The sequence below is a fragment of the Eptesicus fuscus genome, chromosome 20, assembly GCF_027574615.1.
Source record: "Eptesicus fuscus isolate TK198812 chromosome 20, DD_ASM_mEF_20220401, whole genome shotgun sequence".
NCBI lineage: Eukaryota > Metazoa > Chordata > Mammalia > Chiroptera > Vespertilionidae > Eptesicus > Eptesicus fuscus.
In genome coordinates this window covers 48224097-48284817 of record NC_072492.1, presented here as the reverse complement: position 1 = coordinate 48284817, position 60721 = coordinate 48224097, and the positions used below count along the sequence as shown (strand labels likewise).

Sequence of the window (60721 nt, the reverse complement as noted above, 5' to 3'; positions counted from 1 at the left end):
GAGCAGTGATGGTTGCACAACACTGTAAATGGAATTGATGCCACTGGATTGTGTGCTTGAAAATGGTTGGTTGAAACAGTAAATTCCACATACACACATACACAGAGTACACGGGCTCCGCGTGCTGAATTCTAGAAGGAACAATCATGACCACAGGACCATGGCCAGGGAGTTCTAGGGCAGCGGTCGGCACACTCATTAGTCCACAGAGCCAAATATCAACAGTACAGCGATTGAAATTTCTTTTGAGAGCCAAATTTTTTAAACTTAAACTTCTTCTAACGCCACTTCTTCAAAATAGACTCGCCCAGGCCGTGGTGTTTTGTGGAAGAGCCACACTCAAGGGGCCAAAGAGCCGCATGTGGCTCGCGAGCCACCGTTTGCTGACCACGGGTCTAGGGGAATGGCTGAGGCTGAGGCTGAGCCTGGAGGGCCTGGGGCAGGAGCACAGGGACTTTCTCTCATGAGACCAATACCGTGCGGGCTGCCGTTGTGGCTCCTACCACCACGTTATCCTCTTCAGCTCCAAGCACTGGGCGACCCAGGCCTGCTCTCGGAGGCTGGAGGAACGGAGCAGGATGTGACAGGGCAAACGACACAGACGTTTTTGAGACATCCATGTTGTGGCATGTTCCAGTGGTTCTTGACTTTCCATCACTGAGTCGTGGTCCGTCGTGTGGATATATGACATCGCGTGGTACTCTGCTGGTGAACAGCGAAGCTCTTTCCAGTGTGGGCTGCAATGAACGTGCTTATTCATATCTGTTTGTAAACCTGTTTTCAGTTCTCTCGGATCCATGGGTGTGTAGATGTCTAACTTCATAAGAAACCGCCTGACCTTTTCCCACGCGTTTGTACCGTTTTACACTCCCACCGGCACTGTGTGAGTTCCAGTTGCTCCACAGCTTTGCCGCCATTTGGTGATGTCAGTCTTTTGAATGTTAGCCATCTGGTGGGTATGCATGGTGGTGTCTCATCGTGGTTTTTTTTTTTTTTTTTTTTTTTTAAATATATTTTATTGATTTTTTACAGAGAGGAAGAGAGAGGGATAGAGAGTTAGAAACATTGATGAGAGAGAAACATCGATCAGCTGCCTCCTGCACACCCCCCACTGGGGATGTGCCCGCAACCAATGTACATGCCCCTGACCGGAATCAAACCCGGGACCCCTGAGTCCACAGGCCGACGCTCTATCCACTGAGCCAAACCGGTTTCGGCCTCATCGTGGTTTTAATTTGCATTTCCCTTTGACTAATGGTGTTCAGTTGCTTATTGTCCGTCTGTATCTTTCCTTGTGAAATGTTTGTTCAAGTATCTCGCCTAGTTTGTTCATTGGGTTACTCATCTTTTTTTTTTTTTTTTTAATATATTTTATTGATTTTTTTACAGAGAGGAAGGGAGAGGAATAGAGAGCTAGAAACATCGATGAGAGAGAAACATCAACCAGCTGTCTCCTGCACACCCCCCACCGGGGATGTGCCCGCAACCAAGGTACATGCCCTTGACCGGAATCGAACCTGGGACCCCTCAGTCTGCAGACCGACGCTCTATCCACTGAGCCAAACTGGTTTCGGCGGGTTACTCATCTTTTTATTGTTCAACTTAGCAAGCAGATTTGAGGTTCCCAGAAGTAGTCATCCTCGATTCTGGTGGGACCAGAAGTCGTGGGGGAAGGCGTGGACTGTGGTTGACAGGGGCACACCAACGCTTCCTTCATGATACGGCTGCACCCACTCTCTCCCTCTGTGCATTTGGGGGTGAGTGAAGACTGGCTTCGCTGAGACACAGCAGGAAACGCCTTCTCAGGAAAGCTCAGAAATGGGTGATGGGTGAGGTGGACGATTTGGTCAGAGAGAACCAAATGCTGAACACCGGAAGGCTGGAGGCCTGGAGACCCCGCTAGCGAACTTGGAACCCTTTCGGTTTGGGCTGACATGGACCCTCTATAGCCTCCTGGCGTTTGGCTCTGCCGAGGAGAGCGACAGAAGGAAGTTGAGATGCATACGAAATCAGCTTTTGAAAATTATTGGACAGCAAATCCTCTCTCTCTTTTCTTCTTTTCTTGGTTAGTTTACTGATGTTTGAGTCATTTGCTGAGTTAATCTGAAAGAACCACAAAAGGAACTGGATCAGAGGAGCCTCTATCTTTGGTGCCTGCAGGCCGTCAGGACTTCTCCAGAATCCTCCAACAATTGTTGGTTTTTCATGATTTTCTCTAACTTAGAGCCCTAGAGTTTCAAAATAAAATAGTAAGTAAGAGTGATGGAAACTATGTGCACACAAAAACCTGCACATGGGTATTTAGAGCAGCTTTATTCATCATTGCTACAAAGTGGAAGCACCCGAGATGCCCTTCAGTAGGTGATGGGTAAACAAACTGTGCGATACCTCCAGACAGTGGACGATGACTCAGCACTAAAGAGATATGAACTATTGAGCCACGGAAAGATGGAGGAAGCTTTGATACCTATTACTAAGTGAAGGAAGTCAGCTCCAACAGGAGAGAATTTCTAATTTGTTCATTGCTATATCCCTAGCATCTAAAACAGTGTCTGGGCACACAGACCCTCAACACATGATGGGAAACAGAGATCCTTCATCTCATCCTGAGTCACCAGAAAGGAGAAAGAAACAGGGCAGCCTAGGATGACCAGCTGAGACTGTATTCCCAACTCAGTGTCTTTCCAAACAGGAAACATTCTTGTTCCCAGGCCACACACCAGACCTGTTTGGTCAGGATGAGGGCTAATCTGCATTTTTATTTTATTTTATTTTTTTAAATATATTTTTATTGATTTTTTTACAGAGAGAAAGGGAGGGGAAAAAATAGAAAAAGAAAAAAACAAAAAAAAAGAACAACAGAGAGAAAGGGAGAGGGACAGAGAGCTAGAAACATCGATCAGCTGCCTCCTGCACACCCCGCACTGGGGATGTGCCCGCAACCAAGGTACATGCCCCTGACCGGAATCGAACCTGGGACCCCTCAGTCCCCAGGCCGACGCTCCATCCAGTGAGCCAAACCAGCTAGGGCTGCATTTTTATTTTTATTAAATAGACTTTTATTGATTTCAGAGAGGAAGGGATGGGGAGAGATAGAAACATCAGTGATGGGAGAGAATCATCGATCAGTTGTCTCCTGCATGCATGCTCCCTACTGGGGATCAAGCCCACAACCGGCATATCAAACCGTGACCTCCTGGTTCATACTTTGACGCTCAACCCCTGAGCCACGCCAGCTGGGCCTAACCTGCATTTGAGAACCTTTGCGATGCTTACTAGAAACATCCCTGTGGAGGACAGAGGCAGCAAGGCATGGACACCCTGTCGTTCAACCCTTTACTTTACCGATGGAGAAGCTGCAGCCCAGAGAAACAGTGTCTTGCCCAAGAGCCACAGCAAGTCCCCTCCTGGCTCGCGGGCCTCTCCCGGGTGGCACGGCTGACCACCCACTCAGGCAGAAGAGATTCTCCTGCCTCTGCCGGCAAAGACCATCGCCTTGGGCAGCTGGTGAAGGCCAACTCTGTTTGCCAAGGCCACGAGGCATTTACTCCCCCGAGGAGCGAGGAGGTGGGGGAAGTCCAAAGGAGCTTTTAATAGGTCTGTTTAGGGTAAATGTTGATGAGGTCACAGGAGGATTCACTTCCCCAACCTGACAGGAACCGTTATTTTCCTGTTTCTCTTTTCACATGATATGATTTGCTTAGAATATTTAACTTAAAATGAAATGACCAGATTTCAAATATGCAAAAAACTAGAGCCAGGGGTAAGCCCAGGAAAACGGGCACCTGCCATTAATCTCCTCTCAGCTCGGCCACCAATTTGCCATCTCACCATGGGGACCTTGGACGCATCGCCTAGTGGCCCTGGGCCCTGGCCCCTGGCCCCTGGCCATGAGTCTTCCCCGCTCGGAGGGTCTGTGGTCCTCTGAGTCTAACTCACTCTCCCATCAGCCTGCAGCCGGAAGTCCTGCTGGCTCCTCTGTTGAATGTCATTGGGGAGCCTATTCTAAAAGGTGGGCTTGTTCTGGGCCAGGAGAACAAAACAGACCCAACGATTTCTGTAGCTGAAGAGAGAGGTTAGTGGTCAGCCCACAAAACTAATGGGAAATAGGGGTCGAGCACAAAGGCTGGGGAACAGGGCCGTCTTCAAGCAGGGCGACAGCAGAAATGACCCAGAACAAGGGAGCCCCGAAGGGCCCGGTGGGGACACTTTTCAGGAAATTAAATTTCGGTTCCAGGAGCTGCTCACTGTGGACCACCTTCACTTTTAAAAAACATTTATTGATCGTTATGCTGAGGGAAAGAAGCTGGGCATCAAGGGCATCGTGTGTGATTCCTTTTATCTAAAATTCTATAAAATGCAAACTAACCCAGAATGACGGAGAGCAGATCAGAGGTTGCTTGGGGAAGGGGGAGGGAGAAGAGAGGGAAGAGGGAGGGACAGCACAGGGGCATGAGGAATCTTGTGGGAGCATGGATGTATGCTCACTATCTTGTGGTGATGGACACCACACGCCAAAACATAAAACTGCTCACTCTGAATACATGCAGTCAGCGGTATGTCTACTATATCTCAGTGAACCTGGTTTAAAAGTTGTAATGAGCCGAGAACATCTTGTCAGACCAGAAAGCAAGCAAACTAGTCATTTTGTCAAAAGGATTCATGTGCCAACGTGAATAGGACCCACTGGCCAAAGATGGGGAAATGGGAGCATCATTAGGACACTAACTATAGTGGATTGAAAAAGAACAAATAGCCCTGGCTGGTTTGGCTCAGTGGATAGAGTGTCAGGCTGTGGACTGAAGAGTCCGGGTTCAATTCTGGTCAAGGGCACATGCCCGGGTTGTGGGCTCAATACCCAATAGGGGACGTGCAGGAGGCAGCCAATCAATGATTCTATCTCCTCATTGATGTTTCTATCTCTCTTTCTCTCTCCCTCCCTCTCTGAAATAATAAAAAAAAATTTTTTTAAAAAAGGTGTAGATCCATGTGTGTTCATAATAATATTAATAAACCTCATTGATCAATATCCTTTGAACATACGAGGGTCCCAATTATTTTTAAATTGCTAAAGGGAAAGAATTATGCACCAACATGTCTTTCTTAGATGAAGTGTACTTCATGTAATCAGTTAGCCAATGAAGGGAATGTTCCTCTTCACAGGTATTTCAGCTAATAAAGCTAAGATGGTATCATCATTCGCAACCCCTTAGCAAGGCCATGGTCACCAATGGCTGAAAACATCGCAAAGTGAGAAACATGCAGGTATTAGGATCCTGCTCACGGGAGCACACAATACCACAAAAGGAGTCTTGTAAAAACAGTCAAACCGACCTGACCTTTTAGATGTAGCCACCAATATGCAGAGAACACGGGAGGGCAGGGGAAGATGTTAAAACAACGCCACGGGCCCTGGCCGGTTTGGCTCAGTGGGTAGAGCGTCAGCCTGCAGACTAAAGGGTCCCGGGTTTGATTCCTGTCAAGGGTACATACCTCGGTTGCAGGCTTGACCCCCATCCCTGGTCGGGATGCATACAGGAGGCAACCAATTGATGTGTCTCTCTCCTCATTGATGTTTCTTTCTCTATCTCCCTTTCCCTTTCTCTCTGAAATCAATAATATATTAAAAATATATATATAAATAAATAAATTGGGAATAAAAACCGCTGTGGGGATGCCACAAGCAAGATCTGGACTGAGAAAAACTCTACAAGACAAACTACCTAAAAAAAAAAAAGAGAGAGAGAGAGAGAGAGCAAGGAAAAGGGGGGGAAATGAGATGGAAATAAAAAAAATTGAAAGTGAAAAAGAAGAGAGAAAACATAGATTTAAAAAGACTTAAGTTGCAATGTATGGTCTGGATCTCAATTCAGACAAACTTTTTAAAAAATATATATTTAAATCAAATATTGATTTTTACAGAGGCAGGGAGAGGGATAGAGAGTTAGAAACATCGATGAGAGAAAAACATCCATCAACTGCCTCCTGCACACCCCCTACTGGAGATGTGCCCGAAACCAAGGTACATGCCCTTGACCTGAATCGAACCTGGGACCCTTCAGTCCGCAGGCCGACGCTCTATCTACTGAGCCACACCGGTCAGGGCCAAACATTTTTTAAATGACATTTATAGGCCAATCAGGAAAATTTAAACACTAATTGATATTAGGAAATAGATATTTTTTTTTGGGGGGGGTGATAGTTTGGTAGCTGTTTGTCTTTTAAAGATAAATTCTGAAATGTTTACTGGTGAAATAATAGGATGTCTAGTATTTACTTCAAAATAATGTTGGAGGGGAGGGGTGAGGTCGGTAGAGGTATGGAGGAAACAAGATTGACCATGAGTTGGTTAATTGTTGAGTAATGACTATATGATGGTTCATTAGGCTATTTTCTCTACTTTTGTACCTGTATGCAATGTTTTATATTGTGCAATAAAATGTTTTAAAATTGTGCGTTAAAATGATTGCACTAATGTGAAAAATGCAATTTAAAAATCAGGAAGAAATACTGTCTTGCAAAACGCTGACGTTACTTGCTTGAGAGCGGTAGGATGAGTCATTTCCCTCTTCATTTCTACATCTTCTGTAATGTGTCCATATAGTTTTATAATGAGAAAATGCCCGTAATAAACCCTAGGGGGAAACAAAACCTCTATTTTTGCCGTCCTCTTCCCGGTCTTAAAAACCCACCTATTCTCTCCTCCTTTTCCTCCAGGTTTTTGCTTAGCTTCCTGACATCTTTTCCAAGCGGGTCTAGTTCAGCGCTCCCTAACCTTCCACCCGCCTGCAGGCTGATTGAGCCACCGCGGTACTTAGCCCAGCGACTTCGGGGGCCCCGACTTCGGAACCCGCTTCCTTCCGATGCTTGAGTAACATCCGCGCACGCGCGCTCTGCAGGACTACATCTCCCAGGAGGCTCTGCGCCTCGCAAGGAGGGGGGGAACCTTGATAGCGAAGGACTACATTACCCAGTGACACCTTGTGGGCGGTGTTAGCCAGATGACGACTGTCCAAACATTGGCCCAAAGTCTGTCGGAAGCTGCGCGGTGATTGGCCCAGGCTCCCGTCATTTACTGCCGGGCGCAGTTGACTTTTGCTGTTAAGACTGCGTGAGGAAGGAGGGAGAGCGGAGCTAGTAGAGCCGGGCGGTGCCCTCCGAGCGGAGTGAGTGACCTCTACCTCCGCGCGTCTCGCCGCCCGTTCGGACACCTGCACCGTCGCTCCCCGGAGGGAGCACACATGCGCAGGTATTCACGCGGGGGCGGGGACTGGACGCACGTGTGTTATGCCTGACCGAGGGACGCAGGAGGCAAAACCACACACACACCCGGGCACCTGTACACGCGGGTGCCCACCTCGCGGGCATCATCTCGGACTCGGGGAGCAAAAACACGCCCCGAAGCACCCCTAGACCCCCGTGTCTGCACGCGGGTACATCTGCAGAGAGCCTTAGCCGAACACATGGGCAGACCTCGCGGCAGCTGCAGACCCGGACACCTGGGGCTTCCACAGGAAGAGGAGGGGGCGGCTCAGGCAGACACACACCCCACCCGCCCTGCCACTCACACCAGAGGCCCCCCCCATCTTCTGGGTGCTGTGTTGTGTGTACCAATCATATAACCACATTTCATTTTTATTTTGTCTCTTTATTGGTACAAGAAGGAAATTTTGAACAGCAGAAAAAGTGAGGCCACCACAGGACTCTATTTAACCAGCCCTTGCAGGTGTCTGAGCCTTTTACCACTTTTACAAAGCTTGTCACCTATGGCAGCGATCTGGGCTAGGCAGGGCAGGCGTCATTCCCACTTTCCAGAAGGGAAAACCGAGCCCAGGCTAAATAAACCTGCCCAGGGTCCCTGGGAGAGGCAGAGATGAGTTGGGCGCTGAGATCCAAGGTGCAGTCCAGCTATGCAGAGCTGCTGAGTTATGGAAATACCTCCTCCTTTCCCCACAGCCTGGGACCTCGCAGTCCCTGGGAGCCCGAGAGGCTCTCCCTCCGTCTCCCTCCCTCTCTGAACTGCTGTGACCTGTTTTCAGCTCTGTGTTTAAAGGGCTCCTCACAGGGGCCTGGCAAAAACAGCTCGAGTTCATGCTACAGAGAAGGGGTTGGGAAAGGCCAGGTGTCCTCCTTCGAGGGGATCAGAAAAGGTTCCAAGAAATGGGCACATTCCTGGCAGGGCTTGGGGGGTTCACATCATTGACATTTTAATAAAATGTCGTTTTAATGCTTTGCTGATAGAGCTCCGTGGAAATCTCGTGCTGGTTTTGAGGGTGGATTGGAGCATTGCTTTGGTATTTTCAGAGAAGTGAGGGCTCGGGGCTGAGGGAGTGGTGGGGACAGAGTCCGGGGTGGGTGAGAGGAGAAAAGGAATCCATGGTGGGCCCTGGCTGGTGTGGCTCAGTTGGTGGGTGTCCACCCATGTACCAGAAGGTTGCCGTTTCCGTTCCCGGTCTGGGCTTAAGCCTGGGTTTCTGGCTTGATCCCAGGTGGGGGGACGTGCAGGAGGCAGCTGATTGATGTTTCACTCTCACACAGATCTCTCCCTCTCTCTCTTCCCCTCTTCCCTTGCCAACCCTTCCCCCAAAGGTAACTTGACCAACTGGCGGGGAGGGGGTGTTGTCACAGACTTTTCCCCCGTGCGTTATACAACTGAACAAAGTGTATTTAGGTCTTTCTGTTTTTCTTTTGCAAAGATGGGGTTACACATACTGTTCTGAAACCTGCTTTTTCTTTCATGTTTCAATCTATCATGGACATCTTTTCCGTGTGTATAGCGCTGGTTCATTCTTTTTTTTTAATATATATATATTTTTTATTGATTTCAGAGAGGGAGAGAGGGAGAGAGAAACATCAGTGCTCAGAGAATCATTGATCGGCTGCTTTCTGCATGCCCCCCACTGGGGTTCGAGCCCACAACCCAGGCATGTGCCCTTGACCAGAATCGAACCCGGGACCCTTCAGTCTGCAGGCTGACGCTCTAGCCACTGAGCCAAACCGGCTAGGGCTGGTTCATTCTTTTTAATGGCTGTATAGTATGCACCACATGGATGTGACTCTGTGTATTTATCCACCTCTCCATGGATAAGCGTTTGTGTCATACCTAGTTTTACACACAGTGATGCAGTGCATGCCATTGTACACTGTGCTAGTGTGGAAAACCCCTCTCCAACCACGGTTCTCAACCAGGGACAGTTTGGTTCACATCAACTGGAATTGGCAATCGATGCTTAAACTTTTAAAATCTAAGCAGGGCAGAAATCCAGACCTGTAGTGATATTCTCTCTGTGACGGCTGGTCAGGGAGGGCTGCTCGGACGGGGTGATGTGTGAGCAGAGACCCGGAGAACTCGATCTGGTGTTTCCTCCTGTTTTTTGCATTTAGCTTGAAGCTGATGGACATTGGATGGGCCAGAGGCAGGGATGGTCGGCTATGACCCCAAAGCAGATGACAGGAGTATCTCCAAGTTGGAGGTGGCAGCGGCCGGGTCTGTGTCTGGACTTGTCACTCGGGCGCTGATCAGCCCCTTGGACGTCATCAAGATCCGTTTCCAGGTACCCTTCCCCCTCTTCCCGCGTGAGGGGCGGGCTGGAGGACACGTTCACTCTCATGCCAAAGCAGTGGCTGAAAGCCTGGCATTTTGTGGAGAACGTTACCTTCGTTGCCTTCACTGAAATCTCGCCTTCTCATCCAGCCCCGCCCCTCCTGTCCTGACCTTTCCATTTTCGTTGCCAGCTTCAGATTGAGCGCCTGTCTCGCAGCGACCCCAACGCCAAGTACCATGGGATCCTGCAGGCCGGGAGACAGATCCTGCGGGAGGAGGGCCCGACCGCCTTCTGGAAGGGACACATTCCCGCCCAGCTCCTCTCCATCGGCTACGGAGCTGTCCAAGTAGGTGCGGGGAGCCGCCAGGCCCCTGGGGTCGGGTTGCTCAACGGAGCAGCACAAGGACGTGGGGTCGGGCAGCAGGAGGCGGTCATCACACTTCTCACGTGGCTCCCCGGGAACCTACCTGACAGATTGACTGAGTCAGACTGAGCTGTACCGTAGCCTTCCCTCCCCCCCGGCCCCACCCCAGAGACTGAGCACCCACCGAACATTAGGGGTAGCGCCTGGGAGGCGACCTGGACATCACACTCCCAATGGGACTTGACAAATGGTGACACAGTGCTTTTCATTTTTCAAAATTGCATTTCCACATCTGTGCTTCCTTTGAACTCCCCAGCAGCATTGTGAGGAGGGTAAGAGCAAGCGACGCGTGGATCGGAGAGGTTAAGCGAGCTGTAAGCGGTGGGGCTTGTTCATCCCTCAGCTGAGGGCCGGTTTATCTACGAGGACGTGACACGGGGGGTAGAGCCCCCGCCCAGGGCTCACTGTGGGCCAGGCCCTGTTTTAACCATTTCACTGTTACCTCCTGAGATAGGTTCTGTTGTCATCCCTATTTTACAGACAAGAAGACTGAGGCAGAGAGTGCTTAAATAATTAACCCAAAGTCAGTAGCTAGAAAGTGGCCTAACTGGTTTGGCTCAGTGGATAGAGCGTCGGCCCATGGACTGAAGGGTCCCGGGTTCAATTCCGGTCAAGGGCATGTACCTTGGTTGCAGGCTCAATCCCCAGTAGGGGACGTGCAGAAGACAGCTGATGGATGTTGCTTTCTCATTGGTGTTTCTAACTCTCTGTCCCTCTCTCTTCCTCTCTGTAAAAATCAATACAAAATATATTTAAAAAATGGTTTTAGGAAGTGGAAGAGCCAGGATTCCCACCTGGAGAGCTAGCACTAGAGTAGTCGCTGCCTGCCCTCCTGACATCACATCTGCGCATCTCGCGGCTGTCCCATCGGCGCGCCTGGCACAGGTGCTGCAGCGTGGGAGTCAGTACAGCCCCTGGGCTCTAGGATCCCGAGCCGTCTCCAACGGCTGGAGGGCGACCTGAGGGGAAGCAGGGAGCATGTGGCATATGGAGCATGTGGAATTCTCCCATCAGAAGCCTTGCTCCGGGCGGAATGCTTCTCAGTGTCACTGCCGCCGGCCGCACTGAGGGGTCCCCTGCCGAGGCTCTCATACTGGCCACCTTTTCTCAGGTTTCAGGAAACTTAGTTAATGAGCAGAATTTTCTTTTTAAACATCTTTATTATTGATTTCAGAGAGGAAGGGAGAGGGAGAGAGATGGAAACATCAATGATGATGAGAGAATCATTGATCGGCTGCCTCCTGTACACCCCCTACTGGGGATCGAGCCCTCAACCAGGGCACGTGCCCTGACCTAGAATCGACTGTGATCTCCTGGTTCATAGGTCAACGCTCAACCCCTGAGCCACGCCAGCTGGGCTAGGATTTTTCTGATATAAAAGTTTTCTCTCCTATGTTCTTAACCTTTTTGAGTACTTGGCTCAACTCCAGTAGAGTCTAACATGGCATCTGAGCTGCACAAAATCATGTCTATGTATTGTCACTGCTCAGGAGGACTCCCTCCTTGTCCCTAGGACTGGGCCCCACCTGGGTCATGGGTCACGGGTCATAGGTGGTCAGTTTGGGTGCTTGTCAACGACCTTCTCATGTGCTCTTGCAGTTCCTGTCGTTTGAAATGCTGACCGAGCTGGTGCACAGAGCCGGCGTGCACGATGCCCGCGACTTCTCCGTGCACTTCGTGTGTGGCGGCCTGTCTGCCTGCATGGCCACCCTCGCCGTGCACCCCGTGGACGTCCTGCGCACCCGCTTTGCAGCTCAGGGCGAGCCCAAGGTAAGTGGCCCGGCCAGAGAAGGGGCGCCCCAGTAACCGAAGGCCCAGGGGTTGGGGCTCTTTTCCTGAGAGGGAACAGAGCTGGGATTGCGGGGTTTTCAGTCTCCCCGGCAGTCCCTCTGTGAGACCTGGCAGGTGCTCAGGCCTCACGGGGGAGCCAGCGCCTCCAGGTGGGAATCGGGACACACCTCACAGGGGGCTGGGCAGGGAGGGCGCCGGGGAGTGTGAGACTCCAGGTCAGATCGCTGATCGCGATGTTACTGTGGGACTGCTGTTGGCTCCCACAAGGATGGGTTGGTGGAAATGGGGTAATTAAGGTCAGACTTCAGGAAGAACTCACTGAGTGAAAGCAAGGGATTACACCCTGAAGTACACCCCTCCACCATACTCTGTTTCCTGGACATACAGTAGTAGCGTGTGTGTGTGTGTGTGTGTGTGTGTGTGCATGTGTGTGAGGCCAGGGCGAAAGGGACATGTACTGTGACCTGGGCACCCTGGGGCCCGGGATCCCTGCCCCTGTTCGTTTCCTCCACAGAGGCTGCCTGCTCCCCTGGGCTTGGCTGTGATCTTTGGGGATTAGTCCCTGTCAGTCATCCAGATGGCCTCCTCCTGTCTTAGCAGTTACACCATGTTCCCGTGTCCTTCCTAATGGCTGTGTCATAACTTATGTACCCGGTCACCCGAGGGTGGATGTCACGTCCTCTGTTCCAAAGGACACGCGCTCTGTGCCCTCCCGGGGGTGGATCAGTCATGTCAATAGCGTGGAGGGGCCGCTGGGAAGCCCACTTGGAATTCTGTCCAGCACGTCCTGTGTCCTCTTGGCAGGAGAAGTGAAGCTCCTGGGTGTGTAGGAGCGGGGACATGCACGTGGTGGGCCGTGTTCTCGAGCCGAAACCGGCGCCGCGCTCACTCGAGTTGCGTGTGTGCATCCAGGTGTACAAAACCCTGCGGGCCGCCGTGGCCACCATGTACAGGACCGAAGGCCCCTTGGTCTTCTACAAAGGCTTGAACCCCACCCTGATCGCCATCTTCCCCTACGCCGGCTTCCAGTTCTCCTTCTACAACTCCCTGAAGCGCGTGTACGAGTGGGCCGCGCCAGCCGAAGGAAAGAAAAACGGTGAGGCAGTCCCACGAGAGGGGGGCTAGGGCTCCCTTCACCCCACTCCCCAGACAGCACGTCTCCTTCTGCGTCACGTGGGGGAGAGAGGTTTCCGGGCAGAAGCGGGGACAGCACAGGGCTCTGAACCCGGCTCGGCCGTGCAGCCGCTCCCAGAGGCCTCTGCTTCCAGCTCCGGCCACACCCTCAGTGGCACCGGCGACCTTTCCAGCCGCCGCTCACGGCTTTCGCTCCCGCCTGAGGCCACCGGCAGGCTGCCTGCGACGGGCTGTGTGCTGCTTGGTGTTGCTTTGGAAGGATGTGCAGGAGGAGGGACATACTGTTCCCCTCGAGCCTGAGCGAGTGACAGGCAGAGCCCGAGGCCCTCGTGGCCTCCAGCGGGGAAGGCAGAGCACTAGTGACTCGCACCCACGCTGCCACCGCCTGCCCCATCTGTGGTCCCTTGTCGTTCTTGCCAGAAGTGGCCGTGTCTGGTTCTCTGTTTCCTGGATTAAATTCCTCGGAGAGCAAGGATGGCTTGTGGGTTTTTGTTTCATGGGGACAGAGTTCATGATCTTGAATTCGTTGTCTACCCTCAATTGCATTTTTCTCATTTCCCCCCTCATTCCCACTTTTCTGGTTCAGGGAACCTCAAAAACCTGCTCTGTGGCAGTGGCGCTGGAGTCATCAGCAAGACCCTCACGTATCCCCTGGACCTCTTCAAGAAGCGGCTGCAGGTCGGAGGGTTCGAGCAGGCCCGAGCACACTTCGGCCAGGTGAGCTGTCCCCTGCCGACAGCTCTGATCCTGCCCCCACTGGGGGTGGGAGGGGCCCGGGGGAGAAGGGCAGGGCAGAGAGGGAAGCTGAGTTCCAAACGAACGAACGCCGGGCCTCAGAGCTTGGACGTGGTTCTTCATGAGGTCACTGCATGGTCATCGCCATCGGGAGCTACCGGAGCCTTTGCGGGGAGCAGGGTCGCCTGGAGAGGGCCGGGCTGGAGGGTGGCACTGGTCAGGCTAAGAGCTAATGAGGGCCAGGTTCACACCTGCTGCCCAAGAGGGACCAGGTGGGGTGGGGGGAGGGGCAGAGGTGCCTCTGGGAAGAGGGTCCGAGCTCTCCCGGGACCCTTAAGAATCACAAGCAGGTGGAGCCGCCGGGGCAGGAGGGAAGGAGCTCTGTCCAGCGCTGAGTTCCAGGCCCTTCACCTCAGAAGAGAAAGAACGGAGTTAACTTTTTCTCTTTTTTGCGCCCATTCCGTCACCCAGCACGTATTTATTGGGAGCTACGATGTGCTAGGCGTTGTATCCACAAAAGAATAGAGCCACATCCGTGCTGTAATCCCCTCTCCGCTCACCCGGGGTAACCTCCCTCTCCCCAGGTGCGAAGCTACCAGGGCCTCCTGGACTGCGCCAGGCAGGTGCTGCGGGAGGAGGGCGTGCCGGGCTTCTTCAAGGGCCTGAGCCCCAGCCTGCTGAAGGCGGCCCTCGCCACCGGCCTCATGTTCTTCTGGTACGAGCTCTTCTGTAGCCTCTTCCAGCGCGTGAAGAAGGCAGACAGCTAGCCAGCCTGGGGCCGGGCGGTGGCCCGCGGCCTCTCCCCGGAGCCACCTCCTGAAGTAAGACTCGATCGGGGATCTCTGCTGCACTGAGAGGCGCTCCTGGCCCCCCCTCCGGCCAGCTGTCCGAGCACGGAGCACCGGGAGGCCGCACCCTCCACCCACCAGCTCGGATGCCACCAGGAGGGCAAGGGCGTTCTCCCTGCGGACACGGGGGGGGGGCGGGGGGGGGGAGACACTGAGGGTGTGGTGGGACCCCAGCCACTCCAGTCGAGCTTGAAGTCTCCCCTCCGTCTAGCCCGCAGCCTAAGGCAGGGGTGGGACCCTTTTTCCTGCCGAGGGCCATGTGGGTATTTATAACAGCATTCTCGGCCATTCAAAATTACCATCTTAAACATTAGCCTGTGTTTGGTCAAACATCTAACTCACCCTGATGCCTCGGCAGGGCCAGGCCACGTGACTTCTTGGGCCTTTAAGTTCCCCAGCCCTGGTCTGAGGGGAGCAGCTGCCGGCACTTCTCAGCCCATCGGCCTGGAGAGCTCTCCGGACCCTGGGCTGGGACTCGCCAGAGGCAGGGCTCTGGTTCCCACCAACTTGTTTAACAGACACTAAGGCTAAAAGCGCATTCCTTACCTTCTCCCCCCTCCACCTTCTCTCCCGAGGCACACCTCCCCTGGACACCAGCTGTGCCCGCCTTCCCCAAATTCCATTTCCTTAGGAGCTGCGGGGCTCAGGCAGCTTGGCTTCTAGTTCTGGGGGAGGAATCCAAGCGGAATTGGTCACTTTCTGACCACGCCATCCCCCCTCCCGCCCCGCAGGATCAGCCACAGCAGGGGCTCGGGGGAAGGCAGATACTGCAGCCCTGCAGGAAGTGGGGGGCCGTGCTGAGGGGAGGAGGTGGGTGAAGGCAGCCGCCCTTTACCCCAGTCAACCTGGGATGGCTCTGTTTTGGGGCCGGGCAGCCCTCCTGGGTGGGTAGGGGCACACAGCTGGGCCAGTTGCTGAGCATCAGCTGCCCTCTCAGCGGCTTCCTCGGCTCAGCATGTGGCCGTGTGTCTCCTCTGCAACCCCAGAAGGGCCCCGCCCTGACGCAGCCCAGTGGATGGGGCGGCAGAGGGAAGAGGTGGGGCGGCAGCCTGGTGAGGGTGCGCAGGTGCCCAGGGGAGAGGAGCATAGGACCCAGCCCATCCATCTAGGCACGGGAGAAACTCCAGTTTCTGGGGGGGCGGAGGGGGGAGAAAATCTACGGAACACAGCCACCTTCTCCCAGACCTCCCAGCCCCGCGGGGCACTCGACCTGTGGGTGGGCTCTGCAGTGGGAGTCAGGATCCCACCTGCCTCCTCCCCTCCGGGCTCCCGCTCCAGGCCACTCTGACTCATGCAGGCGCCAGCTGGGAGCAGGCCTGGCGGGGGCCCCCTGCAGCCTGGGCCCCTCCTCTCCTGGTTGCTGTTTCATGTCTTGGCTGGGGCTCTGTGATGTCTGGGACCCCGAATCCCGAAGCTTGGCTGCCCTTGGCTGCGGATTATGAAGGTCCAGGCTGTGACTGGAGGGCACTGACACCCACCGGGGTTTGGGCACTTAAGTCCTCGGCCTGGCGCTGCGGGAGGGAGCTGCCTGAATGTATTTTCTACAAAATCCCACCGAAGTAAACTCTCTTTCTTCACCTCTCCTGCTCACGGTTTCCTTTGCTGCGTCTTCTGGTGACTGCTTCGGCTCTCCTACCGGGAGGTGAGAACTTGGGCACCAGGAGGCCGCCATCAACACTTGTCTAAGCCACGGGAGCAGCAGTTCTTCGCCGCCACCTCACCTCGGTGTGCCTCCTGCACCCAGGGCGGACCTCAGGGGTGGCCCTGGCGGCTGCTGGCCCGCGCCTCTGCCAGCCACCGCCAAGAAAGACGCAGCCAGGGGCTTGCTCAACTTCAGGGTCACCCCAACACTTCGGGGTTGCAAGTTGGCACCTAGGAGGATCCTTTCCCCCTTGGTTTTCAGCTTCCTTTACCTGTAACGTCTGGATCTGGAGCAGGAGAGGAGGGCAGTGGGATCTGATCCAGCCCTTCCGCCCCTGCCCTTCTCTTAACTTAGGGGGTGGAGGGAAACGCGGCCAGCACCCGCCCCTCAACCCATCGCTGCCCTTCCCCCGGCTCCCTCCGGCCGCCCGGGCACGGGCCACGCCCCCACGGCCCCTCCCACGCCGCGCGCCCCGCGGAGGCTCCTGACGGTTTTCACCTGAGCCCCGGCGTGGGGCATCGCGAGACCCCGGGCTTCATGCGGGCGGAGCAGCGGGTCCGGCCCAGCGCCGACGAGCGGTCCTGGTCCCGGACAGGCCGGGGCGAACCGGGTGAGGAGAGCAGGGGCAGTGGCAGCGGTGTCGCGGGGGTCCCGGCACCCCGGCCCCGCCCCACGCCGAGGGCCTCGGGGCAGGCCAGGCGGTGAGAGTCGCGTCACCGGGGCTCCGGCAGGTGGCGCTGGCGGGGAGAAGCCGCCTCCGCCCCGCCCGCCAGGGCCCCGCCCACCCGCAGGCCCCGCCCACCCCGCCCCGGCGCCGCGGTAGGAAATGACCTAAGCCGCCGCCAGGCGCGGTTCTCACCGGCGGTGGCGCGGACGTGGGTGGCGCGCACCATGCCCGCCGAACGGGCTCCGGGCTCGCGGGCGCGGCACCGGCCGGGCAGGTGGGTCCTGGCGCTCACGCCGCCTCTCTCTCCTGCGGGACACCGGCCGGCGGGGTCTGCTGCCGGTCCTGCACCGCCGGGAGCGGCGTCCCGGGCTGAGGGAAGCTGCCCGGGTCTGGAGACCCCTAAGGTCGTCTCCCTTGACCAGGGGGGTGGCACCGAGTCCGGAAGGTGAAGGACCCAGAATGGACCGGCCGAGGAGCTGGAGTCCTGAGTGGGCAGGGCTGGAGTTCTGCCGCGCCGGAGGCCGGTAGAACCAGTCCGTCCCGGGGAGACGCTGACCGGGACGGGGAGTTTGGGCTCCAACCAGCAGGGCGGCAAAGACGTCTCCACACTCCGCTCAGGCCCGCCCTCCGCGAGGTGTGGAAGGGCTCTGAGGACAGAAGTGCTCTGGCTAAAGCTGGGACAGGAGCCCCCCTCCCCCCCTCCAACCCCCCAGCCTTCTCATTCGCCCAGAATCTTGCGGAGCCAGCAGCTTCAAGCCGGTTTATATGGGCAGGCAAGTGCCTGCGCCCCCAGCCCAGCGCACCCCACCCCACCCCTGGTATCAGCTGAGAATAACTGCCTCCTGTTGGGACTGGAGGGTAGGCGCTTTCACGCTTCGTCTCTTGCTCTTATGTAATCCCAGAAGCTCCACGGGTTCCTAAACTAAACAGCAGGTGCTTGGCTGGTGCCCAGTCTCCACCAGAAGCCAAGCTTGGTGGGCACTCAGCCAACTGTCAAATGCCAAGGACTGCCCAGGAGTACCTGTCCCCAGCAGTGGCCAGCCCAGCTGGGCCTGCAGTCTGGGAATCCCGGCCTCGCTCTCCACATCTGAGGCCTCCCCCGTCCCCTCCCGTCCTCCCCAGGTGCTGTCCCTAACCCCGCCCAGTACAGAGCTGCTGGGCCGATGCCATGGGGGAGCCTGGTAGAGAGGAGTATAAAATCCAGTCTTTCGATGCAGAGACCCAGCAGCTGCTGAAGACAGCACTCAAAGGTGAGCATGGGGAGCCCTCCTGAGCCTGGGTTTGGAGCTGCAGACACGGGGCCACGGGGCCACGGGGCCAGGACCGGAGGACTGAGCCTTAGCCTGGGAATGTCCAGTCCTCTGTCCCCCTTCAATTTCTGTGAACAGGAGTCAGCAACATAACTCTCAAACCAAAAGAGAGCTACATTCAGGCCAGTATTTGGGAGTGTGAATCATAGTCACCTCAGTATGTAAAGCCTTCCTTGTAACATTTTTAAAATTATTTTTTATTGATTTTAGAGAGGAAGGGAGAGGAATAGAGAGATAGAAACATCAATGATGAGAGAGAATCATTGATCAGCTGCCCGCTGCACCCACCCCCCCCCCCCACTGGGGATCAAGCCTGCAACCCAGGCATGTGCCCTTGGCCAGAATCGAACCTGGGACCCCTCAGTCCACAGGCCGACGCTCTATCCACTGAGCCAAACCGGCCAGGGCCTTGTAACTTTTAGGTGCTCATGAAAGGGGCGTGGGGCACAGAGAACAGTTCCGCTCTGTAAGTCCTTACATTGGACCTGGTTTCTGGGTTGCTGCAGCCAGTGCTCTTGAACGTGCAGAGCTGCCCGAGTTGGGTCCGAGGATGGAGTGTTCTGCTTGGCAGAGGAGACAGGGTCCTTGTCCTGGACCAAGGCCTCCCCGCAGCACTCAGGACCGAAGTTTGACTCGGTTAACAATGGGCAGTGCCCATCACATGCCAAGCTGAGCTTGTGGGGGAGGCCCTGCCTGGCCTGCTCATGTCAGGGGTTCATGGGGGTGTTATGGGAACACTTGCTCCTGTAAAATTGCTGTCAAAGACGGTGTTCCTTCCTCAGCCTGTGCCACAAGAGGTCCTCAAAAACTAGCGTTCTTTGATTAGCCTGTCAGCTACTGACCTTCCCGTGGCCTCTGACTGGGCCTCGGAGGCTCCAGGCGGAGCTGCCTGTGTGGCTGCCGTGTTTTCTGATCTCTGAGTGAAATGTAAGCATGTAATGGTTGTGCCTTTCGTAAACATCCCCAGTCCTCCTCAGGAGCAGGTGGAGGCAAATGTGCTAATTAAGCAGGTCGAGCCTGCCTGCCTGTCTCTACCCCAGATCCAGGTGCCGTGGACTTGGAGAAAGTGGCCAATGTGATTGTGGACCATTCTCTGCAGGACCGCGTGTTCAGCAAGGAAGCAGGACGCATGTGCTATGCCATTATTCAGGTTGGGTAGCGTTGGTGGAGAAGAGGGGAGACACTTGGCTCCAGGAGTGGGCAGAGATGCGAAGGACTTCCCTCAGGCAGAGAGAGGAGGACGAGAGGGTCCTCAGCCACGGAAGCTCAGGTGGGGTTGCGATGGCACTGCCCGCCCCTAACGCCGCCATCCTTCCTCTGGCTCACAGGCAGAGAGCAAGCAAGCAGGCCAGAGTGTCTTCCGGCGTGGACTCCTCAACCGGCTGCAGCAGGAGTACCAGGCTCGGGAGCAGCTGCGCGCCCGCTCCCCGCGGGGCTGGGTCTGCTATGTCACCTTCATCTGCAACATCTTCGACTACTTGAGGGTGAGGCCACCGCAGCCACGCCCGTGCAGCAGACAGCCTGTCTCCTGAGGCCACTAAGCCAGTGCTTTGACCCCTGCTATCCCCAACAGGTGAACAACATGCCCATGATGGCCCTGGTGAACCCCGTCTATGACTGCCTCTTCCGGCTGGCCCAGCCCGACAGTCTGAGCGAGGAGGAGGAGGTGGGTGGCCCTGGCCCGGAAGGCTGGGGGGTGGGCAGGCTTTAGCTCAGCTCAGACCAGCCCAGGGTCCGTGGAGGCTTGAGGGCATCCCTTGCTGGGGCAGGAGCCGGGTGGGGCCGTTACGGCCTGTCAGTTACAGGACAAGCTGCAAGTCTGGAATTGACCCAGAGCAGAGAGCAGCCAAAACCTCCTGGCTCAGCGGCTTCCTCCCAGCAGGACAGCCAACCTACAGAATGGCGGGAGCCTGGGCCAGCTGTGGACACTGCTGGCCAGAAACCAACCCAGGGCCAGGCAGTGTGGGGGGAGGAAGCGGGGTTCAGCTGCAGTTTGCAGACAGGGCCTGTGTCCGCCGGGCCCTGATGAAAGACCTTAGGAAAGTCCCTGAACTTGCTTCCTGTCACGTAAGATATGGGTACTACCCACTGGGCGGTGTGAGGATGAAGTGGGAAAATGCGTGTCTAGGGCCACGCAGTGTCTGGCACGCAGCGAGAGCTCAGTAAATGGCTGCTCTGTGCGACAGGCTGGCCCTGCCGGGGCTCACCTCCCACGGTCCCTGCAGGTGGACTGCCTGGTGCTGCAGCTGCACCGCGTTGGGGAGCAGCTGGAGAAGATGAACAGGCAGCGAATGGATGAGCTCTTTGTCCTGATCCGGGATGGCTTCCTGCTCCTGACCGACCTCCGCTCCCTGGCCCAGCTGCTGCTGCTGGAGATCATCGAGTTCCGGGCAGCTGGCTGGAAGACGACCCCAGCTGCCCACAAGTACTACTACAGCGAGGTCTCTGACTAGGCCTCCAGATCAGGCTTCCCCCAGCAGCCCTGGCCTCGCTTCTACCCACCTCCCACCTGGCAGCACAGTCTTTGCTTCTCCAGACTTTTTCACTTCCAGCCTTTCAGCAGCTCCCGAGAGGTTTCCCACTTATCCAGGGGTTCTGCCCTGAGCCTCTTCTCTCCTCCTGCAGGGATTGGGGAAGACACTACACAGGTCCCCCCTCCCCCCTCCCCTCTGTCTCTCCCATACCTCCCACCTGGCCCTGGAAGAGAAGGGCAACTCCTAACAACCACTGCACTGTGTAACCACTGGCACCTAGGTTTCCCATCTGTAAAATGGGTACCCATAGCCACTTGGTAGGATGCTTTGGAATGTCACGGGGGAAAGGTGCAGAGCACAAGTCACACCAGAAACTTTTATATGTTTTGTATAAGGACCACTTTGGCAACAGGTGTATTTCCTCCAATCAGTTTTCATGGGTGGCAGTACTGTATCACATGCTACACAGTTCAGGGTGAGAATTTCCTAATAAACCTTTGAGATACTAAAATGCTTCCTTTCATCACCCAAAGGTCCAAGTCCATGTATTGCCTCTTTGCAAGGAGATGGGGCAGGGAGAGCGAGTTCTAGCCCAAAGGAAAGACTAAAGCAATAAACATACTGCACCATCCCTCCTGGGAGGCCCGCCCTTAAAAAGGAGCTACATCCTTAAGCACAGGTATTTTCCAACATAGCAGCAGCTCACATTGTTTCTTGCAGCAGAGAGCCCTGGGCGGCTCCCGGAGCCCTACCGCTCCTACCACCAGCGGTAGTGGGCCAGGGCACGGTTGGCCTCAGCCATCTTGTGCATGTCGTGCTTCCTCTTGACCACAGGGCCCTGGTTGTGAAAAGCCTCCAGCAGCTCCTGCGACAGCTTCTCTGGCATCAGCGTCCGCCGGTGCTTCTTCTCCCGGCACTCGGTGATCATCCACTTCATGGCCAGGAAGCGTCGGCGCCGGTCGCTTAGTGGCACAGGGACCTGTACAAGACAGGGCATGGGCAAGTTGGCCCGAGAATTAGCCAGGGTTGCAGCCTCCTTCCTCCACGAACTCTGGGGCAGCCCTCGCAAGCCCTCCGAGCTTCCCTCAGCCGTGGGTGAGCTCAGTGTAGCAGACATCAGAGGCATTCACTGAGCAAATGCGCATTAAGCGCTGCCCTCTACCTGTAAATGGAAGCTCAGCCAAGTTGATAACAAGCACCAATTGGGAAAAGCCCCATCAGCTGGGGTGACAGCCAGCTCAGATGACAGGTGCCTAAAAAAAAAAATAAGACCCTCTTGTCCAAGAGTCATTTGCCAGGCCGTCACTGTGTACCAGGTATCATGCCGGACCCTAGGGACACAGACAGCAATAAGAAAGTGTCTATTTTTATGAAGTTTACACTGAAAAAGATGAGAACACTCACTTATGACAATGAAATATAATTCAATACTATAATGGGGCACCTAGTTCAGTTCAACAAATGGTGATGAAGCATCAGTTACAAGTCAAGCACTATGCTAGACACGGTGTATAAAGGATGAGGTATAAAGATAGCCTCTCACCACGAGAAACTGACAGAACAAGGTTTTTTTGGGGTCTGGGGCTCCAGAAGAGGTCACTTGGATACTTCTTTGTTCTCTTCCTTTTTTGTCGTCTTTAACGCTATGGGACTCACATGATCAGATCCTGTTGGTTTCTGGCCCCTAGAAAGCTATTAATCTTGACCCAACTCTGGTCCCTCCCACCTGCAAGAACGCCTGCACCCATCTTGTTTTCCCTGCCCTGACCACTCACCTGATAGAAGCGGCCACCCTTGAGGATGGGCGCCAGCCCGATCACAGGCTCGCAGTTCTTCAGGGCCTGGTGGAAGATGGTGTAGGGGTTGCGTTCAATGGTTGCCTGTTCCTCTGAAGAAGCAGCATGGAACTTCTCAAACTGCTTCCTTTTCACAGCCTCCAGAGTCTGCAACGGGACTCAGTGGCAGGGGCTGCCCAGGCGTCCTGAACCGTTTCCCCAGCTCAGCCAGTACCTTGCCCTTCACCCCCATCATCCCGCTCTTCTAGAGCAGTGCCAGAGTTCTTAAATGCCGCCCCCTCCTCCACCAGGGCAGGGAGAGCGGCTGAGACTTGGGGGAGGGGAGGGGAATGGCAGTTGTTCATCCTGCAGGGCTTCATTAAAGCCCCCCACACACACACACACACACACACACACACACACACACACACGGAAGTTCATTTCAATGACAGGTTTGTGAATCCACTCTTTTTCATGCTAAACTGAAAGAGCCAAGTGCAAAGCTACAGAGAGAGAAAGACGAGAGGAACTAGTTACCTGTGTCATGAGGGATCTTGCCAGGACCTTGTTTCCTCCTTTCATCATCATGTTGATGAATTTACTTCAAGGAGAAAAGAAACATGTTGAGCTTTCCAAGGCTGTGTCCCAGAATCCTTACTGTAGATCCTCCCTGGGATGGACCCAGGGGAACAAAAGTGTCCCCTCTAACCTGATCACTGGGTCTTCAAACACGGAGCTTGTGTTCGCCGACGGGGCAGCTTTGATGGGCTGAGTCTTCTTGAGCTCCCGCTCAAACTTCTCCTCCTCCGTCAGCTCTGCCAAGGGCTTGCGGTAGTATTCCTTGTCAATCAGGGGATCCCTGAATTCTGAGCTATAGCGGCTCCACCGCACCTGGGTGAACCTGGGGGACCGGGAAGAGGAGGAGGCGGCAAAGCTGACTCCACAAGTGGAAAGGCTTGACTTAACAATAGGCATGTGTGCCAGCCCACTGACCAGGGAGCGGCGCGTACACCGCCAGCCCAGCCTGGACAGCAGTAATTCTGGCTCGCGTCTCCAGAGGTAGGAGGCCCTCCCCCAAACAGGCCGCGAAGGCTTCCTCCTCGTCCAGTGCCAACCACAAGGGCAGGCTCCTGAACCTCAGGGTGGACGCCCGCCTACGCATCTCTCCCCCCAACTCCCAGCACAGAAACCCCAACTCTGAGCTCTTTAGCAAGACCGCACTTTTAACTCCGAGTCGGAACCCCCGCGGGCAGGGGGCAGTTACCGAGCCTTCCGATTGGCCCGAAGTCACGCTGCTAGTCAAGAGCTTTGGACCCAGATAGCCCGGCCTCCAGGCTGTCTCCAGGTCCCGCGCGTCCTGCCTGCGGCCCCTTCCTTCCTCGCAGGTCTCTCGGTGAAGACCCAAGCGGCCTCCCAGCTGCCCGCCGCCCTCTCACCCTGGGAACCGCAGGACAGCACTCCGGACGCTCAGCGTGAGGTCCGAGCACCCGAGCAAGGCCTTCACCAAGGGGGCCGCCATCTTGGTTTGCCTCGAGGACCCCACAAGAACTGCCCGCGGCGTGCCTGAGCGACTGACGGAAGACGAGGAAAAGGCTCCGCGGGGTCCTCAATCTGCGCATCACCCCATCAATCAGGGCGTTAAGAGTCTCTAATCCCGAGGTCCAAAGGCAAGAACCCAAAGGAAACACTCGCCCTCCCGTTCCCCGTCTCAGTCAGGCGCTCGCTCCGCTGAGGCCCCCATGCAGGCCCCGCCCAGGCTCCTCTCCCGCAGGTTGTCGCGAGTTTTGAGGCCGCGGGCCCGGCCCGGGCGGCTGCAATATGGCGGAGGCGGAAGGAGAGAGCCTGGAGTCCTGGCTGAGTGAGTATCCGCGGCCACTTTTGCATGTCCTCGAGCCGCCACCGAGCCGGCCCTCCTTGCACCCCTACGGCCTGTCCCCGGGCCCCGCGGCGGCGCCGCCTGTCAGCCTGCGCCTGGGCCCGCCGCCGCCGCGAGCGTCCCGCGATCACGCCCCTTCCCCAGCTGGGCGTCTGGCCCCCGCCCGGCACCTGCTCCTCGGGCTGCGGCGCCTCCTCCCGCTCCCGCGCGCGTAGGCGTGAGCTCGGGTCCTGCCCCGGCCTCGCGGGCTCCGGGACAGTGACAGCCAAGCGCTGCCGGCTGACGGGGAGGCTGTGGCGGGGCTGCGGGCGGCTCGGTCCCTGCCGAGGGGAAGCGCTCCGGGTTTGGGCTGACACTCCGGGAGCGGGGTGCTCCGAGCACGCACGCACGGCTTCAGAACCGGGACTGTGCGTTCGAGAAGTGACCGCTCCGCGCAGGCAGAACGTTTGAGGTGCGGATATTCCAAAGACCGAGAACCGAGCTCTGTGCCCCCGCCCCGCGCGCGCGCACCTGAACCTCGGAGCGGAGCGAGGCGCCCGGCCTGAGGCCGTGGTGTAGCGGCCTATGGCTGGAATCGCGAGCGCAGCTTTGAGCTGGCGGTGCCCTGCCGAGTGGTTCGGAGGGTAACTCTCCTGTGCGCTAGCGGGGGCTCCTGCGGGCTTCTAAGAGGGGGCCAACTGGACGTGGTGGTCAGGCGCGGAGAGATGCCTAGACATGACCTTTGCAGAGATCTCTTATTCAGAGCCTCCAGGTCCTTGGAGGTGATGGCTGTTTCCTCCAATTGCCTGGCCTTTCTTAATCAGAAACTCCCTTCAGGTGGTTGAACCTAGGTCACATTTGCAAAATCTTCCGTTGCAGGCAGGTCACCGCGCCTTCTGGAACTGTTCTCCAGGAGGCTTAACGTGCTCTAAAGACATTCATTTATCACGTTTCCTAGTGAAGCAGATATTGTCACAACTGCACACAAAGGGGACACCTGACTCTAGCCAAACCGCTTGCCCAGAGCCACCCAATCAGAATGTAACCGCACTGGAATTGGTTCGATTCCCAGATATTCATGCGGACATTGGAGTAGTGTAAGTGGCCTACGCTGGGTTTACTAGGTGTAGAGTTATATTTTGAAATAGGAGAGGTACAGACCTGTTTTTGAGGGAGAAGGGAGATGAGGAGAGGGGAATGGGATGGTATCTGCAGAGACTACAGATGTCCCCGACTTAACCATGGTTCGACACAATTTTTCGACGTTACGATGGTGCTAAGCATTCAGTCGAAATCTTACTTCAGATTTTGAAATCGGACCTTTTCCCAGGCTAGCGTTTTGCGGTAGGGAACTCTCTCCTGATGCTGGGCAGCGCCCACCAGCCACTTGAGCACGAGTGTAAACAACGGGTACCTACACCGTACTGTGTGCCAGTGCTGTTTGGATATTGTATTCTAGGCTAAGCAATAATGTTGGGTAGGTAGGTGTGTTAAATGCATTTTCGACTTACCAGTATTTTCAACTTAGGAAGAGTTTCTCTGAATGTAACACCATCGTAAGTCTGAAGACTTAAAGGTGTGAACCACGTGTACCAAGTGAATGATGAACCATGATTTGGGGCGCACAGTCGGTGTTTGGGGAGTTCCTGTGGGAGAGCGATGGGAAAGAAAGCTGGGAAGTTACACCTTTGCAAAGGCTTGAATTCCAGCCTGGGAAGTTTACATTTCTATATTTATCAGACCCCCACGCCTACTCTTCCTTGTGAAATCAGTTTTTAGGAGAATTGCTACTGGAGTTTTATATAGGATGGGTTGGAGCAGACATTCTGGAAACTGGTGCGAGGGAGGTGGGGTGGGGGCAGGGATAAGAAATTGGGGGAGAAATTTACAAAGACATTGAGAAGGAAGGGACTATGGACTGAGAAATGGATGAGGAGTGGGAGAGGCGAGGGAAGAGAGGTCAACAATGGGGGTTCAAACCTGGGTGCCTGAAAGTCGGGGCACAGGGAGCTGTTTCATGGAAATAGGGAAGTCCGAAGGAGAAGTGATGACTTTGTTTTTAGACTCATTTCTGTACCAAAGCAGCACTTAAAATTACACACTACCTTGTCATTTGCTCTGGCTATGTCTCGTGTGTTGCAGCAGTATTAAGTGCATTTTTGACTTGCGATATTTTCAACTTACGAAGAGTCGTAAGTCAGACGAGTTAATGGTATGAACTAGAGCACGTGATCGAACCAGTGCCCGGGCTCGAGCACATCCTATGCGAGGGAAGCATGTCAGACTCGTGGCACCTGTTTATGTGGCCGCGTTAGCCTTTGAGTTTGACATGCTTGCTCTAGGGCAGGCGTCCTAAAACTACGGCCCGCGGGCCACATGCGGGTGTTTTTGCCATTTTGTTTTTTTACTTCAAAATGAGATATATGCAGTGTGCATAGGAATTTGTTCATAGTTTTTTTTTAAACTATAGTCCGGCCCTCCAACGGTCTGAGGGACCGTGAACTGGCCCCCTGTTTAAAAAGTTTGAGGACCCCTGCTTAGGGCCTTGTCAGTCCGTGGTTTGCCAGGATTATTGCAGAAGCCTCTGCTGCGTCCAGGGTAGGATCCGAGTCTTGTGCTTTTTCTGAAGGCCCTCCAGAGCCTGGCATGCTGTGTGCTTGATTTTCTGTGGGTGCCTAACAAACACTTGTGATTGACTCGGTTTCTCTTGATTCAAGACCCTACCAATAAAGGCTGACACTCCACTCTCTTTCCACCCCTTGTTCTCGCCTCTGCCTGTTTTTGAGTTTTTTGCTACATAGAACTTGTCTCTGGAGCATCTGAGCTAGGGTGGGATGGGGTAGCCAGTGCTGCTGTTTCCATCCCTGCTCGATCTGATGAGGTCCCACGACAGTCAAGGCTAGTGATGGAATTAAGCTGAAAATGAGAGGAGGGAACTGGAGGCACAGACACAGAAGAGAGGCTTTCAGAAAGATCTGAAATAGAAACTTGGAATCAGAGTAGAGCCTGAAGGGGCAGTTCTGGACGGCAGGGTCTGCAAGGGAAGCCCTGATGTCACCTGTGAGCAGGTGACGGTGAATGTCGAGTGGGTGGAATATCGTGTGCACCTGCCTGGGGAGGCGGCGGGCAGATGGAGCGATCCGTTCCCCCAGAGTGGTCCCCAGGGGTTTCTTCAGTCCTGTGGCTGGGTGAGGATGCTCTGAGCTGGCTGGAGAGCGCGGGAGGTTGTCCGAAGTGGGATTGCTGAAGCCAGGGCTTTTGTGCCCACGTGTAGGTACAGCGCTCCCTGTAGGTTTGCAGTAGAAAGTTCTACCAAGATGAAAGGAAATGGGGTTCTAGAGCAGTTGAACAGTGAAAAGCAAGCAGGCCGAATTCCTGGAAGCAGGAATGCTGTCGGAATTCTAGCATGTCTGGGAAAAATACGCTTTTGGTGAATGCCTGTTGCGTGCGTGCGAGCGTGTGTGTGGTGAAGAGGAGGGGTGACCACATCGCTCTGGGAAGCTACTTTTCCAGCTGTGACCAGTGGAAGTGAGCAGGCTGCATTTTCTTATACAAGCGTGTGGCTGTTCCCAACGTAATAGTGATGGCGTGGGTACGGCCCCTCAGACCATCTTACTGTATTTCCACAGCCTCTTGATGTCATGTGAGAACTGTAAGCATCTCAGATGTTCGGGATGAGTAACACAGCCACGCTCACACCTGAGAAGGTTTCAGATAACTGTGGGAGAGACTCGGGGCTTCTCTGGAAGGTGACAGTGGGTCACTATGGCAGTTAATAGCCACTCTTCATAGAATCAGTACCTCTTTCCTTCAAGCTGGACATCTCTTTTCAAGATTGAGGACACACATCTCTCCTTTCCTCCAAATCTGAACCTAAACCACCCGAATGTTCTTGCAGCCAAAGCAGACACTGTGGCCTCCGCTCAGCCTCTGGTCACGGCTGCTGACCTCTTGTGGCTCAGAGCCCAGGGAGGGAGCTGGGAGGCATGGAGTCCCTGTTAGGATTTGACCATGGAACTAGTGTGTGTTTTTTTAAAATATATTATTGATTTTTTACAGAGAGGAAGGGAGTGAGAAACATTGATGAGAGAGAAACATCGATCAGCTGCCTCCTGCAGACCGCCTACTGGGGACGTGCCCGCAACCAACATACATGCCCTTGACCGGAATCAAACCTGGGACTCTTCAGTCCGCAGGCCGACACTCTATCCACTGAGCCAAACCGGCCAGGGCGCTAGTGGTTTTTAACCCAAGGAATCAGAATTCAGGAACTTCCAACAACAGCCCTTGCCTCTGTCGCTCTGCTGCTACCCTCGTGGGAATCAGCAGGAGCCTGCGTGTTTAAAAGGATCAGCCTTCCATTTGTCTTCTGAACCTGAAGCCCTAAATTTAGCAAACAGCTTAAAGCTTCTTTCTGGAAGAGGCAAATTCCAAGATTTTGACTCAGAGATGGGAACACATTTAAAACAAAACAAAAAAAATGTCCCCAGCAGTCTGAATGCTAGCACTGTAGCAGAAAGAAAACCTAGTGGGAAAATGCTTTGTCCACAGCAAATGAGAAACTGCCTTCTGAAAGCCTTGATAATTACCAAGAGCTGGGAACACGTTTCACCACCCTCCGCTGGGGCCATTCTCTGCCAGCACGGGTTCCGGGGATTACAGGGAAAAGAGGATCCACACCAGGTATTAGGAGACTTGGCATTTAGCACTGATTTTAAACTCTCAGTGACCCTCTGAGGACACGCTGCCATTTGTCTTTGTCCTTGATCATGGAAGGTCTTTAATCCTGAGGGCACTCGCTACTCAAGCTTAGATTCCGTTTCCGTGACCCTAGGGACAGAGAGCACAATGTATGGTGCTTAGTAGGGGTTCAGTAGCTGTTAGCTTAACTTAAAATGATGAGCATTATGTGCAATTTGAAACACATTTAAAGCATTAAAGACTGGTTAGGTCTCGATAAGTTTTTTGCAGGTATGTGGGATGTACGTTTTTTATCAACTATCCCCTTCTTCACTTTCTCCAGGAAACACTTCTTTTCTTTGGTAATTATCAAATTTCTTATTAAAAGTTTGTTTTGATTATAGTTTACATTCAGTATTATTTTGTATTAGTTTCAAGTGTACAGTAGAATGGTTAGACAATCATATACTTTACAAAGTATTTCTCCCCTAATATTTCCAGTACTCACCTGGCACCATACCTAGTTATTACACTGTTATATTTTTAAATTATTAATTGATAAATTTATTAAAGGTATGTGTTTTCAACGTTTTTCCTTTTTATTGAATTTATTGTGATGACATTGGTTAACAAAATTATACAGATTTCAGGTGTATTGGTCTATTATTGACTACAAGAGGCCCAATGCACGAAATTCATGCGAGAGTAGGCCAGCACCGGCTTCCCTCTGGCACCCAGGACCCGGGCTTCCCTCGCAGCCCTGGCTTCATCCAGGTCATCCAGAAAGACGTCTGGAAGGACATCCAGTCTAATTAGCATATTATGCTTTTATTATTATAAATATTTCCTATACTATACCAGGAAATACTTATTTTTTTTACAGAGAGGAAGGGGAAGGGATAGAGAGTTAGAAACATTGATGAGAGAGAAACATCGATCAGCTGCCCTCCTGCACACTCCCTACTGGGGATGTGGCTGCAACCAACGTACATGCCCTTGACCGGAATTGAACCTGGGATCCTTCTGCAGGCTGACGCTCTATCCACTGAGCCAAACTGGTTAGGGTGGGAAATACTTCTTGATCACCCCTACTTGCTTAACACTTATTTTTACATATTTTTGTTATATTAAACATTTCATATAGGCATCTACTTGAATATTTTATTTTTTACATTTGTTTTTATTGACTTTTAGAGAGAGAGGAAGGGGGAGAGAGTGTGTTTATAATTATTTGTGTTGTTTTTAAATCCTCCCCGGAGGATATGCTTCCTTCATTGATTCCAGAGAGGGAGGGAGAGAGAAACATTGACCAGTTAGTTGTCTCCAGTATGTGCTCCAACTGGGGATCAAACCCATGACTGCTTGGTGCATGGGTCGGCACTCTAACCACTTAGCAACATGGGCCAGGTCTATTTGTGTTCGTTCTGTCGAACATAGTCTACTCTAAGCTCCATGAGCTGAGAACTGTTTCCTTTGTGACTTTCCCAACATGGACAGCAAGTGGTACTATGTGACTTGCTGCCTGACTGAACTGTTGAGGCTTTTGTTAGAGAAGAAGTTTGGGAAAAACGTATCTTCACATCCAGGTCTGAAAATTATGGGGAAAATCTTCTCTGCTCTGTCCTTCTTGCTCTTTGTAACAGTTGTCCTCTTCTTGGTTCTGTCCCAAGATAAGGCCACCAATCCTTCCAACCGCCAGGAGGACTGGGAATACATAATCGGCTTCTGTGATCAGATCAACAAGGAGCTGGAAGGGTGAGTCTCAGAGCTGTTAGGGGACAGGTGCCACAGTTGACTGGGAAGGTACCAAACTGAGGCCGAGGCGGTCTAGCCAGGGGGCCTCAGGGTCAGTGTCTTGAAAATGTGGTCTGCTTATCTCCTAGGCCACAGATCGCTGTCCGACTGCTGGCCCATAAGATCCAGTCCCCACAGGAATGGGAGGCAGTCCAGGCCCTGACGGTAGGTTTTTCATCCTGAGGGTGGATCTTCATGAGCCCAGGCCTGTTCTGGAACGTGTTCGTCAGATGTTTTACAAGTGTGTGCGCCCTTGTGCCAGGCACTGAGGCTTCAAAGATGCCTGCCCGGCCATGAGGTCTAGTGGGAGAAGCAGAGGCTAAGGGTGGGAGCCAGAGGCAGGGCCCTGAGCCGAGGGTGGGGCTCTGAGAAGGCTTCTTGAAGAGATGTTGACAGAGCTGTCCTGCCAGGTAAGAGCGGCGAACTGAAGAAAGTGGAGGTAAGTATAAGTCATTCCGGAGCAAAAAATAATGCCAGTTACCAGTGAAGGCTCACACCAAGGGGCAGATCTAGAGGTTATTCAGACTAAGAGGATTCAAGACACGGATCCTCTCACTGAGACCAGAGGGTCATCCTAGGGTTCTGCATGGCCACCGAGGTGCTAGGAAGGAGGAAAGGAAGTGGTCTGAAAAGGGTGCTTAGCCCACATGCACGCCTCTGTCGCAACTGAAGTCGAGCGGCGGCCTTCAGACAGTGGTTCTCGGGTGGTTTGGGACATTTGATGGTAGATGGAGACACTTTTGGTTGTTTCATGTCACAGATGCTACTGGCATCAGGTGGGTAGAGGCCAGGGATGCTGCAAAACACCCTGCAGCACACGGGGCAGGCTTTCACAACGAGAAATGACCAGCGCAAAATGTCAGTAATTGCACAGTTGAAAAGCCCTGCTCTACAGACAGAAGCAAGAAAGGGACCCCTGGGCTGGTGTGCCCTTGGCCTCAGCTGCAGGCAGAGGAAGGCTGAGGGCAGTTTCATGGCCCCAGAGGAAAATAAAGGGAAGCGGAAGGAACGGATCATGTCATCTGAAATGTAGGAAACAAGTGACACTTTATCTCCCACCTCCCCACACATCGATCAGCTTGTTGAAAGAACCCTGGACCTTGAATCAGAATCATTCTCGGGGCCTCACTTTCCTCATCTGTAAAATGGCAGCATCGTGCGGCACCCCCACCGAGCCTCTCCTGTGTGTGGCTACAGGTGCTGGAGGCGTGTATGAAGAACTGTGGGCGGAGATTTCACAACGAAGTGGGAAAGTTCCGGTTTTTGAATGAGTTGATCAAAGTCGTCTCTCCAAAGGTCAGTCAGTGCAGTTTCCTCATTTTTAGGAACTTCCTTTGTGTTTCTCCCCCTCTCCCACCTACTAGCTGTTACTGCACAACCAGCATCTCCACGGATCTGAATTTCTTCGCCTCCTGTCCTTGGAGAGCTGGGCCTTGCTGGTAGTGGATGATACCACAGGTCACAGGGACAGGCCGACCTCTCTGGCGGGCTCCCAGCCTAAATACAAGTGACATGGCAGCCGCTGTGTGTCTGGAGAGGGCCTGGATGGCACAGGCCTTTGGCTTCTAGCACAGAAGCCAGTTGTGTGTGGCCGACCTCCTGTGCGTGGATACAAGGAGCTAGCCTCCCTTACTCAGCTGCTCAGGTTCTGTTGCTCATGCTCTGGGCACCAACTTACAGCAGAGGGAACAATTCTTGTGCTAAAGACATTGGCTCCTTTGAGATAAAGCGTAGTTGTTTCTGGCAGATGGTGCATGGAAACTCAGGGCCGAGCTCCCGGCCCCCTGCCTAACCACAGATGGATACAGCTCCGCCCCAAGCAGTGTCCTCTCCTCCTCACCTCTGCTGCCTCTCACACCTGATCCCTGCTGGTTTCCCATAGGTCTGAGGGCTCTAACTTTTAGCAGCCATTTCATTGCTGTGAAGAGAGCCTTCCCACTCACTGTTTCTGCCTCCAGACTCCAATTACCAGTTTTCCGATTTCCTTTTGCCTCTTAGTACCTGGGGGACAGGGTGTCTGAGAAAGTGAAGACCAAGGTTATTGAGCTGCTTTATAGCTGGACATTGGCCCTGCCGGAAGAATCAAAGATCAAAGATGCTTACCACATGTTGAAGAGACAGGGTATGTGCCTACCCCGCCTCAACCTCCATACAGCCCAAAGGCTGGCCAAGGCCAGGAAGAATGAGGGGATGTCCGCTGTCCCCATGCCATGTCCCTTCCTCCCTCCTGAAGACAACGGGACAGGCTTGGCTGGAGGTTGATGGGAGGTGTGTGTAGCCTGCTTGTCCCTGCCCCTAGAGGTCCTGATCACAGGGATGTGTCCCCTGGCTGTGTGAGCAAACACTCTGCCCTGTGTCCTTTCAGGCATAGTGCAGTCCGACCCACTGATCCCTGTGGACAGGACCCTGATCCCTTCTCCACCACCTCGCCCCAAAAACCCTGTGTTTGATGATGAAGAGAAATCCAAGGTAAAGTGCATCCAGCCTGCAGAGTCCTCAGGCGAGGTGTGGCATCGCTCACGCTGCGGGGAGCTCCAGTTCCCCAGCTGGAGTGCTACCTTTGCCTTTACCTTTGATACCCTTCTCGTCCAGCTTTTAGCCAAGTTGTTGAAAAGCAAAAACCCAGATGACCTGCAAGAGGCCAACAAGCTGATCAAGTCCATGGTGAAGGAAGTGAGTGGGCCCTGGGCCTTGGGTGTGGGGAGGAGGAGCCCATGACATGGAGCGGAAGTCCTTTCCCTTGGCATCAGGCTTGCTCTTCGCCCCTGCCACCAGCCCACACCTGGAGGCCGTGGATGGCAGAGAGGAGCGGTAGTGGATGGGGACAGGACTATTACTTTAACAGAAAACCTGTTAACAGTCTGAGGCCCATGGTTCCCAAGCACCGTGTATTGAGGAGCCTCTAGGACTGGCCTCGCTCTAGTGTTCTCCGGTGTGACCCAGGCCTCGCGGGATTCTGTGGGGCAGTGGGACGAGTCTAGTTGAGCTTTCTCCTTGATCCTCTTTGCAGGATGAGGCACGGATCCAGAAGGTGACCAAGCGTCTGCACACCTTAGAGGAGGTTAATAACAACGTGAAGCTGCTCAGTGAAATGCTGCTTCATTACAGCAAGGAGGATTCGTCAGAGGCAGATAAAGAGCTCATGAAGGTAGCCCCCCACCACGAGAAAGCTGGGATCTGGGCAGGGAGCCAGCCTTCGCCGGGTGCCTGCTCTGTTGAAGATGCTGCTACACATCTGATGGTCCCTAACTTACAAATCAACATGGCAGCCAGGGAGAGGGGGTTGGCACCCCCAATCTGTATGAGCCATGCCTAACTTGCCCCGGGCAGAGAGCTGCATGTGCACGCGACTCTGACTCTGAGAGCTGTTCTCAGCCTTGCCTCCCAGAGGCCCCCGTGTGCCCGAATGTGGCACCTGTTCTCGGTCACACGGATATTCTGAATTCTGAGCACGTGCTGGCAGGGATGTACTTGCCCTTGTCCATCCTGGTGATTTCTCCGCCTAAGCAGGTATTTGGGTGACAGTGTGGTGCAGGCTGGCAGCAGAGGACTGTGCTCTGAGCCAGCTCTACCAGTAACTGACCACGATGCCAGGAGAGCCTGTGATTTTCTGGGCATGAATGCTAAAGTAGACGATCTCCAAGGGTTTTATGTCTGGGCCTCTTTCAGGAGCTGTTTGATCGGTGTGAGAATAAGAGGCGGACATTATTCAAACTAGCCAGCGAGACAGAGGACAATGACAATAGTTTGGGTGAGTGGAGACTAGTTGACAAGGATGACCCAGGAATTGGATGTGTGTGGAGGGGAGTTGTCAGGGTCAGGGATGAGAAGTCTTTTCTACTCTAGGGGACATCCTGCAGGCCAGTGACAACCTCTCCCGAGTCATCAGCTCCTATAAAACAATCATTGAAGGGCAGGCCATCAATGGTGAGGTGGCCATCTCAACCCTGTCGGACCCTGAAGGTAAAATGTTCTGGTTCCTCATTCTGGAACCCTGCAGACCAGCCGCCATCCCCACCAGCCACAGGTGCAGGTTGACCAGTGTGTCAGCCCACAGGCCTCAAGGGGATTCTAAATGGTTCTCTAGCTTCCCAGTGGGCAAGGGATTGGACAGGGCTTTCTCCACCTGCCCTCACTTTTCTGCTTGGCATGAATGCCCTTGGGTTAGGCCAGAGGCTGCATAGCCACTCCAGTGCCCCTAATTATTCCTGTCCCCTTCCATTCACTCCTCCAGGACACCACCACTCCAGGAACCAAGGCACTCTCATCGACCTTGCAGAGTTGGATGCACCAGGCAGCTCAACCCCCGTTTTGGTCCCCACGCCACCCTCCTCCGGCATCCCTATCCTCCCTCCGCCCCCCCAGGCCTCAGGACCTGGGCGCAGCCGCTCGTCCAGCCAGGCTGAGGCCCCCCCAGGGCCCAGCAACACAAGCAATGCCCTCTCCTTGCTGGATGAAGAGCTGCTCTGCTTGGGTGTGTCCTGGAGGAAGGCTGTAAAGGGCTTCTAGCTGCTAGAACCTAGCAGAACCAGTAGAGAAAGGGCATGGAATTGGAAGGTGGTCTAGATGGTGCCCCGTGTGCTTAGCAAGGACGGGGAGGCTTCAGTTGTAGGGAAAGTCAAGTTCAGTGTCCCTCAGGCTGTCTATAGTAGACTCTGGGTGGAAACAGTAGACCCAGTGTCTACTCTGCTTCCATCTTCCCTGGGACACCCCCAAAATTGTGTGACCCCTCCTTGGGGGAGGTAGAGCTGGGGCTGCCCTAGCCCAGCGCCTCTGCTCATCACAGCCATCTTTGTTCTCAGGCCTTGCTGACCCAGCCCCTAGGGCTCCTCCCAAAGAGTTCGCTGGAAACAGCCAGTGGCCCCTGTTCCAGGTAGGTGCCCAGGTGACATCACTTGTCAGTGTCTTTTTCCCAACTAGTTCTTAGCCCCTGGGGCCCTGTCCTTGGAGGGCTGCTAGTCCAGTGGGATTGCAAAGGAGCCAGGAGCGGAGAGCCAAAACCCTCCGCACCCCTTGCTCACTTGTCCTTTCCATTCCCCGTAGAATGAACAGTCGGACCTGGACTTCTTCAGCCCCAAACCTGGGACTGCTGCTTGTAGCCCCTCAGACGGGCCTGTCCTCCAGCCCTCAGCAACCCCTGCAGGCAACTCCCAGCCTCCACTGCCACCCCCCTTCCCAGCTCCTGTGGTCCCAGCCAGTGTTTCTGCTCCAAAAACAGGCTTTTTGTTCCCCACTGGACTGGCCCCAGCTTCGGCCCCAAAAGCTGAGCCCACAGCCCCTGGGTACCATGGCTCAGCTTTGAGTGACAGCTCCCTGCACCAGTTGGATGCCCTCGATCAGCTTTTAGAAGAAGCCAAAGCGTAATGAGTGGGAAACGGTGGTTGGGCTTAGAACCAGTGGGGTTGGGGATGTTCTTTTGGTCTGACCTGAGACTGGAATCTGAAAGCTAGGGGGTAGGTAGGAGCCAGCTCTGGCCGGGGATGGGGGGGGACACTTTGTGAGGGTTGGCCCAACAGCTCTGCTTCGTCTCTGACTTGCCTTCTCCTTCCTGCCTCCCAGGACCTCAGGCCTGGTGAAACCCATCTCCTCCATCTTCCCTGGGGCCACCGCCTCCCCTCTGATCCCCAGCAGCACCTCAGCTAGGCCTCTCCTGCCGTTCTCCACGGGGCCTGGCAGCCCTCTCTTCCAGCCACCTGTCTTCCCATCCCAGGAGAGCCCCATGAAGGGGGCTGAGCTTTCCCTGGCCAGTGTCCATGTTCCCCTGGAATCTATCAAGCCTAGTAGGTGTAGGAGGCTTCGAGTGGGAGAAGTGGGGCCCAACTTACAGCATGTGGGGAGGGGTGGGTTGGTACAGGCTCTCCTTGCTGGGGTCCCTTAGAGTCAAACGTGACCTGCTTCCTTATTGTCCTGGCCACTGCTTGTTGCTACTGCGCAGTCTTGTGACGTTCTGACAGCAGTCCTTTCCCAGACTCCTTCACGGAGCACTGCTCTCCCCACGTGGCTGTTGCAGCACCCCCGGGTTCTGTTGGGGATTGTTGACCTTCTCGCTCCTTCCACACCCACGTGCCACCTTCTTACAGGCAGTGCCCTTCCTGTGACAGCCTATGATAAAAATGGCTTCCGCATCCTCTTCCACTTCGCCAAGGAATGCCCACCAGGACGGCCCGATGTGCTGGTGGTGGTTGTGTCCATGCTGAATACGGCTCCTTTGCCTATAAAAAGCATCGTGCTGCAGGCCGCAGTGCCCAAGGTACTTCTAGGGCCTCGAGAGGCAGAAATTACCTTTATCTTGACCCCACTGCATTGAGTGGCCAGCAGGCGGCAGTGTGTCTGATGTGACCATACTGGGTTCCACCTGCCTGTCTCTTCAAAAGGAGCTTTCTCTTCCTATTTAGTCAATGAAAGTGAAGCTGCAGCCACCCTCTGGGACGGAACTCTCTCCATTTAGCCCCATCCAGCCACCTGCAGCCATCACCCAGGTCATGCTGCTGGCTAATCCACTGAAGGTGAGCTGGAAGCCCCAGGTTAGGATCTTGTGACCACCACCTTAATCCCTTGCCCACCTCCCAACCAGAAGTGCCGTGGTACTGTAGCAGTAACCCTGTCCCTTTCCTACCCTGGTTCAGTGGCTGAGTGAGGATGGGGTGGTGGGATCAGGGCCTCTCTGTCAGCACAAAAAACCTCGAGGTTAATAGTCTCACACACCGCCCCTCTGTCGCAGGAGAAGGCAAGGCTTCGGTATAAACTGACCTTCGCCCTTGGGGAGCAGCTGAGCACAGAGGTGGGTGAGGTGGACCAGTTCCCTCCTGTGGAGCAGTGGGGGAACCTATGACCCTGAAGGATGCGGTCACCTCCACTTTGAAGCCCAAGTAGGCTGCCCCGAGACAGGAGGGCTCTCCGGGTCGTCACTCTCCATGTCCTGACCACAGTGCTTGAGCTTTGGTATGGAACAGGGCCCTGGGCCTTGCTGCCGGGAGCTGAACTGCCGTGATGGTCTCTCCTCCTGTGGCCCCTTAAAAGGACTTGTTTTTATCTACCTGTGTGACTTGAAGTGGCCATGTACTGTCGGGCGGGATGTGTGGCCCCGGACTCTGCACGGTCGCCCTGGGAACACAGACTTAAAGCTGGAGTAGGTTTTCCCCTCGTGTTGGCACCCCGCTGCCACAAGGGAGGAGGTCTCTAAAAAGACTCGGGGTCCTTCCTCAAGGACCAGGTCCTCACTCCCCCACCCCCACCATGCTACTCTGTGCTCCCCTTGCTGGCAGGCTCCTACCTCCAGGAAGGTGGGCAAAGTCCAGTGGCCCCAAACGGGCCTGGGCCCGAGAAAGGATGGGTGCTGCCTTGCACAGGCAGTACCAGCCTGGAACGGCCACTGGGTAAGTGTGTCCTTGTCCCTGACGGTGGCAAGCTGTGTCCTTCGGACATCTCAGCAGGACGTGGAACTCAGCCTATTAGAAACAGAACTTGGCCCCAAAGCCGCCTAAACTAAGGATAGGAGAGAAACAGAAGAGAACCATTGGGTCCTTCTCCGAAGCAGGTACTCGGAGCTTTCTGCGGAAAGTGTGCCTCCCACCGTGGGAACAGGCCAGCCTATTCACTACCTCTTGCTTGGCATGAAATAAAACTGCTGTCTTGCCCTTCAAGCCTCTGAAGGGAGGACAATTCCTGCCCCCCTATACATCCTCTTGCCTTGGCCTCCCCCCACCCCCCAGATAGCCTGTCAGAACAGAAGTTACAGACAGGAGGCCTCAGGGTCAGGCAATTGCACTAGACTTACCTGCTGCCCAGAAACTGACTGTCCTCAGCTGCTGAGGGGTACTGTCAGCGAGATGTTGGGTCTGGAGATGGTGAGATTGGGGGTCATGCTTGAATCGAGTCACCAGACCTTATTGCTTCAACAGTGCTCAGCCCCAGCTAGCTTGTGCCGGCCTGTAGGCCTTCCAGGGCAACAGGAAAGTGAGGACCACCAACTGGGGAAAGAGGACACAGCTCACCTGAATTCAGCTGGACGGGCTCAGAGCCATCTCCAGGGGAAGGTGGCACAGCCTCGTTCCCAGATTCCTCCCTGTTCCTTGCCAGGCTTCCTTACTCTATCAAGAGGTCATCTTCCCCTTCCCTCCCATCTTTGGGAAGCAGGTTTCACTGCTTCGTTAAGATAGGTCAAAAGTGAATTGATTTCACTGCTTACGGAATAAATCCAAGAGTTTTCCAGAGACTGGCTGCCGCAGCCCTGGGAAAGTCATGGGATCACTACATGGAACTGTACTTTACAATAAGACTTGGACGTTAAAATTGTTTGAGTGTAACTATTTCATGACAACAGCTATACTGGATATATCAGCTCTGCTGCCCTTATTTTACTGCATGTTAAATAAAACCATTTTCACCCTACTTGGAATTCTTCTAATACAGACACCATTCACCCCACTGGGAAGGGGTCCCACTGATGAATTCCAAAGGTAGACATCACCTAGGTGTGTGTTTATTTCTTTTTTTTTTTTCTTTCTCCACCTCGGTCTTTGTTAAAAAGTACAGGTTCCTGGACCTTTTTCTTTTTAAAAACAGTTAACCAGAAAGTTAACATAAGTGCTTCGGATGCTTCTCAGGTGAGGCCAAATTTCAGAAGCACAAGTAAACCACTGAAGGCTCCTGTCCATGTTCCCAATGGTAGGCAGGAGGGCACTGCACTCACCATAACTTGTGGGGTGCCTTTTTCTCTAACGAGACAGGGAAGTCACTTCCATGTCAAAAAGAACATAATAAGCATTTTCTTAACTCTTACTACATCAGGTTCAGAGGGGATGTAGATAAAAACTCCCTGGCTGAACTCTGTAAGAACTTGCATTATATTTGCAAAAGAAAACATTTATTCTTTAAAAAATGTATATACATTGCCACACAAAGATACCGTGCTGGAACAGCTCTCAGCCAGCCTCAGGAACCTTCCAATGAGCCTTCTTTTATAATTGCCCGCGCCAGATTTCGTGCAAGAGAAAGTCTCAGCATTTCCACCTTGGTGGTCTCTATGTCGTCATCCTAAGAGCAAAGAGAGCCAGCATGAGGCACAGCAGGACGTGATCCTTTAACGCTCCGGGGCTCTACCCAAAAGCAGACAGAAGTCACGTGGCATTCAGCAATAGCTTCCAGCAAGTCTCAATGTAAGAGCTGAATGCACAGGACCACTACAACTGACTGACAGGAAAGAATAGATCAGAACTTTATAATCACCCCATTTTTTCCTAAAAGAAATTAGTGTGTCATGGTTACAGGTTAAGAGGAATTTAAGAGGCAGGTGAGTCTGTAAGGGGCCAGTGTTTGTGGAAGGAGGTGGGGGGAGCCGGAGATACAGGGAGCCTTTTTTCCTCTCTCTTGTGAAACCAACCCAGGAAGCTAAAATGACCTGGAGTTGCTGGGCATCAGGTTCTCCATGCTCTGGTCGTCCTGAGGTCAAGTCCTCCAGACATCTCAGCAGCTTGTACGTTTGCTCTGCTGAGAAAATCACCTAGGAGAGAGAAGCTGCTTCTAGCAGAGGCCTACTGATTTGGGCCTGGGCCCAAGTTCAGAGATGACCTTTGCATGCCCTGAGGGGGGTACTTTGTATGTGCAGCCCTGGAAGGGGAAAGCACCTCTCTTCTCACTCCCAGCCCTGCGATGGGCATGGTCAGCAGGCAACTGCCTCATTTTAAATTAAGTAGTTTTTCTTGGGTGCACATTAGACTTCCAGAGTGGGTGCTATTGGGGAGACCTATCCAGGAGATGATGGATGTTTACGCATCTGCACCAGCAACAGAAGGAAGCACTGTCAAGAACTACAAAACGGCAGAAAAGCATTTTGGGCTCAACCTGTACCTGTTTCTGTTCCAAAAGGGGTAGGGCGTCTGTTAGGAGTGTCATCCAGAAAGACCGTGGGGCAATCTGAGAAGTCATTAGTGACAGGAGAAGAGAAGCCGCATCAACAAAACGCTTGTCCCCATATAATCGGTGGAATTCGCGATACTTTCCTATTGAAAAAAGAGCACTAGGTCACCTCCGGCCCTAAACAAGAGAGGGCAGATGCCAGACCAGCCATTCCATAGAGCAGGGAATTCTTCAAAGCTGTATCCAAGTTCAGGCACCAACGAGACCACATACTTTGAAGAGACTCAAACCAGCCCAGACTGGGAGAATGTAAGCATTAAGAGTTACAGGTTATAACAGATCGAACAAAATAACCCAGGAGGCCATTACTTGATGTAAACAAAAGACTAAAAGCGGATGAAGGGAAAGCCTGCCACATACTGGGATGCCAACTAAAACAATGAGAGGCAGAAAATCAAAGTGGATGGAAAGTTCAATGAGGAACAGGACATTTAAGTAACTCAGAGTATCTCCCCAAATTACTAAACCAAGGGAAAGACAGTGCTGCCTGGAAGGAACAGCTGGTGGACGCCACTTTAACCAAATGACCAGAGTGAACTCCAACGGGACACAGCACAACACATCGCCTCGGCGGCATTCCCACCCAAACACACAAACCTAAATCTGATCACGGGGAAACATCAGATAAACCCAAAGTGAGGACATTCTACAAGAGAGCTGAACTGACTCTTCAAAATGTCAAAGTTAATTAGCACCAAGAAAAGTAGAGGCACTTCAACTAGTGAATTTGGGTAAAGTGTACATGAGAGCTCCTTATTCCTCACACTACTTTCACAACTTTTCTCTAAGTTTGAAATTACTGGAAAATAAAATATTACCAAAAAATATACTTTACCAAGTCTGGCACACAGGGTTCTATGTGGTCTGGAGTTTGGGCTTAACAGAAAGGAAACACTGGAGAAATCTTGAACAGAACGTCCAATCTTCACAAGTGTCCATTTGTGCCACTGTCCAAGGGACAGAGCCCCAGGAGACTCACCCAAGAATGTCAGTCGGTCACTGAGCATCATGGCCGGCCCCAAGTTGTCAATGAGATCTAAGTCAGAAAAGCAGCCTCGCTCACAGTAATCCATGAGGAACCTGCAAGGCCAGAGCCGGAGATGAGAAAAGCACTCCTCAGCCTCCCAATCCCCAGACAGTTCCCGGAAGTGGACACTGGTTGAACCCACCTGTCTGACACCAGCGTGGCAAAGGCGGCATCTTTGGCTCGAATGCTCCAAGAGAGGGCGGAGCCCAGGCGATTGTTGCGGACAGCTTTCATAGCTAAGATCTTACAAATGCTGCGAACTTTGCAGGCAAAAAGGGAAAAGGTGAATCCTTCACCCTATGAATCATTCCTAAAGGCTGCTGGGAAAGAAGCAGCCTTCTCACCCCCTCAGCCTTCCAGGCTCCCCCACAGGCCCCAAATACAGCTTGGTCGGCAGAACTGGGGTTCTAAGTTGCCTCCTGATGTAATAGTATGACCCACCCTGACAGGATGGCTTTGTGAGCTGATTTGATTTCAGGGGTGGCAATAAGGTATTTATTGCTTCCCCCAGATCAGCTCTTCCATTATCGTTCCAGGTGCCAAAAATCCCATCCTCCCTTGGGTCCTGAACGCCACATGCTTTCACAGTCTAAACACACAAGTGCCTCTGGGAAGAATAACTTGGGCTTTTATCACGCAACAGTGAGAAGAGAAGGGCCAAACTTGATCATTTCCTCCCTGTTCTTTCCAAGCCACCTCTGGTCCTGCTTCCCCAGAGCCAGCCTTATCTGGCAACAGCAACTCCCTCGGGACAGGCAAACTCCACGCTGACCCAGCCCTGACCTCGGAGTAAGGGGAGGAGTGGGTGGGTAACATTTTTAAAAAGGCAGCGTGCTCCTCTGGATGGTGTGCCTCACTGGTTGAGTGTCACCCTATGAACCAGGTAGTCATGGCTCAATTCCCAGTAGGGGGTGTGCAGGAGGCAGCCCATCGATGATTCTCTCTCATCATTGATGTTTCTATCTCTCCCTCTCCCTCTCTGAAATCAATAAAAGTATTTTTTAAAAATAAATAAGTGCCGAAACCGGTTTGGCTCAGTGGATAGAGCGTCGGCCTGCGGACTGAAGGGTCCCAGGTTCGATTCCGGTCAAGGGCATGTACCTTGGTTGTGGGCACATCCCCGGTGGAGGGTGTGCAGGAGGCAGCTGATCGATGTTTCTCTCTCATCGATGTTTCTAGCTCTCTATCCCTCTCCCTTCCTCTCTGTAAAAAAATTAATAAAATATATTTAAAAATAAATAAATAAATAAATAAAAATAAGTAAAATAAAAAAATGTGCTTGATTGCTTCTAGGTCCCAAAGAATCCCTAGCTCTTTGTCCCTCCCCAGTAACGTTCCTGTGTTTGGTTTCTTTTTGGCATCTGCTTCCTGACCTCTCCCGTCTAGCTGGTATGGTCTGAACACAGAGGCCCATGCTGAGAGGAGGGCCGACTCACCTTGCTCAGTCATCTGCCGCCGCTCACAAATCCGCAGCACCTTGAGGGCTTTCTGCTCAGTGCTCAGAGGGATGCGCTCAATGTGCAGCTCCAAGGACACTCGGCCCAGCTCCGGGCAGTAGTCAAAGTAATCCACCCCCAGCTGCCACAGGCTGCAAAGTCCGAGGAGGACAGACGTGAGGGCTTGTCTAGGTGCTGCCGTGGAGCTCTGGGATTGGCCCCCAAGATGGCTCATCTCTAGACCTCGATAGCCTTCAGGGAACACAGTCCAAGTTCCAATGCACCCGCATGCTGAAGAGCACCCTGCTGTCATCCCTTGGGGCCTTCCTACCTGTGATGAGCAAACAGCCCCGAGGCATATTCTAGCAGGAGGAACTCTCTCATGTTGGATCCAAAGCTGGAATAAAACGTATGGTGAGACCAAGACTCCTGGTCTGCTCCAGTCAGGGCCCCCTTCCGCAGCCCAACATCCCTTCTAGGCATTCAGCTCACCCCTCAAGAGCCTGGGGAGAGCCTGGGAGGTGGGGAGAAAAGGGTGGGTGTGCCATGCACACTTACTAGAGGTTGTGGGACTGGAGGAGTTTGCAGTGATCCAGCAAATCAGTCAGATGGGCCACAAACCACCAGTTGCTGAGGGCGATGCTGTAGGTTCAGACACCAAGGCAAGAAGGAAAGTCAGGGTGAGAAGCCATGGCCCACGTGAGTGCGGCATGAGCAGGAACCCCACATGTGCTTTGCTTTAAAAGGATGGGAGGGCCCTGCCACTGTGGCTGTGGTTGATCGTCAACCTATGAATCAGGAGGTCATGGTTCGATTCCCAATCAGGACATATGGCCAGGTTGTGGGCTCCATCCCCAGTAAGGGCTGTGCAGGAAGCAGCCAATCAATGATTCTCTCATCAATGATATTTCTATCTCCCTCTCCCTTCCTCTCTGAAATCAATACAAACTTATTAAAAAAAAAAAAAAAAAAAAGATGGAGGGACAGTAATGAGCGCGCAGAACGAGAAGTTTCTCTTTGTTACGTGGGGACAAGGAACCACCGCAATGTCACACAGTGAGATATAATCCAGGAATCCAATCAGATGCAGAAAATGAGGACTGAGACTAATATACAAAAAAGGGACTAAAAGATTGGTGGTTTCTGATGCTCAATGAGACATGGAATTCAAAGGAGTATCTTCATTTGCTAATGTGCTAATGTTTTGCACTGTAAAGCTGTTGATTAGTGTACTTTGTGAATACAACTATATACATGTGACTTCATTTTAAAAACCATCTTGTGTTTAGGTATCTATTAATACTCTAATTGAATTTTTTGTTCAACTACATGATTTGTAATTTTATTGTGTATGTAATTTGACAATGAAGGTTAAAAGTCATTCTCCAGTCCTGGCTGGTCTGGCTCAGTGGACAGAGCATCGGCCTGTGAACTGAAGGGTCCCGGGTTCAATTCTTGTCAAGGGCACATGCCTGGGTTGCAGGCTGACAATTCCCAGTAGGAGGCGTGCAGGAGGCAGCCAATCAATTATTTTATTCTCACTCATCATTAATGTTTCTATTTCCCTCTCTGAAATCAATACACTTTTTAAAAAGAAAATAAACAAAAGTCATTCTCCAAACCACACTTTTAATCAAAATCTACAATCATCTGGGACCACTGTTAAAAATGAACACTTCTAGCCCTACCCGGTTTGGCTCAGTGGATAGAGCATCAGCCTGCGCACTGAATGGTCCCAGGTTCGATTCCAGTCAAGGGCACATGCCCGGGTTGTGGGCCCCATCCCCAGTGGGGTCACGCAGGAGGCAGCCAATTAATGAGTCTCTCTCATCATTGATGTTTCTATCTCTTTCTCCCTCTTCCTTCCTCTCTGAAATCAATAAAAATACATTTTTTTTTTTAAAAAGAATACCTGCTCTGAATAGACCCAACCAGGAGTCCCAGGGTGTGGGAGCTGTTAGCTCATTAGAGAGAGACTGTTGAGAATTGTTGTCCTTTAAGGTGGCTGCATGTCTAAAGGTTCCGAGTAATAGGCTGGCTTTTTCTGGATTTTAAGTATCAAAGTAATTTCCTGCCATGTTGTTTCAAGTGAACATCCCTGAAGTGGAAACTGTTATAAACATGGTCCTCAGTCTCAGAAGGCCCCCAGCTTGTCCAGGGAGAAGGCATTATCCATCTACACGTGGCTGGGGAAGGAAGAGGTTAAGACCTCCTTTCCAGCAAGAAGGAACAGGACATTCTAGAAAAGGAGGGTAGTGCAGCTGCACATTGAATGTACTTAATGCCACTGAACCCACCTAAAGACGGTTAGAATGCCAGTGGCACAGCAGGTCCTACCTGCACTCCTTGATCACCTGGTGGATGTCAAACTCGAAGGCCGCCATCAGGATGTTGTCCAGGGGCTCTGGGCTGCTCTCACCTCCCAGAAATAGGTCAAGGCTGGACTGTGGGAAGGTGGTGACCCATTCAGTCCCCGGACGGAAGCAGAGACACAAGGGGGCTGGCAGGGCTCCTGTGCAGGGAACCCTGGAGAAGGGTGATGGGCCCTTTGGCAGGGCCAAGCCCCTTGCAGTTCTCCAGGGAGGTTCAATGCAGAGGCCACACACCGAAAATGACCCAGCAGGGAGCAGAGCCTCAGGACCCCTACTCCCCAACCCACCCCATGGAGCTCAGACTCACCTGGGCATAGAAATGCAGATCAATGGGCTTGACTGTGGGATGAGAGTACAAGAGCCGGGTCACTAGGAAATGATACCAGTTACTCAGCAGCTCCTTCTGCTCCAACAAGGCAGCTTCGTCTCCCAACATGATCTGAGGAGAAAGACGTTTTCCCTCAGCTCCAGGGGAGCTTCTGTACCTCTCCTGAGCTCAGCGAGAGCACCTGGTCTGAACGCCCTCTCCTTCCTCAGAGAATGGACAGCCCTGGCCAAGGAGGACCAAGTTTCTGCCAGCACTGGGCTGGACGCCACAGCCTTAAGCGAAGACATCTCGGACCCCGACCTGGACTTGTCCACACCTTGCAGAGAGACTCCAGGTGAGGACTGGAGACGAACGTGCCGTCCTGGAGGTGCCGCTCACATTCCTCATGCCAGTGCTGCCACTTGAGCTCTAGCTCCGTTAAGGTCTGCGTGTTACCAGGCTAAGGGAGAGAGGCAGTGGACACCATCACCACATGAACCCCTTATGCTTAATGAATGACCCACCTCCCATGACCCTCAGAGCAGGGCTGCTCCCACGTACGCTGAGAACGGGCATGGTCCTCATCAGGTCCCCCAGGATTCGGCACATGCCTGCAGAGGTGGGGCTGGCGTCGGCTTCCTTGGAGAGCATCTGCCGGGCCTCGTCCAGCCTGCCTTGCAGCACCAAGATGGTCACCTGGGTGACACCCAAGAACATGAGCATTCATCGGACGCCCAGAAGCCCTTCCGAGTTCACACTCTGGCTTCCTAGCCTTGGGGAAGCGTGATGGTTTCTTCCCTCCAGAGGTAATCTAGCTCATCCAATCTTATGGCTTTAATCTGAACCATGCTTCCCCCCACCTCCACCCCCCCAGCCTCCAAGTCTAGGAGCTTGGTGTCTGTAGCCAAATTTATCCCTGAGGCCCAGCAGAGGGGACCAGGGCCCATGTGCCACAGTGTTTCTATGGCAGCCTTCTGGACCAATGCCTGCCATGGGGGGCAGGCACCGAATTTGACACAGCTGCAGGTGAACCATGCTTTTGAAATTGACTGTGTAACCCATTATAGTTTAAACAATAAATTAAACAAAAAATATCAGAGATATCAAATTATTGGTTCATAAAGGTTTCAGTTCAAATACACATACATACACTTGATGTACCGTAAGTGCAGTCAATCTTCTTTATTCAGAGTCCCTATCTGTAAATTTGCCGACTTGCTAAAATTTATCTGTAACGCCAAAATCAACCCTCGAGGTGCCGTCACCGTCACTTGCGGATACATGCAGAGCAGCGACAGACAACTTTGTGTCACTTGGTGCGCACGTTTCCAGCTGAGCGAACAAGGTAGCGCTCTGCCTGCTTGTATCAACTCTCACACCAAACAAGTGTCTTTCTCACAACCTATTTAGTGCCAAGACTGTTTGCATTTTTTAGCTTTTTGTTGGGCCCCCAAGCATAGTGCTAAAGGGCTATGCAGGGTCCCTAAGTGCAAAGAAGGGTGTGATGCGCCTGCTCTATGGAAAACCCCGAAACATGTTAGATAAGCTTCGTACAGGCAGAGTGCTGTATAGTGCTGCTGGCTGAGTTCAATGTCAATGAATCAACAACACAATTTAAATGAGGTGCCTTTAAACAGAAACATGTCAGAGGACTATATAGTGACCAGCTGACAGAATGGTTGTGACCAGAGATTCTGTACTTCCCCTAGAAGCAGTGGTCCAGTAATCGCCAGTTCAGGGTTCCAGGCACCTTTTATAGACCTATCACGAATAATGAAAATCAACAGTATATGCACACAAGCACATATATAAAAGTCAATTTTTTTTTTAAATTAGAAGTCATGTTTTAAAAAAGCCCAGGATATATATGCTGACAAGTCCCCCATTTTTCTCTCTAGCCTGGACTTCCTTCTCTGACTTCCAGACCCACATCTCCTACTGCCCGTCAATGTCTCCACTTGGCTCTCACAGGCATCGTAACGTTTAAAACAGCAAGCACCCGGTCACCGCCAACTCACCAGCCTGATCTTCCCACATTCTGCTCTTCTTACACACCCACATTTAGTCCATTAGCAAACCCCACCAATTATGTCTTTAAACTGCATCCAGAATCTAATCACTTCTCATCTCACCATCTCCTGTGCTCAGCTCCTACGCTTGTCCAAGTCACCCCCATCTTTGCCTGGTTTAGTACCATGGCCTCCACTCTGGTATCTCTGCTCTGGCCTCGCTGTCCTCAGGAGTAGCCAGAAGAGCCTTTCAAAGCCTAAGTCAGGTCATGGCACTCCTTTGCTCAACTCTCCAACATCCCCCTTACCCCACCTGATCCAGGAATAAGACAGAAGCTCTTTACTGTATCTACCCACTAATTTATACATAATTATGCCAACTAATTTAATCATAACAGCCCTATAGGTAGGTGTTGTTACCTCTACTGTACAGATGAAAAAACTGAAGGCTGTGAAGGAACTCATTCATGACCTCACACCCAGTAAGAGGCAGAGCTGGAATGCTAACCGGGCAGCGTGGCCCCACAGACCATGGTTCCGCTCTCTGTTAGTTATTCCCTCTCTGAAAGCTAACATCCTTAGGACAGCCCACAGGTCCTCTACGATCTGGCCCTGTCCTCAACTCCCATCTCTCCCTCTTGCTCCCACTGCTCCTGGCTCACTGGTCTCCTTGCCGTTCTCGTCCCACCCTGCCTCACACACACAGCATTTACAGGCCTCGCCGTCAGGAATGCCCTTTCTCCCTTCATCTGCACAGCTCCCTCCTCACCTCCTTCTGACTCCCTCTACCACTCCCAACTCCCTGCTTCTTTATTTCTCTCCAAAGCACTTCACTATTAGACCTGGTACATGCTTTACTTGTTTCTCTATTTCCTACCTCCTATGCAGGAAATGTCTCCACAAGGGCAGAAATCTTTGCCTTCTTCAGTCATGCTTGTGCCTGGCAAAGAGTAACCCTCAATGAAATCTCAATGAATGAATGAATCACATTAAAAATCTGGACCCAGCCCTAGCCGGCTTGGCTCAGTGGATAGAGCATTGGCCTGCAGACTGAAAGGTCCCAGGTTCAATTCCGGTCAAGGGCATATGCCTGGGTTGCAGGCTCGATCCCCAATAGGAGGCGTGCAAGAGGTAGCCGATCAATGATTCTCTCTCATCATTGTTTCTATCTCTCTCTCTCTCTCCTTCTCCCTTCCTCTCTGAAATCAATAAAAATATTAAAAAAAAAAAAAATCTGGACCCAATACTTCCTGAGTGAAGGCTCTCCCCTTAGCTGCACAGATCTCCTGGACCAAAGGCCCCAAAATAGCCTCAAAGGCAACAAGTCTTGACCTGAATTCAAGATTTTATAAATTTAATCAACTTTCCATTATTCAGGTCAACTAGCAACCCACTCCCTGATCCATCCCAATTGGGTCACAGGTCAGTAGAGGTGAATGGGAAAAGTACTGCTCTCACATACATACACATACACATCCCTGGCACACATGATGACTTCCAAACTGATAATCCAAAATGACTTTGGGATCATCCATCTTTTTGTTTTTAAAAGCTTTACTGAGTTATAATTTACACACTATAAATACTCACCTATTTAAATGTATAATTCGTTTTAGTAAGTTTGCAGAGTTGTGCACCATCATAATCGTTTTAGAACATTTCTATCCCCTCAAAACAACCCCTCAAGTTCATTTACATCAACGCCCGACCCCCACCCCAATTGTCGGTTTTGTATTCGTGTCTTCTCTCCCTTAGGTGCCTGAAGAAAACAAATTTCCCTTCTCACAGGAAAGTCTACAAAGTATTACTTTTTAACATGATAACTTAGTTCTAAACTTTCCCGTGGAGCAGGGAAGAAAAGATCTAGGGTGTTTCCATAATTACAGACAGGAAGAGCCAGGCCAAGTGTACTCAGGCTCAGTGAGCAACCCTCAGGCCTGCCTGCCAGCCCTGGGGAAACAGGACTGGAGGTGGGAGAACGGGCGGCCCAGCCTGCAGAAGGTCCTTACCAAGTTCCAGAACCTCTCGTGCTTGCTTGGGTTCTCACTGCCCAGAACATCTGCCAACATACTGTCCACCTCGCACACGTGCAGTCGGACCCAGTCGAGGAGGAGGAGGAGGAGCGGGCCAGCTGCAGGGAGAGATTCTCGTCACACATTCATGTGCGGCAAATTCCACTTCCCCAGAGTACAGAGGATGTAAGGCAGACGAGCTTTGTAGAAAAGGAGTATCCCACCGAAACCGGTTTGGCTCAGTGGATAGAGTGTCGGCCTGAGGACTCAAGGGTCCCAGGTTTGATTCCGGTCAAGGGCATGTACCTTGGTTGCGGGCACATCCCCAGTGGGGGGTGTGCAGGAGGCAGCTGATCAATGTTTCTCTCTCATCGATGTTTCTAACTCTCTATCCCTCTCTCTTCCTCTCTGTAAAAAATCAATAAAATATATTTAATAATAAATAAATAAATAAATAAATAATAAAGGGGCCCTTTAAAAAAAGAAAAAGAAAGAAAAGGAGTATCCCTCTTAAATGAGTATATACGTGTGGTCCTGAATAAAGGACTGGACTAGCAAATGGGCTTTTATGGAATACTTCCTGTGTCAGGCAGCAACAGCTTTCACTGAATCCTAGAAAGTGTTAAACAGCCCGGCCGGTGTGGCTCAGTGGTTGAGCTTCGACCTATGAACCAGGAGGTCACGGTTCGATTCTTGGTTGGGGCATATGCCTGGGTTGCAGGCTTGATCCCAGTGTTGGGGCGTGCAGGAGGCAACCAATCAATGCCCCTCTCTCTCCTCATTGATGTTTCTATCTCTCTGTCCCTCTCCCTTCCTCTCTGAAATCAATAAAAATATATTTAAAAAAAAAAAGTGTTGAACACAAGGCCCAGACCTCACCACCACCACCACTCCCACCCCAGCCTCCAGACTCTTCGTGACTATCCAGTACTCAATGGCTATGTAAGGAGCAGCCATTTAGGAACTGGTACTCATTAGGTGCTACATATGCAACAATAAAAACATTCTGACAGCCCTAGCCTGTTTGGCTTAGTGAATAGAGTGTTGACCCATGGACTGAAGGGTCCTGGGTTCGATTCCAGTCAAGGGCACGTACCTTGGTTACAAGTTCCCTGGCCCTAGTTGAGGTGCGTTCAGGAGACAACCAATCGATGGGTCTGTCTCACATCGATGTTTCTCTGTCTCTCCCGCTCTTTCCTCTCTCTCTAAAAATCAATGGAAAAGTATCCTCGGGCGAGGATTCATTCACCCACACACACACACACACACATACACACACACATACACAAAATCTACTGCAGAGGCATACCAACAACAAACTGTCTTTTTCAGTCCTTCAGCAAGAGAATGAATAAACAGCTAGGACTGCAAAGAGATTATTAACACTTATTCCTGGATAAGAGCAAACATAGACCCTTAAAAGAATACAAAAAAGGCCTGTAGCAATCCCACAGACAGCCCACTCACGCCAGGATACTGTACTGACCATAGTTTAATTCAAGATCAACAGACTAATTCAAAGTGGACAGTTAATACAGAGTTGTCCCTGCCCCAATCGTTAGCAACAGAACTCAACGTGACTTTGCCTCCCACAGCCTAACCCCTTCCCCACATACCTAAAACTTTCTTTTCCATTTCTTTTTTTTTTAAAAAACAACAACAAAAATTTGTCTCACATTTCTGGAGGCTAGAAGTCTGACATCCAGCTGCTGGCAGGTTAGTTCCTCCTGCAAGCTCTGAGGAAGCAACTGTGCCTCTCCCCCAGCTTCTCCTAAAACTTTCTGTGCCTCTCCCCCAGCCCAGCTTCTCCTAAAGCTTTCTGAAGCTGGACCAGTCCAGGACACAAATACCGACGACCACCCTTTCACACGCTAGTTTATATCTGTTTTCCTGGTATTTGTCCGGGGTCTTCTGCCTCACACTTTAGGTTTCTGGGAGGCAGTCTAGCTGATTCTTTCTGCAGTACCTGACAAAGCGACAGGCTTCTCTGGCTGTCGGGTGGTGTTCGCTGATGGTTGTGCTGATGAAAAGAGCATCGTAGGCCACAAAGCACCCATCACAACACACAGGAAAGACAAAGAGGACGGGCAGGGGACAGCTCTGATGCTGACAGAAAGAGGCCATGCTCACCTGGGGCAACTTCAATAAAAAGAATCTCACAAAGGTTCCAAATGAGCTCCATTGCTGACAGGATGGAGACCTAAGGGAGAAATGGAGACACAGTTTTGACTGAAGACATTCCCAGGACTTACTCTTAGAACAAAGGAACCAAGCCGGGCTTGAATCACATGATGGTCAACATTTACTGAGTATTCCTATGGCAGGGTTTCCCAAAGCCAATGAAAGAATTTTAGGGGGTGGGATGCAAACTAACATTTTTTTTTTAATGGTTGTGGTCTTAGTTTAATGTACATTAGAAAAAAATAGCTGCCCTGGCTGATATGGCTAAGTTGGTTGAGTATCATCCCAGGAACCGCAAGGTCGCCAGTTGGATTCTCAGTCAGGGCACATGCCCAGATTGAAGGTTTGGTCCCCGATCAGGGCACGTAAGGGAGGCAACCAATCGATGTTTCTTTCTTGCATCGATGTTTGTCTGTCTCTGTCTCTCTCCTCCCTTCCTCTCTCTCTAAAACCAATAAAAATATATTTAATAACTAGCTCATCATACCCATGATCTTGATGAATATTATGATTTAGGAAGAGGCTTTGAGTAATAAAGGAGAGAGGATTTTTAGAAAAATATTCAGTAATATTATGAGAAATATAAAGATATAGCAAAAATTATAAAGTTGGTATTTAAGGGAATGGAGTCTAGGAAATAGTCTATGAAAAGCCAAACCCAATACAAGACCCCAAAATAAACTTGCCCTTAGAAATATACATTCTTCCCTTCTCCACCACCCTTCTATGCACACACACAGAACAGCTTATTTGTAAGGAGAAATAAATGCTTTGCTGACTTGAGAAACAGTGCATCATTCCCTATAAACGACTGAGTTTGAATAGCATCAAGATTCTGCCATAGATTTTCCCTTAGTAAACATTTTTTGTTTTGTTTTGTTAATCCTCATCCGAGGATATTTTTCCATTGATTCTTACAGAGAGTGAAAGTGAGGGGGAGACAGAGAAACATGGATGTGAGAGAGCCACATCAATTGGTTGCCTCCCACATGAGCCCCAATCAGGGCCGGGGATGGAGCCTGCAACCAAGGTACATGCCCTTGACTGGAAATGAACCCGGGACCCTCAGTCTGCAAGCCAACACTCTATCCACTCAGCCAAACCAGCCAGATCAATAAATTCTTAATGTAAAAAAAAAAAAAAAAAAAGAGCCCTAACCGGTTTGGCTCAGTGGATAGAGCATCGGCCTAAGGACTGAAAGGTCCCAGGTTCGATTCCGGTCAAGGGCATGTACCTTGGTTGCAGGCACATCCCCAGTAGGAGGTGTGCAGGAGGCAGCTGATCGATGTTTCTCTCCCATCAATGTTTCTTACTCTCTATCCCTCTTCCTTCCTCTCTGTAAAAAAATCAATAAAATATATTAAAAAAAAAAAAAAAAGATTCTACCAAAGAAAGAATTCTTTAAGCCCTCATCCAGCTCCAACTAAAGGATAAGAACTTGCAGCTCAGTAAATGCTGGTCTCATGAGTTGAGTAGTTTATGAGACCAAGCAGTGGTTCCAAAAGCTCAGCTCTCTACCTCAGGTGACACAATGTGGTTAGGATTTGTACGTCCCATAAGAACTGGAAACACATACAAGTATTTATCAAGCACATCCTTTGTTTCAATATGATAGGCCCTGAAGGGGCACTCGAAGTTGAAAACGATCCTTACCACCCCAATGAGTTGCCTGTCTACCTGGAAAGAAGAGAGATCTGCAAAAAAGTGATTGCAAAGCCACTCCAGGTGCGTGCCGAGGACACAGGAAGACATAATAGTGCCAACAACAAAGGCAGGGCCCTTACCTGGCTGCTGAACTGGCGACTGCTGGCTGGATCTTTAGCAGCAACTAACAAAACATAAAACATTTTAAGTGAGCAATGGAACTTTCAGTCTCATTGTTATAACTTCACATACCAGGTTCTGTAGCTTGTGCCTTTGTTTCTTCTATGACCACCATTTTCACTATAGATTTTTTTTTAATGCTTCATATCTTTTTGTTGTACATCAAGGATTCTCAAACCAAGACCCTGAAGTTAGAAGTGTCACATTTAATTGCAACACAGCAAACACTGAGACCACCATGTTATATAAGACTATCTGACACCCAAGAGTCACGTGGCTCTCGAGGTATGGTGACTTTAAATCACCAAGGTCAAAGAACTGGGGATGAAATTTTCAAAAATCCTTAATTTAGCCCAGCTGGTGTACCTCAGTGGTTGAGCATCAACCTATGAGTCAGGAGGTCACCGTTTGATTTCTGGTCAGGGCACATGCCCGGGTTTCGGGTTCTAGTGGAGGGCATACAGGAGGCAGCTGATCAATGATTCTCTCTCATCATTGATGTTTCTATCTCCCTTCCTCTCTGAAATCAATTAAAATATATTAAGAAAACATTGCTTAAACCTATTTTTTTTTTTAATCCTTAATCTGGCCCTTTAGGCTTCCTTGTACCTGTTAACTCTGTATGTTCTTTTTTTTTTTTAATATATTTTATTGATTTTTTATAGAGAGGAAGGGAGAGAGAGATAGCTAGAAACATCGATGAGAGAGAACCATCGACCAGCTGCCTCCTACACACCCCTCACCGGGGATGTGCCCTCAACCAAGGCACATGCCCTTGACCGGAATCGAACTCGGGACCCTTCAGTCCGCAGGCCGACGCTCCATCCACTGAGCCAAACCGGTTTTGACAACTCTGTATGTTCTAACTGGAAAAACATACTCAAGATGATTGACAAAGCTCTAGCCGGTTTGGCTCCGTGGACAGAGTGTCAGCCTGCGGACTGAAGGGTTCCAGGTTCGATTCTGGTCAAGGGCATGAACCTTGGTTGCAGGCACATCCCCAGTAGGGGGGTGTGCCGGAGGCAGCTGATCGATGCTTCTAACTCTCTATCTCTCTCCCTTCCTCTCTGTAAAAATCAATATATTTTTTTTAATTTTTTAAAAAGATGATTGACAAAAAATTAAGATAGAAAAGTAAAAGTTTTGAACTAGAATGTCAATCAGCTTTTACCTTGTAGTATTTATAGCCAGATAAATACTTTAATTACTATCACATATATATGCACACAAAATCCTTACTTGCAGCCTGGTGCATTTCCTCCATGCATGCTCTTATGACTGATCGGTAGTTTTTACTCACTCGAACTAATCTACAAAAAATGAAATGACATACAACATGAGTCTGGAACCTCTTGTGGTAACAGAAAGATAGAATAGGTGACAGGAGCTTGCTGAAAGACAGAGCCAAGTTGAAGGAGCTCTTAATGGCCAAAGTGGGAACAAGTTGAGCAATGAAAGAAGTAAAAATACAATACAATACGTGGAATAAAGTAAGTATCCATGATTCCATACTGTTATTGTTGCAGATGAGAGCCAATGATGGAACTAAAATCAGTGGTTGAAAATTTGAGATTTGCATAGTCTTAAAATTTCTCCCCCAAATACTTATTACAAAGGGAAAGACTATAACTTTATAGTAAAGAAACTGCATTAACCAAGTGATCAAGGTCAACTTCACCAGTGATAATAAAACATCAACATCATGAACCCCATGTACTGAGAACAACACATCATACATGTGGTATTCTTGCTAAAAATCACTGTTGTAGTTAACGTATGAACCACACCTCACACAATCCTAGTTTATAAATAGTACGATAGTTTTCTAGTCTTTTGCCAAAAAATATCTTAACAGTAATTCTTTAAAAACAAAACAAAGTTCATTTTTATATTAATTTCAAAATCTTCCAATAGTGAGACCTCTTTCGGTGACTCTCAGGTGCTTATTTGGTCTAAATGTTCTTCTTTGTAAAATAAATGAGTAGGAATATAAACAAAGAAACCTTATCAAGCCAGCAAGTCAACCAACACCATTTGCACATTCCCTGTAAGACACTTCCCCTGCTGACCACTTACAATGCACAGAACAGAAACTGGACTAGAACCAGGAGACCCTCATTTCTCCAGGAGGGCCAGCCATCATGCAGAAGGTCAAGAATGCATTTCATTTGGCTTTTCACAATTTAGTTGTGACTGCAGCACCGATTAGCAGCCCACTTACTGAGCTTTTCTGGATTTTCCAGTCAATTCTTCTTCAATTTTCTGGAGGCCCACAAAGATTCCATGGGATTCGTTGAAGAGTTTTCTCAAGATGTGAGAGTAAACATCTACATCTTTCTGGACAATATAGATAAAAGGGCAGCCTGGCACCTTCTCTGACTTTCCTGAAACAAGATTAAAAAAAAAAAAAAAACACAAAAATTTAACATCTATCACCATCATAGAGGAACCCACTATAAAATCTTTTACTATCTAATTACAAAAGCTTCAACTTTTAGCTACTAATTTCATTTATTAAAAGTTATATAGCCGAAACCGGTTTGGCTCAGTGGATAGAGCGTCAGCCTGTGGACTGAAAGGTCCCAGGTTTGATTCTGGTCAAGGGCACATAGCTTGGTTGCGGGCACATCCCCAATAGGGGGCGTGCGGGAGGCGGCTGATCGATGTTTCTCTCTCATCGATGTTTCTAGCTCTCTATCTCTCTCCCTTCCTCTCTGTAAAAAATCAATAAAATAAATTTAAAAAAAAAAAGTTATATAGCCGAGCCGAAACCGGTTTGGCTCAGTGGATAGAGCGTCGGCCTGCGGACTGAGGGGTCCTGGGTTCAATTCCGGTCAAGGGCATGTACCTTGGTTGCGGGCACATCCCCAGTAGGGGGTGTGCAAGAGGCAGCTGATCGATGTTTCTCTCTCATCGATGTTTCTAACTCTCTATCCCCCTCTCTTCGTCTCTGTAAAAAATCAATAAAATATATTTAAAACAAAACAAAAGTTATATAGCCGAAACCAGTTTGGATCAGCGGATAGAATGTCGGTCTGCAGACTGAAAGGTCCCAGGTTCGATTCCGGTCAAGAGCATATACATTGGTTGCGGGCACATCCCCGGTGGGGGGTGTGCAGGAGGCAGCTGGTCGATGGTTCTCTCTCATCGATGTTTCTAGCTCTCTATCCCTCCCCCTTCCTCTCTGTAAAAAATCAATAAAATATATTTTTTAAAAAGTTATATAAATGACCACTTATCAATTATCCACACAAGCATTTCTAAAAATAAATGCTTAGTCTCTGATTTTACACCTCAGCTTACTAGCATATTTGGAAACTATCTTTCACCTCCATCAATCAAACTCTACTGAAAAAAGTAAATTCACTTAATATTAGTCTATGTAAAACTCAATAAGATGCCTGGCCAGCGTGGCTCAGTGATTGAGCATTGACCTATGAACCAGGAGGTTATGGTCCGATTCCCGCCGGGGCGCATGCCCAGGTTGTGAGCACGATCCCTGGTGTGGTACATGCAGGAGGCAGCCGATGAGTGATTCTCTTTCATCATTGATGTTTCTATCTCTCTCTCCCTCTCCCTTCCTCTCTGAAATCAATCCTATATAATAAAGATGTAATATGCAAATAGTCGTTACATGGTGAAGCGTAACCACCAACTGCACCAGATCACAGATCAGCAGGAGGGTGGGACAGCGAGCTACAAGTGGTGGCGGAGAGCTACAGGAGGGGGCAGGGCAGCAAGCTATGAGGAGCGACTGGAGGGCAGGAGCTACAGGAGGGTGGGGCAGCAGGGAGCTACTGGGGCGCTACTGGCCCACGGATTCGTGCACAGGGCTACTAGTAAAAATATAAAATAAAATAAAAAGAAAGAAAAGTAATTCTCTAAAAAAGAAGAGAAAAGCCCTGGCCAGTGTGGTTCAGTTGGTTGGGTGTCGTCCCTGTTGCTGTTTCAATTCCAGATCAGGGCACATGCCTGGGTTTTGGCTGGATCCCCAGTAGGTGGTGTGTAGGAGGCAGCCAACTGCTGTTCCTATTTCACATCGATGTTTCTCTCTCTTCTTCTCCCTTCATCTCTCTAAAAATCAATTTTAAAGAAAAGAAACCCTTCTTTAACACAAGGAAGACTACTGTTACTTTTTTTTTTCCTGGACTGAACATCTGCCAGGTCTCATAAATCAATGAAACTCTTAAACAGCTAAAGTCTTAAAAATAAAAATGGTGCAAAATAAGTTCAACTGTATCATGTCTCAACTAGTCAAATCTGAGAGAATAAAGGGGGAAAAAACACACACACAATTAAATGTGCCCAGATAGATCACCTGTAAGAAAAATAATAAGTACCTTTTTTGTTGAAGGAGGTCTCACACACCAGCATCTCCCCTGGACCCCAGTCAAAACACATTTGCTTGTTCTTGGAATTCACTCCTGGAATCAACTAGTAAAAAAATAAGGCACAGAAATTGTTATTCTTATTAAAGTCTTTGCTTCCAACTGACTTGCAAATACAATCCTACAATCCACAGGTGGTCATGAAAGTTAAGTGCTAATCCATGTGCACAGGGGAATGTGGCCGAGATCAGCCCAGTCTATTCCAACCTGAATAAGTGCGTGTTGTTTGGGCACCTCAACCCAGCCTGCATTTCTCAAGTGTTGATAAAAAGGAGAGCTACACCTTAAGCAATTATTGTAAGTTAGTAATGTGCAGTTTAGAAAAAAAGGAAATTTAAAAAATAAAAAGGAGCCCTAGCCTTTCGGCTCAGTGGATAGAGCGTCGGCCTGCGAACTGAAAGGTCTCAGGTTCGATTCCGGTCAAGGGCACATGCCCGGGTTGTGAGATCCCCAGAGGGGGACTTGCAGGAGGCAGCTGATCCATGATTCTCTCTCATCATGGATGTTTCTCTCTCCCTCTTCCTTCCTCTCCGAAATCAATAAAGATATAGTATAAATAAATAAACAAATAAACATATAAAAAGGAATTCAACTCACTAAAAGGACAGACCTCCAGTCACACAGCTTCTATGCCATCTCTTTGAAACATGTTAACTGCTACTAAGATCTCACGCCTTGTTTTGTCCAGTGAGCTTTGAAATGACCCCTATTTTCAATTTTTTTGTTTTGTCAGATATTGCTTTGCAGTCTGACGGCTTTAGCTGAAAACGGTAGGCATCTCAACTTTCTAAAAAGCAAAAACACAAGGTCAGGCAACCTGCAGTTTCGTGGGGTTTGTAGGTTACCAAGAGCCAGGAGGTGGAGAACCAGCCGGTAACGGGCAGAGATATTTGCCCTCGTCGGGGAGGTCAGAGGCTGCGGGAGTTTGCATTTGAAAAATGAGGAGATAAGAGAAGTGCATTCCAGGCTGGGGGAGCGGCAGGTATTCGTATCTAAAACATCACGGATCAGCAACACTTGGCATATTCTCTTGAGAGTTCAGATAAAATTGGGAGCAAACAGAGCAATAAAAAGAAATAATCCCCCGAGAGAATATGTTTAGTAAGCCCTGGTCAAGTACAAGCCAAAATCACGGCGCTGCAATGTGAAGCTTAGTTAGACTGGAAGAAAGAAAAAAAAAAGCAATTCCTCTGCCAGGTCCGAGCGCGCTCATTGAGCATTGGCCCGACGGGAAAAGCGAGGGCAGCAGGAAGGCGGGAAGACAGAGGAGGGAGAGGGACGGGCTGGGGCCTGAGGGGCCAGGTGTCCTGAGTACACGGAGCAGCAGAAACCCAGGCACCGCTGCGACCCCAACGCGACCACCTCGTTAACGTGACCTCCGGACAGTGGCAACTGAGCTGAAGGAAAGGGACGGGCGCCTCGCGGGCGGCATTGAGGGAGACAAGCCTGCAGTTACTGACGAAGCAGACCCAACCCTTGGTCCGCGAGGGCAAGCAAGACTCTTTGGGGCGCCCTTACAGTGACTATCGGCTCGCCATCGAGCTCCTCCATAGCGCCGCACCTCAGCCGCCTGGAACTCGCGGGGCCGCCAAAGCTCGCGGCTCGGGCCTCCCGCTCGGAGCCCCGCTGCGACAGAGGACCCCGCCCAGGCGCCTCTCGCACTGCCTGCAGGTCCAAGTCCCCGACGCTGCAGGGGCCCCTCCCGTCGGCCACGACCATCCCTCTGTGGCACTCTACACGATTCCTTCCTTTCTGGCCTCGACAACAATTCAGGGGAAACAGCGCCAGGGGCCGTCTGTCCTCGGACTAACCCTCCCGCCTGGTCAGGCGCCGCCGCGGACAGCCCCACGCCGGTCCGGGAGAAGGCCCCCGGAGAAGGCGGGAGCGGTGGCGGCGCCTTTGCGCGTGCGCGAGCTGGCCGACCTGGGGCTAGAGCTGGGCCTGCCCGGCGCTGGTGCAAGCCCACGATTTCTCCCCATTCTGGCTTTTCGCGTTCCTTGTTGGTGTGCAGGTTGGCGTCGGCGCAGCCGCTTCGCCGAGCGGTGTCCAGGGCAAGGGAGCCCCTTCCCGGGGACCCGTCAGCCCATCGGGCTAGTGTAGGAAGGCAAGCGCTGCCAACACCCACCCCAAAACGCTCAAGAAGCAAGCAGACAAAATTGGTGCAGCTGAAACTACTGTGAAACCGAGACAGCTGGGCTTAAATTAAGCACAAATACTGGTTTGTTAGAAAAACAAACAAACGGGGAATAATGGGTCTTGTTGGTGGAAAACTCAAAAGTGCACCATTAACTTATTAAAGGAGCTTATAATGTAAATGTCATATTTACAAATACATACAAGGAAGAGAATAGTACCGGCTCTCAATTCCCGAATAAGCTAGCTTTTTAACTAAAGGAAATTCGGAATTTAAAAGTAAGCCTTAGGAAACAGTGCTTGAAAATGTAGCAGCTTTCTTTTATTTAAGAAAATTTTTGACTTGAAAACGACAAACGTTCAGTATTTTAGCTGGGGAAACAGTTCTTTGCCTGAGATTACTCTGAAGGACCTACTTGAATTGGTGGAAATAAGATGAC

At 51.5% G+C, this 60721-nt stretch overlaps 5 protein-coding genes, 1 long non-coding RNA gene and 2 other non-coding genes across 20 annotated transcripts; 3 read left to right on the top strand and 5 right to left on the bottom strand.

The window, feature by feature from the left end:
* The first annotated feature begins 7093 nt into the window (after positions 1-7093).
* Positions 7094-14601, top strand: SLC25A19 (solute carrier family 25 member 19). The gene is made up of 7 exons (XM_008155065.3): positions 7094-7249; positions 9385-9554; positions 9736-9891; positions 11569-11739; positions 12673-12856; positions 13481-13611; positions 14214-14601. The coding sequence occupies exons 2-7, from the start codon at positions 9423-9425 to the stop codon at positions 14394-14396; spliced, it is 957 nt and encodes a 318-aa protein (XP_008153287.2). The 5' UTR covers positions 7094-7249; positions 9385-9422; the 3' UTR covers positions 14397-14601.
* Positions 14602-14691: 90 nt separating this feature from the next.
* Positions 14692-16704, bottom strand: LOC114227622 (uncharacterized). Its single transcript, XR_003613706.2, has 3 exons — positions 16618-16704; positions 16056-16405; positions 14692-15142 (listed from the first exon to the last, which is right to left on the bottom strand). It is a non-coding gene; the product is annotated as an uncharacterized LOC114227622 (long non-coding RNA).
* On the top strand, positions 16646-21081 carry MIF4GD (MIF4G domain containing). Of its 5 annotated transcripts, none has more exons than XM_054709016.1 (6): positions 16646-16729; positions 17909-18036; positions 19137-19246; positions 19425-19580; positions 19670-19762; positions 20283-21081. In XM_054709016.1, exons 2-6 carry the CDS (start codon positions 17955-17957, stop codon positions 20547-20549), a joined length of 708 nt encoding a protein of 235 aa, XP_054564991.1. In that variant the 5' UTR covers positions 16646-16729; positions 17909-17954; the 3' UTR covers positions 20550-21081. The 5 variants fall into 5 exon arrangements, with proteins under 5 accessions (XP_054564991.1, XP_054564990.1, XP_027986418.1 ...); XM_054709015.1 differs by lacking the exon at positions 16646-16729 and adding an exon at positions 16933-17060; XM_028130617.2 differs by lacking the exon at positions 16646-16729 and adding an exon at positions 16934-17060 and having other exon boundaries at positions 20322-21081.
* A 169-nt stretch (positions 21082-21250) lies between these two features.
* MRPS7 (mitochondrial ribosomal protein S7) lies at positions 21251-24067 on the bottom strand. Of its 2 annotated transcripts, none has more exons than XM_054709014.1 (5): positions 23782-24067; positions 23055-23246; positions 22883-22946; positions 22346-22411; positions 21251-21549 (listed from the first exon to the last, which is right to left on the bottom strand). In XM_054709014.1, the coding sequence occupies exons 1-5, from the start codon at positions 23862-23864 to the stop codon at positions 21328-21330; spliced, it is 627 nt and encodes a 208-aa protein (XP_054564989.1). In that variant the 5' UTR covers positions 23865-24067; the 3' UTR covers positions 21251-21327. The 2 variants fall into 2 exon arrangements, with proteins under 2 accessions (XP_054564989.1, XP_008153290.2); XM_008155068.3 differs by having other exon boundaries at positions 22346-22513; positions 23782-24057.
* Positions 24068-24076: 9 nt separating this feature from the next.
* Positions 24077-46093, top strand: GGA3 (golgi associated, gamma adaptin ear containing, ARF binding protein 3). 7 transcript variants are annotated; one of them, XM_028130601.2, is made up of 17 exons: positions 24077-24203; positions 30551-30635; positions 30764-30839; positions 31872-31970; positions 32673-32796; positions 33040-33143; positions 33267-33347; positions 33685-33822; positions 34344-34425; positions 34521-34637; positions 34909-35148; positions 35477-35547; positions 35718-36034; positions 36234-36454; positions 36755-36924; positions 37070-37180; positions 45965-46093. In XM_028130601.2, exons 1-17 carry the CDS (start codon positions 24164-24166, stop codon positions 46091-46093), a joined length of 2205 nt encoding a protein of 734 aa, XP_027986402.2. In that variant the 5' UTR covers positions 24077-24163. The 7 variants fall into 7 exon arrangements, with proteins under 7 accessions (XP_027986402.2, XP_054564984.1, XP_054564983.1 ...); XM_054709009.1 differs by lacking the exon at positions 45965-46093 and adding an exon at positions 43006-43074; XM_054709008.1 differs by lacking the exon at positions 45965-46093 and adding an exon at positions 38576-39065.
* On the bottom strand, positions 28679-28791 carry LOC114227630 (small nucleolar RNA SNORA32). Its single transcript, XR_003613714.2, has one exon. It is a non-coding gene; the product is annotated as a small nucleolar RNA SNORA32 (small nucleolar RNA).
* NUP85 (nucleoporin 85) lies at positions 39533-59761 on the bottom strand. 2 transcript variants are annotated; one of them, XM_008155072.3, is made up of 19 exons: positions 59667-59761; positions 58101-58194; positions 55982-56144; positions 55000-55070; positions 53721-53764; positions 51886-51955; positions 49753-49874; positions 46296-46430; positions 46072-46194; positions 45735-45866; positions 45393-45499; positions 43614-43697; positions 43387-43452; positions 43056-43207; positions 41762-41879; positions 41572-41672; positions 40524-40675; positions 40075-40176; positions 39533-39710 (listed from the first exon to the last, which is right to left on the bottom strand). In XM_008155072.3, exons 1-19 carry the CDS (start codon positions 59697-59699, stop codon positions 39609-39611), a joined length of 1971 nt encoding a protein of 656 aa, XP_008153294.1. In that variant the 5' UTR covers positions 59700-59761; the 3' UTR covers positions 39533-39608. The 2 variants fall into 2 exon arrangements, with proteins under 2 accessions (XP_008153294.1, XP_054564988.1); XM_054709013.1 differs by lacking the exon at positions 59667-59761 and adding an exon at positions 58746-58776.
* Positions 46627-46759, bottom strand: LOC114227637 (small nucleolar RNA SNORA5). Its single transcript, XR_003613721.1, has one exon. It is a non-coding gene; the product is annotated as a small nucleolar RNA SNORA5 (small nucleolar RNA).
* Positions 59762-60721: the final 960 nt, after the last annotated feature.

Bases quoted from the DNA above. Each gene is read 5' to 3' on its own strand.
- SLC25A19 (XM_008155065.3), top strand. From the start codon at position 9,423: ATGGTCGGCTATGACCCCAAAGCAGATGACAGGAGTATCTCCAAGTTG. The intron at 9,892-11,568 runs GTAGGTGCGGGG...GTGCTCTTGCAG, and splicing joins TCGGCTACGGAGCTGTCCAA to TTCCTGTCGTTTGAAATGCT. The intron at 11,740-12,672 runs GTAAGTGGCCCG...GTGTGCATCCAG, and splicing joins CAGCTCAGGGCGAGCCCAAG to GTGTACAAAACCCTGCGGGC.
- MIF4GD (XM_054709016.1), top strand. From the start codon at position 17,955: ATGGGGGAGCCTGGTAGAGAGGAGTATAAAATCCAGTCTTTCGATGCA. The intron at 19,581-19,669 runs GTGAGGCCACCG...TATCCCCAACAG, and splicing joins ACATCTTCGACTACTTGAGG to GTGAACAACATGCCCATGAT. The intron at 19,763-20,282 runs GTGGGTGGCCCT...TCTGTGCGACAG, and splicing joins GTCTGAGCGAGGAGGAGGAG to GCTGGCCCTGCCGGGGCTCA.
- MRPS7 (XM_008155068.3), bottom strand. From the start codon at position 23,864: ATGGCGGCCCCCTTGGTGAAGGCCTTGCTCGGGTGCTCGGACCTCACG. The intron at 23,247-23,781 runs GTGAGAGGGCGG...CCGGTCCCCCAG, and splicing joins GCTGTCCTGCGGTTCCCAGG to GTTCACCCAGGTGCGGTGGA. The intron at 22,947-23,054 runs GTTAGAGGGGAC...TTCTCCTTGAAG, and splicing joins TTTGAAGACCCAGTGATCAG to TAAATTCATCAACATGATGA.
- GGA3 (XM_054709008.1), top strand. From the start codon at position 24,164: ATGGCGGAGGCGGAAGGAGAGAGCCTGGAGTCCTGGCTGA. The intron at 34,638-34,908 runs GTAAAATGTTCT...TCACTCCTCCAG, and splicing joins AACCCTGTCGGACCCTGAAG to GACACCACCACTCCAGGAAC. The intron at 36,035-36,233 runs GTAATGAGTGGG...CCTGCCTCCCAG, and splicing joins CTTTTAGAAGAAGCCAAAGC to GACCTCAGGCCTGGTGAAAC.
- NUP85 (XM_008155072.3), bottom strand. From the start codon at position 59,699: ATGGAGGAGCTCGATGGCGAGCCGATAGTCACT. The intron at 51,956-53,720 runs GTAAGGGCCCTG...TTTCTCCCTTAG, and splicing joins GTCGCCAGTTCAGCAGCCAG to GTCTCCATCCTGTCAGCAAT. The intron at 46,431-49,752 runs GTAAGGACCTTC...GGTGTCACCCAG, and splicing joins ACGAGAGGTTCTGGAACTTG to GTGACCATCTTGGTGCTGCA.